At 46.8% G+C, this 60,948-nt stretch overlaps 1 protein-coding gene across 1 annotated transcript; it reads left to right on the top strand.

Annotated features, from left to right (window-relative positions):
• Nucleotides 1–4,042: 4,042 nt before the first annotated feature.
• On the top strand, nt 4,043–39,290 carry MUC1 (mucin 1, cell surface associated). The gene is made up of 10 exons (XM_069218422.1): nt 4,043–4,385; nt 15,934–17,336; nt 18,731–18,804; nt 19,573–19,703; nt 20,466–21,253; nt 24,967–25,040; nt 26,506–26,642; nt 27,871–27,992; nt 29,168–29,308; nt 36,105–39,290. Exons 1-10 carry the CDS (start codon nt 4,328–4,330, stop codon nt 36,171–36,173), a joined length of 2,997 nt encoding a protein of 998 aa, XP_069074523.1. The 5' UTR covers nt 4,043–4,327; the 3' UTR covers nt 36,174–39,290.
• Nucleotides 39,291–60,948: the final 21,658 nt, after the last annotated feature.

Genomic DNA, 60,948 nt, shown 5'->3' with positions numbered 1-60,948 from the left:
ACGTGGAGTGCGTTTGATCTAAACAACCCTGCAGATCTACAGTCCTTCAGATGCACTGATGATGGCAAATCCTTTAAGCAGGGTACCCTGGGATAAGAAAGGTCAACCTGTTTTGTGAGAAAGTCAACTGGACTAAACACAGAAAGGGGCATGTCTGGTATTCGGTGCAAGTCCAGTTTTAAAAGATGCCTCTAAAGTCCCCTAAATGCCACATCAATGCTTAGGCATCAAATAGGTTAGAATCTTGCTGGGGTGCAAGGAGGCAGTCAGTTGGAGTAAAGCTGGTGACAATGTAGCGTGGCCGGGAGTTGCAATAGTTGGGCAAGGAATCGCAGTAGTTGCAATAGGAGGGCGATGTGGGAAGAGACAACACTTTTTAGGTCTAGTGTGAAAGCGTCGCTGTCGCCAGACCTTTAGTGATCAACAGAGGAGCTTCAAGAAGCAATACTGGAGAAGTGCTTTGGCTCCTCCTACATGTTGACGTGCTCACCACATTATTTGATTGGGCAGAAGGTGTGTGCTTCCACAGAATAAAGAGTGCTTTGTATTACACAATGAGACAGATGTACAAAGGGTTTTTAAGTTTGTAAACCTTCTGATGCAATAAAAGTGTACGCAATCCCAAAAACCCATTTACATATGTTTAGGGCCCATTTTGTGATTTGGGAAAGCTTTTCCATATTGCAAAACTGGGTTTATAAATGATTGATTACCCAATCACAGTTTGGCAAGGGCATGTAAGGGGCCCATCCAAACTGCAAATTGGTGAGCTAAGGGTCAATGGTTGTGCCTGTGATTCCGGTTGCAAACCATTGATCAAGTACCAGCTCCCAAGCTTGGATGGTAAGTGATCTGTAAATGGCAAGGGGTCCCCTTGGACCTCTTCCCCTTTGGAAGTCAGGGTGGCAGCTCTCACTAAAGGTTGTATTTCAGAATAGACTGCTTATTAACGGGTGTGAGATGTCATGGAATAGCACAGGCACTTGTAGACAGAGCTGTTGTCCTGTTACCAGGGCAGCATCACCAGCAATTTAAGAGGGGCAGCAAGTCCACTGCCCATCAGGACTGTCATATAATAATAGGAGACCTCAGCACTCCTCTCCAGGGCTGCTATACGGTAATCGGACAGTACCCACACTTCTCTCCTGGGCCGCAACATGTTAATTAGGCACACCCACACTTCTCTCGAGGCTAATACTTGTTAATCGGACAGTACCCACACTTCTCCATAGGCTAATACTTGTTAATTGGACAGTACCCACACTTCTCTTCTGAGCTAATACGCATTAATAGCAGCGTACATGCACTTTCTCTCCAGGGCTAATACACCTTAATAGAACAGTACCAGCACTTCTCTCCAGGGCTGGGCAGATTAAAGGGACAGTACCGGCACTTCTCTCCAGGGCTGGGGCAGGTTAAAGGGACAGTACCAGCACTTCTCTCCAGGGCTGGGGCAGGTTAAAGGGACAGTACCGGCACTTCTCTCCAGGGCTGGGGCAGGTTAAAGGACAGTACCAGCACTTCTCTCCAGGGCTGGGGCAGGTTAAAGGGACAGTACCGGCACTTCTCTCCAGGGCAGGAGCAGGTTAAAGGACAGTACCAGCACTTTTCTCCAGGGCTGGGGCAGGTTAAAGGGACAGTACCCACACTTCTCTTCTGAGCTAATACGCATTAATAGCAGCGTACATGCACTTTCTCTCCAGGGCTAATAGGACTCGGAGGCCGCCATAGGGGCCTCACCCCAACACCGGTCATACACCAACCGACAAGACAGTTTTGTTTGTTGGAAGAAGTATTTATTTTCAAATATACTTTTATAAACATTCATAAACACAATTTATGGAAGTCATCATATGCACTTTACTCAACTAAAAACATTTCACTGCAAACTTTAATATATATAAACTGTTATAGACGCTACTTTGTAACCATAGATTTTGACAGGATCCCTTCCTGTCCTGAACCTCCTTTGGACCACACAGGGACTGATCGTCACCTGTATCCTTAGGGGGGGCGGTATCCCTGCTTCCTCTGTTCCTTGACCCCTTGTTCAGGGTTCCGCCCCCTCTCCAAACACCACTCAACCAAGGGGTGTACCAGGGCGGCCCAGGGCATGAGCCCCGTGACCACCCCAGTGATCTGGGCTCCCTACCCCCAAACAGGTGTGTCCATCCGCAGGTTGGTCCAGGACTTCAGGATCCTATCTCTGTTGTTATACCGGGGCCCCACCCTTGGGGTCCCCTCTGTTGCTTCCGGTTACTTTATTCTCTCTTTCTGCGCTCTTCCTCCAAGCCTAATAATAAGGAGAGGGTGGGTGGGAATCGCCGATGGGTCTGCCTGTCCCTGGGCCGCCGTGCACGAAGTAAGAAGGCCAAGCCTTCTGGGGGGGGGCGCTTTTATGCCCCCCCACCAGTGCGCGGCGGCCCAAACCGGTCCAGCGCTGCCCCGACCACCGACGCTCTCTCAGCGTCGAACTTCCGCCCGCGCGTCTCGCGAGACGCGCGAGCGGAAGCCCATGGCCAGCCTGCGCACAACTAGTGCGAGGCTCGGCCCCAGCGCCCCCGATCCCTAAGGGGCCGCGCTCCCCCCATGTTGGGGGGGCGCTCTTCCATACACCTTAATAGAACAGTACCAGCACTTCTCTCCAGGGCTGGGCAGATTAAAGGGACAGTACCGGCACTTCTCTCCAGGGCTGGGGCAGGTTAAAGGGACAGTACCAGCACTTCTCTCCAGGGCTGGGGCAGGTTAAAGGACAGTACCGGCACTTCTCTCCAGGGCTGGGGCAGGGTAAAGGACAGTACCAGCACTTCTCTCCAGGGCTGGGGCAGGTTAAAGGGACAGTACCGGCACTTCTCTCCAGGGCTAATAAACTTTGAATGGCGGAACTGCTTCAGTTTTTGCAGGCCACCTGGCAAATTCACACCCAATTAGGACATTTTAAAGTAAATAGTACTGCTGCCTTCAGCAGGGAGGCGATACTTCTACCCTGACAACACTGGCCTCCTATTGGTGGACAGTACTGACACTTGTCAAAAGGAGGTGCAGTGCTGTTATTGGAAGTATTTGTGCTTCTAGGCACCACTGCTGTGCTTTTCCGGGGCAGTACTGATACTCCCCTGCAGGGCTGCTGTTCTTCTAATCGGACAGTACTGACACTTGTCAGCAGGAGGTGCTGTTCTGTTCTTGTTTCCGGTCCAGGGAGGACCTGGTCTAGCAGTTCGAGCTGGACTATTCCCATGGAGAAGAGCGTCAAGACTGATTTGCATATGGCTGGGTCTAAACTGGGGTGGCATGGTGAGCAAAAGAACTACGGATTAAACCCAGATCTGTGACTGGGGGTGAGTGTTTGCATTGATAAGGATTCCGTCCATCATCTGTTCTTTTTGCTTCTGTTGTGGGAGACACATGCTTCTAGGCACTGCTGATGGGCTTTCTTATGGGTGGACACGTCAGCACGAGGTTACTAGAATAGAAGCGCTGTTATTGGACGTACTGATTGCTGCTTCTAGGCGCAGCTAATGTGCCTTTTCTTGGGACAGTACTGGCACTTCTCTGCTGGTCTGTATTACTTTTTAATGGGGACAGCACTTGATCTGTCAAAAAACGCAGGTGGGACACGAGGGATTTTTTAAATCATCGACACAGCGCCGCTGCTAATCTGAAAACACGCAAAGGTGTATTATCTATGTTTTCTGGCACGGCATTGTCACTTTTCAGATAACACAGGTATTTTTAAAGCGTGGCATGCGGTGCCAGGCACATCCGATCTCCAATAATGGGTCTATAAATAGCGCCCCTGTGTGCCAGACATGTATGTCCTCACCGCGTCACCCCCGGGGCACACACGTGCATGAATATACACACATACGTGTATTCGTGAAGACTTTATTTGCTTCCCAGAAAAGAAGCACAGGTGCCGCACACGCCCGCTCTCGGGCAGCCAATCAGAACCTCTACGGGCGGGTCTGGGGCGGGGCCAACCCCCACCTCCTCAGGTAAGGTGCATGGCCCGGGGGTGCCGTATAAAGGCGTCTTGGGCCGGGAGGGGGCCATTCAAGGTACAAGATCTGAGGATAGCGGATGCCAGAAAGTAACGGACACTTAAGGAAGCCATCGGCGCTGGTATTCCCCAGAAGAGAGCACCCCTAAATTCAGATCGCTGTGAGTGTTACAAGAGGGGGTCCACCAACTTTCAGCAAGAAGTCTCTGCTTGGAAGAGAAGCGCGCACATTCGGTGGGCTCGGCTGTACCTCGAGGGGAAAGAGCTTCGTGGATCGGCTGTACCCCAAGCAGAGGGCACCAGTGGTACCGTCTGTTGTCCAAGAGGATGGCGCCTGGAAGGCCCCTAGCGGCTCATATAGCGCTCTTGGTTCTGTTCAGTTTGGGTGAGTGACGTCCCGTTTTGATGTCGATTCAGTTTCGCGTGTTCTAAGGTGTATTTTGCAGCAAGGATCCCCCCGTGGTTGCTACTTTCCCCAAAGAATTCCAGAAAGACTCCTGCCTGGGTGGTTGCAGCGCAGCGCCTTGAAACCTAAAGTAGGCACTGATCTCATCTTACACTCGTTCAGTCAGACAGCGCATTGGATCGCGTTATGAGCCTGAGACACAATCGGAAGTCCAGCAACTGATAACCCCCCCGCCCCCCACCCCCCACCCCCCCCACACACACACAGCCCACCCAAACCCACGCATGTTCAGGGGGTGCCTCTTAGGGACTTTCTGTGGGGGACAACATCTGGTCCCCACGGGCTAATATTTCTCTCCCACGAGGGTCGCGTCTGCCCCACGCCTTATCATTAATGTTTCAAAAGAATGGGATTTCTTAATTATAATTTTGTTTTCCTTTCCTTTTCTATTCTTTTCACGCTGTGCAGTTTATACATCCACTCCCTCGTTGTTATTTCCAATGTTGTCACTTCATATGTTCTCCTAGCATCTTGGGGTCGTTTATTCCTTTATGGTCCCTTCTTACTTGATAAGCCGCTATTATTTTGCTCCTCTTTCGCCCCAGTTTTGCTCTGCCCTCCGCTAGTAACTTCTCCACTCCTGCCCTCGGCGCTTTCTCGTGTTGCTCCACGTTGGCACACATCACCTGCCCGGCGTGATGTGGCACCGCCCGCTGCTGGTACCTAGGCCGGGCCCTTGAGGATGGTCAGCGATCCGTGTAACCCCACAATGTTCTGGTTCTTGGAGTCGATCAATCATGTTTTATCGATTAAACCGCCTAGAAAGAATCGTCGCTCTTTGTAGTGTTTAGTGCGGACTCTAGGCGCTAATGAATGTTCCAGATTGGTCCTATGGCGAAAGGCTGTCCGCCTACGGCCCCTGTTCTATCCGCCTAACTGGCCACTCCCTGCGACCCCTGTTCTATCCGCCTAACTGACCACTCCCTGCGACCCCTGTTCTATCCGCCTAACTGACCACTCCCTGCGACCCCTGTTCTGTCCGCCCGACTGACCGCTCCCTGCGGCCCCTGCTAATAGTTTACCGATTAACTCGGTCTCGATCACTGCCCGCCGCCCATTAGGACCGGAATGGGCACTGCCCGGGCTTTGGGAACCCTCGAGGGCGGAGGGGTTCGTGCCCGGCTGGACATGTCTTGGGATGAGGTGGGGGACCTGCGGTGTACCCTCCCCATCGAGTACCCTCCAACATAAGGTCAGCTCGCTCTCACATTTTTATGCTGGTCTCATCGGCTGAGTTCTGATCAATGAAATTCGCTTTACACATATATATGATAAACAGTCCTAAATTAAATCTAAAGCATGTACACCCCCATGCACACCTGGCGGTAGGCATTCTGAAATGTATTGAGCTTTCACAACAATAAAGCCCACTTGGCCAATCCCGCTCATTGTGCTGCGGTTTGTGAGTCGTTACAATTTGTTGAAGAAAGCTGGTGGATCTTTTGCCTTTGTATTTACATTTTGGATCCAGAGGTGTTTTACAAATTACCACATGGTTTGGAGGACAGACGGCCTTGATGTGTGTCCTTAAGACTTCTAGGGTGGGTCAAGTTGTCTTCCTTGAAGGTCAGTAAATTGGGCCCTAGATGGATCTCTGGTTGTCGCTGAGGCCCCCGGAGATGGGCATTATGGGAACAATAAGTCAAGGAGTCTTCAATGTAGATCATTATCTTAGGTCAAAATTAGATCCTTCCTTGAGGCCAGCTTGTCTGGTCTTGGGTTAACACTCAGTCTTTGAATCTTTGTTTTTTTTTGGAGGGGGGGGGGTGCGCCTTTTTTCCAGTCTTGTGTCATCATTGGACCTTGGATTCTTCTTTGGAGCCAGAAGGTTTGGTCTTAGTTCAGTTTTGGATACTGGTTACTTTTTTGGGGCCGCTATATTGGGTCTTAGATTAATGTAGGATCTTGGATTCCTTTTTCAGGTTCAGATTGACTTCTCTTGTGTTAATAGTGGATTCTGAATTATTTGGGGGCAGAATGTTTGTGATTGTGTCAATTATGGATTTTTCTTTTGGTAAATGAATGGTTGGTCTTAAGTCAATATTGGATCTTGGATTCTTATTTGGTAGGCCAGTTTCAGGTGAACTGTGGGTAATTGAGTTTGTATATTTTAGCATTTTTCTGTCTTACGATAAGACGTAGAAATACTTCTACATGGTTTCACTGTCTTAGCAAAACTGACTGGATTTTTCAAATAAGTTTCCAAATGAGTAGTTGTTGGTCACTTTGAGGTGTTCTTTGGAGGTAGTCATGAAGGGTCGTCTGTTTGGGGTCCCCGTTTATCATAAATTTATTTCTACAGTTAGTTACAGGTGTCAGTTGTATATCACATTCCTTAAGAGAATGTGTGTTCGGGTGTGGTGACTGATCCAGGCGGCAGGCTGATAAGTGGTTTGTGCACGTGCTGCTGATATATGGCGATTCGTAGTTTGGCAGTTCTGCAGATCCTCTTCAGATATAGATTTTATAATATGTGAGAAATTATGGTGGATAACTGAACACCTGAAATTTTGGCGATAGTCAACATTAGTTTAAAACGGCTATTTCGGTCTTTTTTCCCAGTCAGGTGGTTGTCTTGTGTATCAATAGGCAGTTTGGTTTAGCCATATATTAAGATTTTTTAAAATGTTTTATTCATTTTGGAAGAATTCATGGTCCACCTTCCCAACTTATGGACACTTTTGTGTTTTTTGTGTGTGTGTGTTTCTTTTTTAAATAGAGCTCACCACCATTAATGACATCTTAGCACATTTCTAGTTGGGTCTGCTTTTTTGCCCTCCTGGTAATCCCATCAAACAATTGGGATTTTGTAATTTTGTTTATGTGGTTAGTAGAGAATATGTTTAATGTTTAGTTTATTAGTATTTTTTGTAAGTTATTGTCACAATAGAAGTAATGTGTAGAGTTTTTCATGGATAGCAGTACTTAATTTGTAAAAGAATGAGTGCCGGAGTCCAGAGCTGGTGCAATTAAACGTTGCCACACCCAACAGCAAAACTGCATAGTCTTGAATCCACCCCAGGCCCCTTCCGTCCACCACCAGATACTCCCTATCACTTCATCTGTACGGCAGGTGCCTGCTTTCTCCCGTTATGACGGTTTTTCCTTCTTTCTGTTCCTCAATTATTCTACTTTGTTTTTATCCCATCTCCTGCTGTTGGGAAATGTATGATACAAACAAATACCATTACCCAACCCAAAAATGAGTGCGATGGCCCCCACCGGCTATCACCAACTCAAATTAAGCATCAAATGGGTTGTTGAGAGGCTTTTTTGTGTTTTTTTTTGTGGTTGGTGTCCATTGCTCTGCTGGAATAATTGTTTTAATCCAGTACAATCTGGGTAGTTGGTCCTGAAGCAGGGATGTGTGCATAACTGATACTGTTTTTTTTATAGTGGTTCTAGGGAGCCCATTGTGCAGCGTGTGACAATGATCTAGGATAACACCACAGCTAGATATCTCAGCAAGAAAGGCATGTTTAGGCACCTGAAAAAGGTCATCTTTACACTTTCCATTAGTCACTACTGATTTATCCCGGAATAGAAGTGAGGAAATATGTCCCCCGGGACCAGCGCCAGGTAATTAAAACCAGTGAACTGAGATCACACTCGCTGGTCACCTGCAACGAGCCAACACCCTTCTGCCCAGATAGACGTCACAAGCTTGTGATCAGATGTCTTTCGCTTCTTAAGTGGTAGCAACCAGATCACTAGCAACACCGTCTTGTCTTAACCACATCTTCCTGCGTATTCAGGTATTTACTGCCCCATCACAAAAGGACGGAGGGGAGCACACTCCCTGGCACACCAGCACACATTTAGCCCAGATGCATTGTGGTAAATGGAGTGCATGATAACACTCACTTTAGTTAGAAGTCTTTAGTATTTGCCATTGTTATTGCAACCAGTGCTGGGTATCTCTAGACTTATGATTCGGGATATTTCCCTTCTTCAGTAGAGAGTATTTCCCTAAATTTGTGATTGTTGGCAATGTTGCTCAGTCTTATGTTTCTGTAGAAGTCCCGGAGAGCAGGAGTATCCAATGAGCTCGTAAATCACGAGTGTGGTGAATCTATTGACGGAACAGGTAATTGCTGTTCCTATATAGTTGTCTACAGGTTATCAGACCCATGTTAGGTCAAACAAAAATTTAGAATTAGGTGGACTAACCCACACAATGTGTCATGCTTCACCATTGGCCACCTCATCCCACCCTGGTAAGATTGTACTGCTGGGGCAGACTCGACCCCATCTTAAAGGGAGAGTTCTTTAAATGTATTCTTTTCCTGGATAGTACAGGGATTTAGTTTATATTAGAAATACTTTAAGGTACACAACAGGTATATATTTTATTATGTGCTACCTTGGCTATGATTAAAATGTTAATAAACAAATTACTGGATGTTTAGGGATATCATGGCCCATTCATCCTTTGAAAGTGCTGACATGTTTCAGCATGCTCTGATGGCCAGATAACTGGTCAGCGGCATTCCTCAGGGCAAAATAAATTATGATGTGTCTCAGGAGAAAGTGCAGTGAGTAAATCCTCAATTTCTCTCAATGTGATATGGTGAGTATCCAAAGAGCTCATCAGCCAAAAACTTGAATGAGCCAATCACAGATGGGGTGGGAGGGAGCACACTGCCCAACCTACCAACGCACAAATTACCCAGATTCATTGTGGTAGATACAGTGCAACAACATGTATCAAGTCTATGACGTACTACGCCACACGTCTGTGCCCACATACAACGCCACTCATGCGTCACAGCTCCGAATCCAGTAACAAGCTCACCTCAGTCACTCTGGATTTTTGTCAGAGGGGAGTTGCTCTCATGTTGGCCAGTTCACACCAGATTAGGCCCATGATTCCTGCTGCATGTTGTTCAGCGCAAGGTTCCCCAATGATCCGCAAGGTACCCAAGCACCAAAGAGATGCCTATTGCAGTCTCCTATGACGGACTGACCACACCCAGCCTCAGTTACATTATAGATCCTATAGCGGCAATAGTGATTACAGGCATGATGACACCACCCAATCATTCTGTTTGCTGAGTATGATCCGTGTTGAGAGAGAATGTCCACCTTTTTTGGTGCCTTTTTTGCTCACAATGATGCATAGTGGTCCTTTACATGCCATATACTATTGAATATTTCAAGACTTTGCCCATTTCAAACTTTAGGTGCCACCATGAGGAGTCACAGTATTGCTACTTTAGGAAGTGGATGTAAGGCTGAAGCAGTCTACCCTTGAAGTAGGGTTCAGGCTTGGTTTGACCTCTTGATGGGAAAGCCTGACCTGTGACCACAAGTCTTGGAATGTTTTGTGGGGCCTTGGTCTCTATCATCCTGTGAGGCCCCTCTTTCTTGCATTAGGGCAGGGGTCTTCAAACTGGGGGGCTTCAAGTGATCCAGGGGGGGGGGGGGCGCCAGGGTCTGGCCAACATAAGCAATATTCAGTGCTTTGTATTAAGCAGAAATATATTTATTGCATTAAAAAAAAAAATTAACATAGCTTAACTGCAATGTTTAAATAAGTCTAGACATATTTAAACATATCCAACTTAATAGAATAATTGCGCAAAATTCTGATGGGGGGGCGGTGATTATGTTTTTTTCCACTAGTTGGGGCGAGCCATTAAAACGTTTGAAAAAACACTGCATTAGGGCCTTGTTCAAAGGAGAAACAATGTCCCTGGGCATGTTTCAGGGCAAAACCAGGATATGGCGGCTTCCAGAAGCTATGCCTACCCTGTGTGAAGTGCTTAATTTCAGCCAGTGGTTCCTGGTGGAGAGCACCGGCACTTATTTTTGGCACCAGCACTCTGTTCCGGTATTAGATATTTACTGAGTGCAAGAGGTAGGGAAAAACAGAGCGGAACGACAGAGGATGAAAAAGATGGCAAAACCGTCGCAAACAGAAAGCATGAACCTGCAACCGCGAGAAAATGGGTCAGGGAGTGTCTTGGTGTTTGGCCCCATGAGGTTTAACTGGAATGGGCTGTCGGCTTCTGAGAAGAGTTTCGGACACCGGCACTCTTTGTCTCACAAATTAAGCACTGCCTGTGTGATGAACTACATGTACTTTAGCCATCTCACCCTCTGCAGTACGATGCCCTTAACATCATGTTCTCATTTCCCTACAAATCTTTCCGCCCCTGGCCTTAGCACCGGTGCCTGGTGGCGTCACACCCTTATTTCCATGCCTCCTCGCTTGGGGGCGGTGGGGGCTCTCTTTTCCAAGTCGGCGAGCAGAATTTGCATGCCGCATTAGAAGGCAAACGGACGAGATGTTTGCCCTTCCATCGTCACTCAAATATGCATTTTCCACCGACCGAAGCGGTTTTTTTTTTCCCGGGCAAAATACATGCTGGCACTTAGAGTGGCACAGGACAAACCGGAACAAAATGGAGCGAGGATGTTCTTTTCTAGAAACTTCCTATAGAAGTCTAAAGAGTTCCTCTGAATATTTTGTAAACGCGTTTTTAAGACGGAGGATCTCCCGCCCCCTGAGTAAATCTCAGTGGTGTGTGTACAGGAATCTGAATTGAAATCCCAGGTTGTAATCCGGGTGTAAAATTTCCCTTATTCGCAGCTTGTAGGATGCGTGCAAGCAAAGACTCGCAAATTTGGAAGAGACTCGGGAATTTATTTCATTTTTTCCGTAAAAAATATTAAATATTTGTCTTGCAAGAAACGTTACTCCACATATGGCATTAATTGGTTTTGTGATAAACAACTTCTGGCCTAACTGGTGATATTTTTGGGAAGTTGGGGGGCGCGGAGGGGTGCATGGTATTCCCTGCATAATGTAGTTTTTGGTGCAGTTAGCACCAAAACTTCACAATTGACTGCTGTTAATTGCACCTGATACCTTCCGTCTAGGCAGTGTGATAAATACCTCACCTCTTACCTGCAGCCAAATCCGCAGGCCCCTGACTGGGTCCAGGACGGAGGGTCCCCCCTTCAAGGTACTTTGCAGCCCCCCCCCCCCCCCCCCCCCCCCAACAAAGTTTCCTTACGCCACTGCGATAGACTGGACAAAGGGCGCGCGGGAACGTATAGCCCAGGAGGTCATAGGACTTGTTTCGTCACCTTTATTGTACACATATTTACTTTTTTATGTACCCTCTCTTTCCCTGGAAGGGGTAATCGATAGCCGGAAGAGTCTCCATTGCCCTGAGCCCCTGATCAATAACACGCTTGACCGAGGCCCTTGAAACCAAAGCGGGTGCTTGGCCTACCCTGACCGCCCCCATGATGCTGCGACCCCGGTCCCTGGGAGAGCTTGTCTTTTAGATGTATTTACCGCTTCCCGCGCCCACTGCGAGGCTTGCAGCGCGCAGTTCAAACATTTAATTTGCCAACTTTTTTATGTTGTGAAAGCCACATTGAAAGTGCCCATATTTTTTTTTCAGAACTACATTTTATCCCGCAAAACATTGTAGTCGTTAGAATTCTAATCCAAAACTCTTCTTTTTAAAGGGCTAGTCACTCCACCCTCTGGTTCATCGACTACTTTTGCAAAATTATCAGTTGATCAGGGCTCCACCTGCCGGATTTCCATGCTACGGCTTGCTTTCGCAGCAGACTAATGACTTACTTTACAACGTTAAAAGCATCTGAGGGAGCTGCATTTTTTTTTTTTTCAAAGTGGGAGCTGCATTTACTTGACGTGAGACCCCCGCCCTAAAACTGTGTTGTGGGCACTCCCTGACCCCGCGGTATCTTGTTTCTCGTCCCCCTGTCGGGAGAGGGCGCGGTCCGTGGGATCTCAGTGGAGGAGGTTCTGAACAGAGAATCGATTATCAGGGGGAGATCTTATCACTAAATGGCGTTTTTCTAATTTCCCTCCCAGTACAAAGAGAATGCCGACCCCTCCAAGTCTCCCCCGCCCCCTTCCTGGCTACAGGGTCAATGCGGCTTCCTGGACCCTTAAGATTAGCAATTGAACCTGCAGAAAGCAGCTAAACTGGAGGTCTGGGCAATGAGGGCCTAGGACATGGGTACTCACAAATATTTTCCCAGGGGCCAAAATGTTTGGTCTGTGATGTGCCCGAGGGCCGCATCGATGCCAGCGGAATGGAGGTTGGGAGAGAGGGTTGGGAGTATTGGCAGTTAAGTATCGGTAGGCGAAGCAAAGGATATACATCTAGTGGTTAAATTGAGCAATATGAAACTAGAAAACTTTGGATTAATGTTGGCTTCCACAATTTTCCAAATTGTGTGAACCCAGGCAATTGCTTAATTTCACTTCCCCTCCTTTTTCTTCATTATCACATATTTAATCGAAATCCGGGTCAGCACCATACAAAACTGCTCCTGTGTTTAATTTAATAAACTATAATGTTTTTCATGTATAATAGGAACCCAGGCCACTCAAAAAGTGCACATAACATCTGACTTGCTTGTTTAATTTCCCATTGGCGTATTTGTCAAGGTAGGGGTAAAAATGAATGTTTCAAAATTCATGTTCGAAAACTATCACATTAAAATGAATACTTCTCATTGCACTGATACAATAAATTATACTTAGGTCAAATGGACTACATGTTAACTTAACACACTTTTTGAATTTTGAAGTGACAGTTATATTTTTACACTTTTGCTGCAAGATGTCTTTAAAAATGAACGTGCTTCTAAAGTGAAGTTGAGGCCTCCCTGATTACATCCTTTCCTTAACACCAGTTAACATTGAAAGAAGGATTGCCTCTATTTATGATCTTTATATTGTTAGAGCTGAATCAAGTGAACAACCCTGTACTCCTGTTGCCCAGGGGGCCGCATGTAAAGGTCAAGGGGGCCGCATGAGGCCCCCGGGCCGTACTTTGAGTACCCATGGCCTAGGAGATACTACATTTTGGGGGTCTGATGAGGCCCTCAGAGAACCCACGTATGTACATATATAGACGTCGACATACAAAGTCAAAATAAAACATTTTAAATAAACCTGTTAATATAAATATGTGTGTGTGTGTGTATGTATATATATATATATATATATATATATATATATATATATATATGTATGTATATATTCCCTAGTTCGCATACGTCTTAGCCATATCTGCGTTAAGATGCCTGACTGAAACATTCTCAACTCTAGCCCTGATATCGGCACCTTCCACTCCTCTCGAGGTCTTTCGTGGTCTCGTGGTTGTTCCACAGCTGTGTCAAACCTAGACCACAGATGCCACGCCACCTGAAGTGAATCCCATCCAGCATCTCTGGTTTTCTGGACTCCCAATGAAGGAATGTCCAACTACCTAAACACACTTAGGCCACATGGATAACTCCAAAAGAAGACGGAAACAATATGAGATCTTGCTGTAAATTTGGATGTGCACAACGTTTGTAGCACGTTGGTGACCATCTCCCTAGGCTCTTAACCTGTGCTCGATAAACACGCCTTCCTCTGCTGTAGTTGTTGTACCTGTGAGGAACGAATAGGATGAAAAATTGCTGTAGCTAATTCTGATGCAGCTAGTACTGAAGAAATCACCTTTGAAAACTGGTATTCTGATAAAGCATCATTGTTCTCGTGAATTAGAAGAGCTGTGGATCAAGCCAGTGGCGTACACCTAAGTATTGCCTTGTTTTCTCAAAATGGCGATCTGGACCGCCGACAGACAGCTGGCAAGAAACAACACCGTTTTCCCAACCTGATCTATCCTTGAGTGCTAGAGTTTTATGATCACTAGACTGGACCCTAGTAAAGCATTCTTCCATTGAGATCCTCGTTTTAATTTCCTAAAAAATCTTGCTGACCCAGAAAAGCACCACTGAATGCAAGAACAAATGCTATGGCAAAAACCTTTTCCTCATGAGAGAACCGACATATGCTAATGTAGGCCAAATAAAGGAAATCTAACAAATAGAGGAGACCTAGGGTGGAGGAGAACAAAACCACGTGGTTATTTGGGTTCCAAGTAAATCAAACTGTGTTGACGGAAAATAAACCTGAATTGGCTACAGAGTTGGTTCATTATGCTAACAAGATATTTAGGGCCCATCTTGACTGTGGAGGTAGAACAGGGCTTGATTATGGTTCAGATTTTAGAGAGACAAAAATGGGTGACCCTGATATCCGGTTGGACCAGATGGCGGTAACCAGTGTGGCCAAAGTGTGTGTCAGGCATGAGCTCAAGATACAGGAGTCAGTCCTTTCACCAGCAGCAGGCAGGGTGAGATACAAACAGAACCCATTGTCCTTACTTATATCAGACAATGCCAAAGGAGGTAAACCCTGGATAACTTGCATTGGAGAGGCTGATGCCTCTCCTAATTTAGTTAGGAGTGGCCACCATGATGAGTCCTGCTGAAGTGTCGAACATTGTACCATAATGCCTTCCAGCATTTGTGTGAGAGTAGACCCAAGCTTTCTTTTCCAGTATTTACTTGACTGCTCAGTGCAGAAGCCCCTATTTTCTTTTCTGTACTTGCACCATTAATAGCCCTTTTACTACTGCCCCGGATGCTGTTTTCTTGCCCTAACCCACTTTAGTATATGTGCCTCTAAGGGTCTTTATCGATGTTCAACACCATCTTCACTAGGTCATTGTTTAAAACTAGGAGACCTGTTTCATGATAGCCAGAGTCACCAAATAAGAGTCTAACCCCTTGACCAATGCTTCAAAGGAACAGATAGTAGGACAAACGCTTGAGTGCCAAGTCGGGTGATTTGGGAAGAGCGCCCCCCCAAGATGGGGGAGCGCCGCCCCTTAGGAGACGGGACCACTGAGGCCCAAGAACGCCTTCGCACTAGTGGTGCGATGGGCTGGCCTGTTACTTCCGTCCCCACGCCTCGCGAGGTGTGGGTGAGGAAGTTTAGGGAGATGAACGTTTTGGCTGCGTCAGCCCCTACTGGTTCCAGCTGCCGCATGCCAGTGGGGGGCTACATAAGCACCCCCCCCCCCAGGAAGGCTCGGCCTTCTTGCATTGTGGCGGCTCGAGTGGCAGTCAGCTCGCAGTTGGATTGGTGCATAACAACATATTAACACGTACTTCTCCAACATTATACTCAGCTGTATGTGAACATTCACTCACAATTCTCTGAGCCGTGACATGTTCAGTTGCACATGTTCTTACAATGGTATAGTATGTAGGGTAGCCATTGACATGATCATATTAGGTTGAGTTAAAATATGTGAGTTAATATGTTTATTTTTTTGTTATCTGCTCCTGGCAGCAATTTGTATTGCGCCGATGGCCGTGCTCTGAACCCAAGTAGTTTTCTTCAAATTGATGAGGTCATAAGGGAAATTAGTTTAATTTGCAGATTCCTGCATCTCTAACAATGAGCATCAGCACACATTCCTGAAAACACCTTTGTTTGATGTTTGTCTGTCTTGGTTTTGAGACCATGTGATATTGTTCACCGGACAGCCCCTGTAACAAATTCAGAGTATATATACTTTTTTCACATTGTATAATGCCTGCTTTGAAAAAAAGTACTTTATCATTTCAGGTTGTGTTTGTGGAGAAGACAGTCCAACCACTACTGAAGTATCTAAAAGCACAGAGTCCTTGCCTACTACTACTATCGCAACAACCGGCCGCACACAGACTGTGACGGAGAACAGCACAGAGTCCTTGCATACTATCGCAACGACTGGCCACAGCACAGAGTCCTCGCCTACTAATGCACCAACTGGCCACACACAGACTGTGACGGAGAAGAGCACAGACTCCTTGCCTACTATCGCACCAACCGGCCACACACAGACTGTGACTGAGAACAGCACAGAGGCCTCGCCTACTAATGCACCAACTGGCCACACACAGACTGTGACGGAGAAGAGCACAGACTCCTTGCCTACTATCGCACCAACCGGCCACACACAGACTGTGACTGAGAACAACAGCACAGAGTCCTCGCCTACTATCGCAACGACCGGCCACACACAGACTGTGACGGAGAACAGCACAGGGTCCTCACCTGCTATCGCAACGACCGGCCACACACAGACTGTGACGGAGAACAGCACAGAGTCCTTGCATACTATCGCAACGACTGGCCACAGCACAGAGTCCTCGCCTACTATTGCACCAACTGGCCACACACAGACTGTGACGGAGAAGAGCACAGACTCCTTGCATACTATCGCAACGACTGGCCACAGCACAGAGTCCTCGCCTACTAATGCACCAACTGGCCACACAGAGACTGTGACGGAGAAGAGCACAGACTCCTTGCCTACTATCGCACCAACCGGCCACACACAGACTGTGACTGAGAACAGCACAGAGGCCTCGCCTACTAATGCACCAACTGGCCACACACAGACTGTGACGGAGAACATAACAGAGTCCTCGCCTAGTATCGCAACTACTGGCCACGCACAGACCGTGACAGAGAACAGCACAGAGTCCTCGCCTAGTATCACAACTACTGGCCATGCACAGACCGTGACAGAGAACAGCACAGGGTCCTCGCCTAGTATCACAACTACTGGCCATGCACAGACCGTGACAGAGAACAGCACAGGGTCCTCGCCTAGTATCACAACTACTGGCCATGCACAGACCGTGACAGAGAACAGCACAGGGTCCTCGCCTAGTATCACAACTACTGGCCATGCACAGACCGTGACAGAGAACAGCACAGGGTCCTCGCCTAGTATCACAATTACTGGCCACACACATACTGTAACTGAGAACAAAACAGAGTCCTTGCCTACCGTCATAATGACCAGTGAACCATTCACTGTTGCGACTGAGCAGAGCACAGCAGCAACCACATCCCCTGGAGCGGCTCCCCTCATACGCTACAATCTTACTCTTCATATAACTAATGTGGAGTATACTGCTAATTTCTCAAACCAAGATTCACCTGAATTCAAGAATATAAGTGATCAGATCAAGCAACTGGTAAGTAAGTGGGAAGTGGTGTCCCCAATCTACAATTAAAATTTCTCAAGTGATGGTTTCACACTCTAGCTCTCTATATAGGTTCTATTCTCAGCGACAATGTCTGATAGAAATGTCTATTAAACTCTTTGCAAATTAACAAAGAATGGTCCGACTGCCAGCTCCATTAGAATCCTTTGAGCCATGAAATCCCAAATGTTCAGCCCAACAGCAATCTATTTATTAAAAGTTCTACTAGTTAGTATTTACTCCTGGGGCAAAAAACTTTTATTGACTTGAACAGTAATCTGTTAAGAGTGATATTGACAGGCTGGTAGAGATGTTGTCAGTAGGGCTCACCGGATGAGGGACTGAATATGAATATTCTATATCACCTACACCTGGGTGATTGTTGCAATGTGTGTGTGTGCAGGTATGTACATATATGTGTGTGTGTTTTTTTTTAATATATATATATATATATATATATATATATATATATATATATATATATATATATATATTTATTTATTTATATATGGTAACAGTGATTTACAGGTATGTTTTCTCTGAGGAGTTTTGAGTGACTATGAATAGACAACAAGAGCAAATCTCAAACTGACTGCCAGTCAAAACCTCTCTGAGAGAAACATCACTGTAATTCACTTTTTTATGCATCCATTTTATGTTATGTATGGCCCCAAAAATCATCGGTCCCTGCTTTTAACTCTTGTACAGGGCAGAGTAGCAATATGGCAGCCGTAATAACCAGGCCTCTCCTTCTGTCCAAAATGTAAAAAAAAAAAATGGCCGTTTGCCACCCACCCCCCCTTCTACTCAGTTTGCCTTCTTTCTCTCTCCACCAGAAACTGTGCGCGCAGTTGTCCAGCATTGCCCTGATAGGCTTTGGGAGAGCCCAGACAGAACAGTCTGAAATTCCCTTATTAACCTAGCAACAGTGGGTAACAGTAGTTTTTTTAAGAACTGTTATGTCATAGCAGTGAGTTACTAGATTTAGAAGCCAGCTATTGTCTAGTGGCTGACTATTACAGCCAAACATAGTCTGGAATTATAGATGGGGAACTATGAAATTCAAGGATGTTTTCCACCAAGGGTTTCTGAGTGACATCAAATAGACAATGAGCACAAAGCTCGAGTTGTCTATGAATTCATTCGGAACCCCCAAGACTGTTTTGGATTCTCAGTTATGGGCTTCCAGTAAATTTATTTTGGAGACGTGAAAATATGCAGTTGCTATAGTCCAAGGTTTGTTGGAGCTAGGGTTCTGACACTGGTAGCCAGAGACACAAAAAACATAAAGTGATTTCTGTTGAAACTAACTTGAGTTTTAAGAAATGGTACTCTCTCCAGTGATGAGCCTCAGTAAATCATGTTGTTTCTCTGCACATCAACAGTGTGACGAACTCTACAACTGCAGTGGTTGTCCCACAGCATCTGCCTACCGTGGCGTGGAAGTGCTGGGTATCAGGTAAGGACTGACGGTGGTGAGTCGTGAGTGCGCTAGGCGTTAACGGTGGGATAGTGTGCAGAAATGGAGCAACAGCATGTGGTGGAAATTGGAAGAAACTGCTATTGAACACTCAGATGAATAATAGTTAGGCTACACCCACGATTCCATTAGATCCATTCGGGACTCCTCTTTTAACACATAGATTACCTCATGAGTACGACTGGCTCTGTATGATCCTAGTAGCATCCTGCAATGTGGTTGCTTAGCATATCCTTATGGGACAAGTACTGAGAACTATTAATTTATGCTTCTCTGTTCTAACTTGGCCACAGTCTGAGTTCCTGGGAGCTTTATGTCACTCTGGCATTGCATCTGCCCAGCACTGTCTGAGTAGCAGTCTAGCAAAACCCAAGACCTTACTTTGGTTTTTATTCAATGTATCCTCATCTCTGTGTTTTTTTTTGGTCTGGTTCTGAATTGCTTTCATGAGTATGCATGCCATTATTAATGCATGTTAGTGCCTGCTCAACCTCTGCATGTTCCTAACTGTTGGGTGGCATCCCCTTTGAGGGTGTCTGTATGAGCATGCATTCTGCATCCATCTGTGCGACCCTTACACCTGTCCACATATCAAACTTATATCAGTTGGCCCATAGCAATGCATATCAAGACGTGGTGACCACGATGTTTCCAGTGTCCTGTGTGAGTGCTCTGTGTATGTGATCTGGTGTGCATGTCCTGGGGTTCGTGTCTGGTGACTGCTTACGCTGAAGTTTTGTCTTCCAGGAATGGGTCCATCATTGTAGAGACAGCTGTCAACTTTACTGCATCGGACAACACAACCCTTGAAGTGGAGATGGCAGCAGTCAATGCAACGAATCGCACAATCAACAACTTTTTTATATCTGAAGCCAGAGGTGAGACGGCATGCCTTGCATCTGGGACTGGTATGGGGTTACTCAAGGAAGCCACTGATGGGGGCAGCAAACACCCAGTTACTCTAAGGCACCAAACCAAGATTAACATACATGTGCACTGGGACCTAGTGGAGAGTGCTGTCTGAATAAGTAATGCTCACATTTGAGGCACCCCGGCAGCCCATGATTAAAGACATGACCCTGAGCTTCATAAGACTGTACATATTGCACCTGTGGATTCCTATGTGTGGGTCTTGGTATGCATGTTTAATTTTCAATTCTGGTGTTTGGGATTTAGTTTAAGTAGGGACATTTCCCCTAGGAACTAACATGAATGATCCTTTCTCTTGGCTGGGGCTTAGCATGAGTGTGCACCTCTTGCATTAAGGAACTGACGTGAATGATCTGTACTTGTGTTTCGAACTTATTGCGAGTACTCAATTCTGACACCTTAAAATTGACATGAATTCGCCATTCTCATGCCTGGGCATTGGCAAGAGTATGCAATTCTCCCAGCTGGCGACTGAATGTGCACTTCCACTCCTTGCTGTATACTTGTGCTTGTGTGCATCATCCCACACTCACGATACAGGGGGACATCATTCATCACTGTCTGCTTGCGAATATGATTTTACTTATGTGCAGCCGGGAAAATAGCTTTGTATTTTGAGGATCTAAACCATTGAACTTCATTTGCGAAAAATGTTATATTTCACACAGCTTGCTGATCTAAATGTTGCCTGTTTTGTCTGTTTAATACAGTGACGCAGCTTACAACCACTCCTTCCACAGTTCCTCCTGTGACCACCGGCACTGTGACACTCAGTTCCCAGGTGTCCCACATGACTACCCCGGAATCAGTCCCCAAGACCGAAGATTCACTTTCCACCAATTCAGCGTCGCCCTCCGTGACCACCACGCATCTCATAGGGTCCTCCACTGTTGCCCATTCTTCAAGCCCTTTCACAACACATGAAACCTCCCAGGTTTCTGGTGTCAGTGTTACTACAGGAGAACCAACGACTACTGCTACCATGGGCACAGGACCCACATCGGAGACCTCATCTCCAGGCACCCATCCCACAAGAGCTTCCACTCCAGTCACGGAGACTGGCTCACCCCCATCCAATCCTTCCACCATATCTACAGCTTCTTTGCCTTCATCCACCCCTTCCACGGGAACATCAACTGCTAAGGGGATATCCAGTGACACTAGTAACACCACTCCAATAACATCAAAGCCGACAAAGACATCAACTACCACAGTGACCCCCAACACAATGACCACTAAAGAAACCTCCACGGCTTCCTCTGTTAGCCATCCCATTGGCCAATCAACTTCAAGCACGACAACCGCAAAAGGAACCTCATCCTCTTCTATCCATGTTCCATTGTCCTCCTCAACGGCCACATCAACCACCTCCACAACCCAGTCACCAGCCACTGTGATCTACTTAAGTTTTAGCATGACAGTTCAGCTGTTTACTGAAGAGTTGAATGACCCAAACTCGCAAGCCTACAAGAACATGGTGGAAAGGGTGAAAGGCGTGGTAAGGAGCCTGAATTCTAATTTTTAAGTATTTAAGCTATAATTGACGTCAGATTTAAGGTTTGAAAGTATGCCATAGAAGTCTCCTCCCAATATGATTGCGAAGCACATCCCGCCATCCATCACTTTGTACATTATACTTGTTAGTTAGATAAATAAGCATCTCTTTTTTGTTAGAGGTATGTTGGTGGGTCTTCAAGGAACTTGACGTGGGTGGATAAATAGGTTTCATTTTCAGACATTTATCATCTGAAAAGCCTCACATTGCAAAGAAAGGAAATCACAGCCAAGCAAAATGATAGTTGTAGGGCTAACGACCATCGCTAAAGTGTCCACCCTAACACACTGTTTGATCACCCGAGGCTCTCTGCCTGTGATTGAGGTATAAAATGGACCAAATCCAGATTTAGCCTGTCTTTTTGGAATGTCTGAGTGTTTACCTTCCCTTCTATTCAACCATGAATCTACGCTGCAAAATATGACAACGTATTAAGAAAAAAACGCCAACTGTTACTCCTGCACATCAGTACCACTTTGGAAATACTTAGCATCAGAAATGTGTGGGTGAGTCCAAGACATGCTTTCTTGCAACCCCGCCACCCCCGGCTCCTACCTGAATTCAAAACCTACTAGCCACATTGCCCTTGCCACCATCCTATAACCCCACCTTTCCCGTCCACACCTGTTGGCCAGAGGCCTCCAAGCGGGAGCACCGTGCTTAGTGTCACTAGTTGAAAATGGGCCATTTCTTGAAAGTTGCTATAGTGTTTTCTGCTGTTCAGTTCCGCGATGGAAGTATTTGAGGACAAACGTCCTAGGGACCTCGTTTTACTTGTCATAACCACATAGTTAACAGCAGGCTTGAATTGTTAGAAAGTTCAGGATTTTGGCCAATGGTAAAGCGCGTTCACTGGCATCAGAAAACTTAAGTTGTCTGCTTCGTCATGCAGCAAAAAAACATATGTTTATATGTGAACTGGTTTTGAAGATGGTAGCCTTGTGGCACTTTTCATTGTGCCACTGTTTGTTCTCAGGTTGTGTTTTTTTTCACTTCCTTTTTTCTAGTCCGCTTTTCAACCAAGCAATTTATTTCCAGGCAAAATATTCTGCAAAATAGGCTGATGTTTTGCAGATTCTGAAAATGTCTTTAATTGATCGTCCAGATTCTTGAAACAAGTTGATTTGAAGTTAAAATAGCTAGATTTAGGTCAAAATTGATAGATTTAGAAAAAAGGGGGGGGGATACAAGTACATTTGGCTTCTCATGAGAACTCTCGTGGGGTAAGATGTACGTGAAATTGGTTCAATCCGTGTAATTGATTTTAGATTTATCTTTGACCACTTTTGATAGTTGTGTCCTGTGGCTATTGACTACTGGTCATGGCCTCGAGAAAGAAGCGTGAGCTTCGAAAAATGCGCTTCTCTAAATAAATCCGCTGCAACCTCTTTGCAGGGAACCGGAAGTACATCGGGTCACATTAAGCCTGAACGGAACCAGAATTACAATATGGGAGCTTTCAGGAGTCCTCCTTGTTTACCACACAGGATTCGGAGAGGAAGCAAACTGAATTACTTATCTCTAGGTGACCCTTAAAAAAACTTGCTGTGTAAAGTCATGTTCAGTGATGTAACCCATGAAACTAAAAGTCACAACTGTTGCAGTGCAGGAATCATTTTTGCACTTGGAACCAGTGGTGGAGAGTAGGATTAGAACTGAGCTGTGACAGACAGCACGCAGGGAGGGAGTGCCCAGGCTGTGAGCAGTGCCTGTTCCTCCCCAACACAATAGACAGCTGCCCCCCCCATCTTCCACCACTGGCAAAGGTACCAGTTCTCATGGGGCCAGTCTCCATCTATCTACCTCCCAACCAGTGAACCACACTTAGGTTTCTCACTCATGACTGATTCTGTTCACCCGCCCCTCAATTGTACTGTGGCCAGGGCCCCCAATTACCATTCCTGTTCATTTCCTATCTGCTAGTTGGATGCCACGCTCGGGTTGTCCTACATGTATCCTATATCCATCTAGTCAGACCAACCCAACCACAGAACTCCTCCTCCCACCCCTTTTATCCTATCCTTTCCACCTTTTCCATCTGTCCCCCTCAGCGCTACGAGGCTAACTTATGTTGGCAAAAGCGCTATGCAAATATTTATCCAAGCGCACCGCAAACGTCTCGGCTAGCAAACACCAGAAAGCAGTTATTGGCAGCCAAGGCCCACTCCCAGTGCCACTGTGAAGCCTTTTAGGGGTGGCCCTGACTGGGGTTCACCAATAATGGGTCTGGTGTTATCACCGGGCACACTTCTGTAACTACCAACAAAGTACAAACGGAATTTTCCGGGATCTTATATAGGGAAAAAATCGATTTGAGGGACTATAGAGGAGGCAAAACTGCCAGGCATTAGAAATTATGGTGTTGCTACCACACTTGGCAATAACTTTTGTGAAAACTACAGCACATACACAACAGATGGCCTTATGGGAAAGTCTTATCCTGATTCATTGTACTTACTCGGTTGTTATGCGAAAATCAATAAAATCTATTATTAAAAAAAACATACACAAGAGGTGGCAACCACAATCTAAGGCTTCAGGAGGCCAGGCGAAGAACCTGGAAAGTCCAGCTGGCACACTGCCAGCAGAAGAAGGCAACTGATAGCGCCCAGTTACTACCCAGGGCCAGCATGGTCATTTTCACAACCAAAAGTAGACTGAAAAAAAAGGTTGTTTAAAAAATGTCTGCTCAATAACAAAAAATGGAACGAAAAATGTGTGCTACAAATTAATTAAGAAATGTTTCTTTTTGGGCACAGGTATGTCTGCTGGTAGCAAGGGAAAGGAATCATGGTTTTTGGTGCTAAAGAAGGGAAGTGTTAGGGACTAGAGAGAGTTGTTTAGGGATGGGTAGCATTAAGGGGTGGCCTGAGGAGTGTGTGTTTTTTGTTTTTTTTCTCTCTTTCTGGGATGGGGTTGTGTAACAAAATACAGGGTTTACAAATGGGTAGTGTTTCGTTTTAAGTATTTTTAAGGTGTTCAGTGAAGGGTTGCAATAAGGGCTATTTAGGGAAGGGTAACTTTAAACAATACAAAGGGGGGTTTTGGGGTTCAGGAAAGAGCAGAACTATGTAGTAGTAAAGTTTTTTTTAGGATTCAGGAAGGAGTGCCTAAGGGCTTTTGAAGGTTAATGGAAGTAATGTGTAAAGGGGTTATTAGGGTTCAGGGAAGGGTAGTATTAAGCGATACTTTGGGGTTTTAAGAGTTAAGAACTAAAGGGCACAAGGAGGTCCTAAAGGTTAGTAGGGTAGTTAAATACATGTAAAAAAGCATGTAACAAAACTACTTTTAAATTTGACATGTTTTTTTAAAGTGTCAGAGGTAATAATGAAGGGCGCGCCATTATAACAACAATTTCACTCCAACTTTGATGAAGTCGACATTTTAAAAGTCTCCCTTTGTCCTCCTGCTTCCCGGTGGACTCTTAACTGTAAATGTTCTTTTTACTAGATTTGGGATTAAAACTGCAGGGCAAGGCCTCTTAGTAAGTCCTCTGTCGGTAAATTCACATGTTCAAGTTTTTGGTCACTCTGAGCCACCGTCTTGCCCAGTAACCTGAAAATACGGAGGTGTGGGGGAGATCTGCTTCTGTCTAGCAGTAGCAATCTACAGAAACTCTGGGGCCTGCTGGTAATGTTCTCTTATCTTTTATCCAGTGTCAGACGGTCTACGGTTGCGCTGGCTGTTCGACTAAAGACATCTACGAAGGAGTCACTGTGCTGAATTTCAGGTACATAAAATGGCTGCATTGCACTTGTGCTGTTCCGTGCGGAGTGCGTGGGGTTGCCTTATTACACAGTTAGGTGGGGTAGGCGAGCTTGAATTGTGCTTTACGCAAAGAGGGAAACCTCTAGAATGATGGAGCCAACCTCGAAAGAGTGCCATCTAGGACTGATGTCACATTTTAGGGCTTAACAGGGGATGTCCCATTAGTGCAAGTGTTGACGTGCGTACCTGGTGCCACCCACCGACAACTGAACACTGATATGCAGTAGGATAGAGCATCTACTATGAAGCGCCTAGAAACCCCTTGGGGAATGTAGCTTTACAAATGCATAATTAGGTTTAGGAGCCACCCTCCTTGTGTTTGGCACCGCACACCATCGCTGCCCTCTCCCATTTTTTTGACACAGTCAAAGACTGCCCATAAAGCACAAATTAATGAAGCGCTATACATCTGTAATCAGTCACCACAGCTAGTTCACGGTCATCCGCTCAACGACTGTAAAACCTTGACTCTGCGGGAGAATTACGCGCTTGCTCAGCAGTAGATGTCGCCTGCTGAACGTAGACTGGGCTATATGGTCTGTACTTGACTTGGAGGAGTTATGACTAGGGCTCCCGGTTTTATTGTTTTTAAAAAATATATATATTTCCGTCTGTATTTGTCTGTATTTTTTAGTAATTTTATCTGTACGTTGCAATATTTATTTTGGGCTTTGTGAAGAAAATAAGCGGACACTAGTATTCTTCTACATTTATTCAACCAATAATTTTAAACTCACAGGAGCACCTGACCAGTGTCAATGTCATGACTGCCCATAAGTGAAGAACTAATACACCTGTGTGAAAAGATGTTTACATCTACAGCAGCTCAAGCCTCTTTAGGAATCTTTCTCCCTTTTTTGACTCCCTTCCTGTCAATCCGCACAGCTATTGGCATGGCTGACGGTGAATACAATCACTCTAAAAAAGCAACCTAATTTATGTTTTCATCCATATTTAAAAAATAAATACAGACAGGAAAATAGATAGTTTTCTTTCTGTTTTTAACTATAAAATTCAGTAAAAACTGAAATCTTGGAGCCTTATTTATGATGTGTGGAGGGAGGGGTGTTGCTGTGAGCGGTCTGGGCACGCTCGACTGTTTGCAGGGAGTGTACACAATATGTCGGTGTGTGTGTGTGTGTGTGTGTGTGTGTGGGAGAAAGGCATCCAAAGGGCTCCTAGTTTTCACAGGTGATCAGCAACATTGTGATTTGTCAGAGAACGATCTTCAATGCACTTATGTATATATAATTTCTTGTGAGAGGTTATTTTGCTAAAAGTGTAAATATCTTTTGAGACTGCAATGGGGGGGGGTGTAGTGACCCTGCACACATTCAGACTGGGTGGGGGTTTTGCTGTGGTGATGCATGTGGTGCTGAGTAAGGGTAGCAGAGTACCGAAAATCTAAATTACTCTTCGCTTTCAAGGGCCGGCTCCGTGATCGCCGACAACCGGCTCAGCTTTAAAGGAAATGGCATTACAGTGAACAAGGCGGAAGACTTATTCTATGTGCAGCTGCAGCCAGATGGATCCATCAATAACATTCCGATCAACGGCGTGGCAGGTGAGAGCTAGACAGGGTGTACTCCCCGGTCCCTGTGTGAGTACGTGCTCCACCTACTCGCTGGGACCCAGTCCTGAGACCGAAGAGTGACACAATCACATAAGAAGCCTTTCTTTCTTTCCTACGTTTGCCCTTTCTTGCCCTTTGTTACTTTGGTCTCCATTTATTTTGTTTTTTCTGCCTTTTTGTTCTCTTTCTTTTTTCAAGTAGGAGTCCGTGGCTGGCACCCTGTTGGTAAGTGTCCCATGCCAATTGAACCTTGGCCACGGCAGGTTACTCTTATAAACTGGACATGGCTGACTCGTTGAAAAGAGTTGCCGTCAGTCGCAATATGTCAGTCCTCGAGAATTTAGATGGTCTTTAATTTGTGAAGTGTTGACCATCGCTAGACCTGTTTCTCTGTCAAGATGGGACATCCTGGGATTTAGGAGAACTACCCAGAAGAGAGGATACATTGGAAAATGTTTTTTAAAAAAAAACTAGAATTATGATTGTAGCTCAAAGCCAGTGCCCTAATGAGGCACAACCCACCGCCGGGGGGTGAGAAGGGTAAGGAGGGGCGTCTAATACTCCTTCCCTCTACTACTGAGTATATATTGGTTAAACTTGGACTTTGCTTTGCCATAGTTGGTTGTCATTTTGTTTTTTTTTCTCTTGTGGTTGTGGAAGAATGTTAAATACATACTGGCAGGTTCTTTTACAAGGATGAAGAGACCTGGACATGGGTCATTCATTAACATTATATCCTTTTCCATTCCCCCTGTTTTTAACCTTGACCTAGACCGCTCTGGTAAAATAAACAGACTATAGGTAGGGTCTAGAGCCAATTTTAATTCATCCTCTCCAGCTTCTCACTTCTCCTCGTAGGACTGAATCTACTATGCTTAACCACGGTGCGCATCCAAAAAGATCACTGGCAAAGAGCCCCCTCGAGGGGCCCGTCGGACATTGCAGCGCCAGTCCGATGAGGAGCAGGCCCTATGATTGAAGCATGACACCCAGTGGGTGTCCGAGGGCTTTGGCTTCTAATTTTAAGAATTGCCTTTGAATCTGTGGTTCCCTCTGTGGAACAGTGTACCTTATTTATTTGTACTTTACTTTGGGAGGATGTGCACTGGACCATTTTGGAACCTCCCTGTCCCTCTAGTATTCTGTGCATTCACTAACCCTGCCTGGGGTGAAGTAATCACTGCAAATTACTAATCTTTGTTCACCATTTTCTTTACAGTGAGCAGAAATGAAATCCTCAGCCCAACGACCGGTGGGTCCTTCGTGCCCGGCTGGGGTATCGCGCTGCTGGTTCTGGTCTGCTTCCTGGTGCTTCTGGCTATCATCGGAATCATTGTCTTGGTAAGATGTCCACGTAGCAGAGGTGATAGCCACAGTTGAGGGGCAGAGGTCTGCCACTTATCGGGGGTGTGGCAGGTCGAAGTCCAACACAGGCAGAACCAGGTGGACGGGTGGAAGAGAAAAGGTTCTTGGGGTTAAATGGGGGCCTTCACTTGGAATAACCATGCCAGATCCATTTGGCAGGTGAAGTTATTACGTTTGGAAGGGAAGAGTGGGGCTGGGGGGGGATGGGAGAGGAGAGAGAGAGATTGGGAGAGACAGATTGAGAGAGACAGATTTAGAAGATTTGTTTTGAGAAAAGTAGCTGAGACACCAAGGCGGAGAGCGGCCCAGGGCATTTGGATCGGAGAGGGCCAACGAGGCTCCGACGACGGAATGGCTGAGGGTCTACCCAGGAAAGGAGGTAAAGGAGGGATTTGAGCCCATGCTGGTCTTAACCTTTATAGAGTCCTTCGATGTTCAGAAAAAAACAGTCCTTCATGCTACTCCTGGGTCATTAACACGCACGAACGTTCCTTTGTTTGACAGCTTCCTGGGCCTAAAGAACTATTGTGACTTTGTGTACTGGAAGGCCTCTCTACAGGTTAAAAGGCTTCCCCGGCTTAACTTGAGCTTTCAACTTTGGATTTATTGGGTGGTCACATAATAAAACTTGCCACCAAGACTTGGATGGGTTTGACGGGGGGGTGTTCATTCGGTGAGATATGAGGTACCATATGAGAAGGAATAAATCTGTTGTGGGTGGAGGGGGGGAAGTAAAGGATGATACCCTGGAGCCATTTAAGTGCAGCATAGGAGTGGTTTTAGACCTTCATGACTCAAAGGAGCGGGCCCTATAATCAGGAAAGGGTAGCACTCTCTTTTCACTGATTTTCAACTTCGTCCTTTCTTCTCAAGACCCTTGATGGGGTGTCCCCTCTTCCTGATCTATAGACGCCCAATTATCTAATAATTCTGCATAAACCTACTGTTTCTCCTGTACTCAACTTATATCCAATTTGGTCATCTGTATAGCCCCTTATTCTAGTTGCTCTTGCCCAGTGACGCAGAATAAAGCTCATGCTGTCACTCCTTCTCTTGAGCATCACTATCATCACCCTTTTATGTTCCCTCTCACATCGCCATGTCCTCCACCCAGTGGCACCTTTATGCCAACGTCTTTCTCTCTCCAACAGCTACTCAAGTTGTGTCGGCGGGGTCAGAGGGGAGAGATGGATATCTTCACCACGCGAGGTTCTTATCACCCCATGAATGAATATCCCGCCTACCAGACGCATGCGCGGTATGAAGTGCCCGGGAAAAAAGGCAGCTATGAGGTAAGAAGTATACCTCACACCAGGGCCATCTCGCTGACCAAAAAACGTCTGATTAACCAATGACTGTCAGCAAACCATTGAAAGGCCACTCTTTGGAGACACATTACCGACCAGGCCCTTTGTCATTCTACGACACACCTCAATGATCATGAAATGCTTATTAGAGGAACCCGGAGCAAGGGCGTAGCTTCAGGGGAATGTTTGGAGTGCTACACCCCACTAATAAATGTATTTTCGGGTGCAGGTGCTTTCAGTCAGGTATAGTGAGGTGTCTGTTGGAGTTTACAAGAAATTCTTACATAGACACAGACAAAAATGCGCACACACACTCTACCTGTCTCTGTTTTGAAAGTCCTAAACAATTTTAGTTATTTTTCAAAATATTATGTTTTTTCTACACCTAGTACCCCTACAAGGCTGTATATATAATATTTTGTTTCTCGAGAAAATATGCTGAACAGCTGCCCCTAGCTCTAAATTTGTACTTTTCCAGTACCTTTATAATAAATTCAGTCTATTTTTAATCTGGCAAAAATCTGTACAAGAAAGCTTTTCTCCACACTACCATATTCTTGTTTCTGTCATGTCCACTATTACACACAATTTTCCAGAAAGTATTCTGTCTGGGAGTCTTCATCTTGTCAACAGGTGGGTCATTTCCAGGCCTCATTTTCAGGATAGCTACTGGTTATGTAAATGAGTTCTGTTTAGATGCACTGTGTGTCAATATATCTTGTGGATAGCCTGTAAATATGGACCTAATAGTTGGACATCACTGCCTCTCAGAGGTGGTGATTGCCTCCTAGGATGCTCCTAGAAGCCTGTAGTGAAACTGGCTCCATCCTGAGCCACCCTTTCACTCAGATATTGAAAACTGACATCTTAAATCACAGTGCTCCTTATATATGCTTTGGCAGAAACAGTAGGACTGTGAAAAAAAGATGTCCAGTGAAAAAAGTACAAAATGATTTCTGTACAAGGTTTAGTCTGGGAATTAAGCATATAACGCGTGATCATTTAGAATACTTTTGAAATGTAAAGTAGTCGTTCATGCGTTTCATTGCAAGCACTACATAGATGGTGGAATGATACACCAAAGAGCCAATAGTGTGAGATCAGAGGTAAATACTCTGTGGGCGGAGCCAGAATCCATTCTACGAATATTTTAAAGAATTGTTAATATTGATTCTTGCAGATGGCTTTGTAGTCAAGCCAGACCTCAAAGTAAAGGGTCAGATGTTTTGTGTGAAGTTGACAGAGTTGTAAAGTTACAAGTTATGTGCATATTCTGTGTGCAACGACCTTTTTAGCTGTAGAGTCAAACTATGTTTTCAAGGTGACTTTTTTATTTATTGTTTTATTCCAACTTTCTGGATTTTTTTTTAAGCACTTCTGTGTTGGCGGATGTGAGGTTACTCATCTTGGTACAATCCTTGTCTTAAGGTTGCTGTGTGTCTCTTTTTTTTAGAGGGTCTAGTGACCTGGTGAAGTTCTCTGCTAGCTTTAACTTGGTGAAGGATATCCGCTCTCTTCCAATGTTTATGTACTGTTTCACCTTCCACATATTAATTATTAACCCAAACTACAGCGGCCTTCACCTGGTGCGAAAATAACAGCTGAATAAATAGCAGGCACTGGAGGCGTCGATCTGTTAATCCAGCTGCCAATATCTCCATGAGCTCAGGCGTTCACTGCTCCTCCAGACCCTCCCCCTCCCTTCACTCCTTTCCCCTTCTGTTTCCTCTATCCATCCTTCTCTCTTCCCCCTTCTCTTCCAAATCTCTCCTTTTTCCTAAACACCGATCTCTATTTTGATAGACCCATTAAGACTCCTTGACCAATGCCTTTGACCGGCTGTCTCTCTATGGAGATATTTTGGGGCAGCACTACTGGGCAGTGTCAGTGGTGGGCACTGCCTTTTCTACAAACTGCCCTGGCTCTGAATACTGATGCTTGCAAGGATTACCCATCATTCCTTGACTCACCACTGATGGCTGCCGGCGAGCAGTCTGGTCCTCCACTGGGGAGGATTCAAGAGTTTGTGGTTAGAGATACAATAAAAGGCATTAGTTATCAGTTTCTCTACCCAGGCAGACTTCGGACACTTTGAAAAATACAAATTATGGTACAAAGCGTAAAATGTTTTTTAAAGGTCTTTTTCCCCTGGTTCCTTCAAACAGCATCTGGGGCTCTTGAATGGACATTCATGTACAGTGCAATATTTGGATGCCCGGGCGTACTCTCTCGTCATTGGTCTCTATTTCAAAACAGACCAGTAGCAGTCAAAATTTTTGGGTGCCCCAGCGAACCGCAGGGCCTGGTAGCTCAGCTGGAAATGCTAAGGCCTCTGAGGAAAACCCAAGACTGATACCTTGGGAAACACAATTGCAGATTTTTTTCTTTTCTTTTTTCTTTTGGCCACGTGATCCATCCGTGTGTAAGGCTTTTGGGGCAGGTTAAAAGAATCCACAGGAGTAGTAATGTGGAAAAATATGAAGGAGTAAGAAATGTGTCTTCTGTGGGAGTCCTGAGGTAGTCCAGACTACCTCATATCCACAAAGAATGATCGAACAAGTTCACTGGCCAAGAGCAGTGAATATGTGGTCAAGAGTCGGAGGCCCCTTGGGTTGCTGGAATCTGTCCTCCTCTATTGCTTTCCCTTCCCTCAGTGGCATCCCAGGTTCTGGGGCAGGGCATTGCAGAATCCCACAATTTCAGGAGTGCCAAGCTTAGATTTTGGGCCCTTGATACCCTCCAATCTTCCATTTTTATCCAAACTGTATTTTAACTGGTGGGAGGGGTCAACCAGGCCTTCAGATGTTTAGACCTAGAGTTTCCCCATGTTGCTCTTTCCACAAACACAAATGGAAGGGCTTTCACCACAACATGCGGACCAGCACCGGCATTCAGATCTCCATAGCGTTACAGGCATTGGTGGGAGGGTGTCTTGTTTGTATTTGGAAGGTGTGAGGGTTTGTGGCAGTCTTGTGGGGAATATGGATTTTTTTTTTATTTACTGGTCTTGTAATTCCTTTGTATTTGGTTACTTGACTATCATAAGTAGAGTTGTCAGGTCTTTACAAGTCATCCAGACATCCTGTTTCTTGGGCTTTCGTTTAAGAGTCTTGGGCCTGAGAGATCTGCTGTTTTGGCCCTAGTTGTTGGAAGGGGCATCTTTAGGATTTCAGGGGCCCGGGGCCAAACGTATTTTGGGGGCTCCTGCCTGGAACAGGTTTGAATGTATGATTGAATTTCAGCTCCTTCATGATCACTAACAGTCACAGGCGCAGTTGTCCACATTCTTAATGTTTGCATCGAATATTCAGGGGTAGTGAGGAGTGTTTTCAATATTGTACCACAACAGCATAACATTACTGCAAATCATCTCTGTGACACCCTCCCATTTCTCATATGTAAGGTCCTGTTTTGATCCAAAAGAAACGTTTTTTATTGATGTTGCATGAAACAAACACAACATTTCTTTGCAAAATGCCTGTAATAGACTCTCACACATCACCCACCTTAAAAATAAATGAAAGAAAAAACTGTAGACAAATGAAAGGAAACGGCATTGAACAATCTGTTTAAGAGTTATTGAAGGTCATCAGTGCAAGAATCTCTGCAGAACTCAGGTGTATCTATAGGGGGGGAGGAGGGCCTGATAGGTTGGGACCCTGGGCCAGAGAGCACTATGCCCCACCTAAAACGTCTCGATCATATTAAATAGGGAAATCTAAGGGATAGAAACTTGGTGCTCTAACGTTATGGAGACAAGTTGCAGACCTGGTAATGAGGTTTAGCATCCCATGTGACCCTGTATGTGGCACAGCGACTCCCAACACATCTCTGGACCAGCCTACTGTTGTGTCCATAACTCAATGGAGTTTTATTTGCTGAAGTATTACCAGGAAAACTTCTAGCAACATGCTGGGAAGGGATACTGCTAGTCAAGCTACTCTGCGGGGTCCCTGCGAATTATAAGCACAAACTGATACATTTTAGATTTCTTCATCAATATTATTCTACAGCTGCACGCTTAGTTAGATTTGGGAGTATTGAACGCAGGGCATGCACAATGTGCGGGGTAGGGGAAGCTGACCTTTTACACTGTCCTGGAGCAGTGTGAGTGCTCCAATACTGACAAGATGTACTCCAAGTACTGAATAAATGAAATTGTTGGCACTGCAGTGAATCCCTCTCCCTAAGTTCCTTTGTTAAAAGATACTTTGTCCGCATTTGCAAAAGTCAGGCGCCTCGCATCCATGTTACTGGCCCTAGCTAGGAGGGAGGTGGCTATGGTGTGGTTAAACAACAGAACCCCTACAGTTACACAATGGCTGCGAGAGGTGGCCTACTGTGGTGATCTGGCAGAGGAACATGTGGAGGGCAACCACCTACGACAGGACCCAGAGACACATGGGAGTCTTCTCTTGCCAACCTTTGCCCAGCTGGCCCCGGTCCTGATGCAACTCGGATACCCACCCCAAAAGGGATAGCTCCAGAAATGTGATTATTGCTGTACTCAGGGATCCACAGCCGAGCCACCTGTTTTCCATCCACCCTCCCCACACAGCAAGAAAATCCAGATCCACCGGCTTATTGCTCCCTGCCAGTGTTCCCTTGGCGGGCCTGGTTTTTGCTTCCGTTTTGTCCTGGGTGCAGCAGAGGCTGGCATTAGTACCCTGTAGCAAGGCTCAGTCTTCTCACTTCTTTGCGCTGTTAAAAATAAATGCAAATATGAATTCCATTGGGTTCCTAATATACTACCTCAGGCTTACTCCTAGAATGGTTTGGGAACTTGTAAGTTTTGCCTAGATATTCTAGCATGGGTGGAAGATTAGCAAATTAGCAGGTCAGGCTATATTCGAAAACATAATTTCCTCGAGCTGGGAAAGTAGATTACCCCCCTCCTCTCTCATCATTGAGTAATGTAATCAAATCTGCTTCCCATCAGATGTAGGAATTGATGTGTGGGTGTGTGTATATAATATAAATTAGTCAGGAATCTACCACCTGCCCTCACCAAACATATTCCCTAAAGATACAGGGTACTGTGACCTATCCAGCCTGTCCACCTAGTTATATTTCCCACAGAGGCACCCACTCTTTAAACTGCAGACACATTTCCAGAAGATTGAAAGAATCCATGACCTAAACAGCCTGTTCCACTCAGGCTTTCTTATAGATCAAGGAAATTCAGGGTGCAATCAATCTGCCAGTCACCAAGCATATTCTGTAAAGGTACAGGGTATTGAGGACCAAGTCATCTAGTCCCATTCACAAACAGATTCCCACAGATGCAGAGAATACAGGGGTCGTCCAGTTTGTTCCTCCGAGACATTTTCTCAAAAGATGCAATGAATTCAGGTGGAACCAACCAGTTACTTCCAGACATATTTCCTGGAGGATGGATAGAATCCATGAACCAAACAACCTGTCCGACACCAGCATATTCTCTTTAGATCTAGGGAATTGAGAGATCAACCAATCTTTCCCTCACCAAGTATATTCCCTAAAGATACAGTGCACTGGGGACCAAATCTTCCAGTCGCTCCCGGACATCTGCCACAGATTCCGGTATTCAGGGCCTACATCCTTAATGCCCTCTTGGGGTGGTCTAAGACCCCGGTGGGACCCTGTCCATTTCCCCCATGAAGCTGGCATCTCTTACAGGTAGTTGACCAGAGTGGGAGACTGCTCGTTACATCCCTGAGACGTGACAGTGCCTCGTAGCAGTAGGGCAGACTCTGTTGACGACTGCTGGTTTACTCCCGAAGCTGGCGCCCATACTTGGTGGTAGCAGATCACTCAAAGTGCCAGCCAACTAGAGCTGAAAACTGCAGTTTTACTCGTTCTTAGTATAACCAGGCACTGGTGAGGCAGTAGTGAGTCACTCCTAGAGCTGTCACCTGTACTCGTAACAGTAGACTACTCCCATGTTGGCCACAGGCCTCGGTGGGACACACTACCCATTCCCAGGGAGGTAGCAGACCCAGATGGGACCCGGCTGCTTTCTACTGGGAGCTGACACTCCCAGACTGGTAGCAGTTGGCACTCCCAGGATTGCACCAGACCCCAGTGGGACATTGAGGGTTCACTCCCAGGGCTATAATTTCTATCCCATAGAAGAAGGTCCTTACAAGGATGGCAGCAGACCCTGGCAAAACACTAGTGGTTTATGCCAACCCTAGCATCTATCCCTGGTAGCAGCAATTCCCTCGCTGAGTGTCTGCAGACCCAGTGGGATACTGCTGGTAAAGTCCCAGAATTGACATGTCCACCTGGTGTCAGTGGGACACTGCTGGTTCACACCGAGACCTGGCATGCATACCTACCGGGCAGCTTCTCAGTTGCGCAGACTGCAGTGTTTGCAGTTGATACTGAACTATTTATTGTACAGTTGGAACTGCTTCAAAGCAAATTTTGCAAAAGCAATTCAAAGTTAAACATTAACCACCTGACCTCACAAGGTACAATACAGGTGCACTGCAGAGAGCCGCTCAAGCAGGGCAGGCGTGTGTGCATGGTTCCCGCTGAGCGATAAGTAGGATCCTTGGATGGAGGGTTGGGAAGTAAGATGACTCAGCAGGGCCTTAGCTGTGTCCAAACGCGTACCTTTGTGGGCTTTTTAGGGACACTACCTTGATTTCACTTTCTATTGCAGCAGTCTGGCTCTTTATGTCTAATATAATTTGGGAATGGCAGGTTTATCAAACTAATTTCAGAGTATGGATAGTGATTCTGAGATTTTGGTACTTGTTCCTGATTTTAATCCTTCTCTTTGCTTTCCCTACAGTTGTACCCCAATGGCGCTAATAGCCAATATTCCTACACAAACCCATCCGTGGATACCAACAACCTGTAGGAACCTCACAGCACACTCAGGAAGACAGCCAAGCTCCTGGGACTCTGCCATCGCCCCTGTTGAACTTTGTACAAGCTGCAGACTTATACCCCCACCTGGACCTAGTGTCCCCAACATAGCCCTTTTCCCAATAACCTCCCTGAAAATCCACTGTGAGCAGCAAGAACATTGGACCAGACCGCCATCTGCCAAAGCAGCGGACCCTTTATTCAGGTCAAACGTGTCGCCTCCGTTGCCAAGAGGTGGTGGATGAAATGAAGGCTACACTGGAAAAGCCAAAGACTGTTTGTGACATTTGCCTGATGGCCACCACACTAAATTTAACTCCCAAATGTTAATAGTAACGAAAATCTGCCTCTTATGTACCACTGCCGGGACTTTGCACCTGGATACAGACCAAGATGAGTTCAGATGATGGCAGTCAACCATTTCACAGGCCTTGTGTGCAATTTTGTTGGGTAGGGGGTGGGGTTGAGCATTTGGACTCTCTCTAGAATATTATTTTTTTATTATACTGTTTAAGATATTCTATACTGTTTAAGAAATGCTTGTTTTGCACAAAGGCTGGCTCAAAATCTAGATCCTTAGGAGCATGTTACCTCCAGAAAGGACCACGTGTCACAGACCCACAGTGGGAGTGCCCTCTTGTTTCCACAGCACTCTACCCCAGACAAGCAGAAAATGACATGCTCACTTTTATCCACCAAGGTGCTTTTTCTCTTTTCTCTGTTGTCTTCGAGAGGTTACGGGCGGAAGGGAACTGTCACCGGCAGTGAGGTCTTCTGTCCAGAGGGTGTTAACACCCGGGCAACATAATCTCTTTATTCCCTGTCAATAAGGTTTAAACATGGGGTGTTTGTGTGCGTCAAGGTGGAACTGTTGTTCTGGCAGGCACATTCTGATTGGTTGAGTGGTATGTCTTTGTGCCCTGGGGGGGTTCATCATGGGACTCTAGCTAAGGCTAAATATGTTCTCTGAGTGGGCATTCCCTATCCACCATGGTTCGGAAATGGGATTGTTGCACAGAACTCAAGAAAAAGTTTGGACTTCTCCATCCATGAAATGCCTGATGAGGCCTCTTGTAACACTTCAGGAACATCAAGTTGACCAGCCTACTGTTCTCTACAGTATGGGCCACGAGGACCTATGGGGATTTCTGGACTACTCAAAGGGATGTTGTCCAGGCCCAATGGTCAATAAAGCCCTCATGTTTCCTGTTGCTGGGGATTCCATAAAAGGTGCTTCCTATCACTGTCAAGTTAATAGATGGGGTGACAATACTGATAGTCAAATGATATTTTAGGAGGAAACATTGATGTTTATGTCACACATGAGTTTCAGTATGTTCTTCTGTGGGATTAAGTTTAGAGTCCTGCTGCTCCCCTAGGAAAAACCTGTGATAACCAAGTGGAAACTTAAAAACTGGTTGGATGACTGGGGATAAGAGCTGAGCTGTCAATAGTACTTGAAATGCGGCTACTTGGGAGGAGAGGTTGTGATTCATCAGATGTGACTCGTTGGCTATGGAGTCAGGATATAGCTTCCTAAACCCAAGGCAGAAAATCAGGGACCTTAGCCAAGTGACACTGAGGCTTGGGTGCAAGTATTGCAAACTTCAGCAGTGGGGACAAAATGTCAATCCAAGAAGCAATGTCATAAACTCATCTTTCTTCAGGTACAGAGGTGTGGCTTAGATCCCTAAAATGAAGCACAAACTCTCAGGAACTAAAACGTCCGACCGAGAGCTAGAGCACAGTATCCGTCGCTGGAGATTTGAAAATTGTAAACTTGTGTCATAAACATTGTGAAACTTGGCTTAAAAAATGTGTATCAAATCCAAAATGCAGAACAGAAACTGCTATGAAGAAAGGATGACCTTCCTGAACGTATGGATTTCTACCAGGGTTGAATAAAAAACCTAGAAATGCAGGCCTATCCTAGACGTTTTGATAAACTGTGAGTGTTCAACTTAAGGAAAAAGTATATTTCCTACAAAAAGCCTACTTTCACTTCTGATGAAATTAGGCATAAAAAAAAAACAATGAGCACTGAACTTTAACTAGATAGTAAGAAAGAAGAAAATCAACAAATTATATTTTATTCTGAGAAGCCATAAGACCTCTATAGGGTTTAAGTTCCAGAGCGCTTGTCACACATGTAGAAGCGCTACTGATGTATCTTTGCCTGTTGATCTCTCATGGCTGTTTGGCCAATATTTGTCAACAAGCAATGGCCCACTGTGATCAGGAGGTCTATTGTAAAATAAACATATTGTTATTCAGTGTATTAACTTGTAGTAGTATGCAGTTCCAGGAGGAGTGGGTTGGGTTGCAGAGTAGCCCCAAGGTGTGCATCTCGGGCGATATGAAGGAACCCATCTTGCTTCTACATGCAGTTTGCTCAAAATTTGCAAACGTGTTATGGTAGCATCCTTGGTGAGATATATGTGACTACGCCGACTAGCTAAAGAAGACATGACTTTTTAAGTAAGACTTGGGATGAAGATGGGGTGGAAATGTGTGAGCTGCCCCGCTTTCCTCATCAGATCGGATGTAATGTTACAAATTGATGCTACCAAACTGGAGACCATGCTTTTGTCCTTGTACGCGGAGCCCAATTACACCCGGAGCACAAGAACCTAGGCGTTCCACCTCTCAGATTGGGTTCTAATGCACAATGTCTGGGAGCGGGATCCTCATAACAACAAACAAATGATTTGTGGGTGGCTCCCCCTAACATTTATGGGAGTCATCTGCTATAGATGTACGTCTCTTGGTGCCAGGAATTGGATTTCTGTTTCCGAGAGCAGTCAAGACTCAATGTTTGTCTCTTATTTATTTTATTTAGTTGTCTGATTCATATGAAGTCTTGTTTTTTTTATATTATCGAAGCTTTCTATAAAGATACCGCTGTGTATATACATAAATATATATATTTGTATATGGATCCAGAGATGTATATTACTTTACTTGTATCATAGGGACGTGCCATTTGCATGAGCAGCTGTGCTCAAGCACTGTTGATTTATTATTGATTTTTAGCTGCTCGGTTACATATTTATAAGGTTCTGTTCCGTGCCTTTTTGTTCCTCAATAAAATATTCCATGCGGAAGCTGGCGCTCGGCTTTGTGTTTCTTGGCATTGCTCAGGTGTTTTGTCGAGGCAGAATAGAGCGGTTGGGATATGGACATGTCTCATGCCCACCTTAGACGAGGAGTGCGGTGGGAGAGATGTGGATGCTATGAAATTGTTAACAGACTTTAAAAAAAATACATTAAGTTGTTTTGTTTTTTTCAATACCCTGTCGAGCATGACAGATTATAGTCTGTTGGCAAATATAGGCAGGGCCACTAAAGTGATGAAACAGGGGAGGATCAAATTAAGCGGCACGTTGCCTAAATTATGTGGCAAGAAAAGGCAAATTATGCAGCACATTTTGTGACAGTATTATTTCATTATTTTGTTGTGTTTTTTTACACGTGTTAACAGTGTCAGGGCAAAGGCTAAACTTAATGTGTACCTGTTTAACATCCAAATACGTCAGTGAGCGACTTCGAGGTGACCAATCAACTTTTGCGAAGGGCCTCCCATTGCACCAACTGGCGTTATGAACCGTTTAACCGAGAATCATATTTCTTTTAATTAAAATCTGCAAAGTATGAAGCAGATGCGTTTGTGGCAAATCCATAATTCTGCACAAAATATCTTGGCCAGCACACTGGTCCTTCTTGTCTGTACCTTTTCCTTTTCCGGGTTACTAGCCCAGGTCAATTTCCTGTTCGGATAAGCCACTGCCTTTTGAGGTCTGACAACTTCCAATGGATAAAGATTGTCATACCTGACGATTCTGCCTTTCCTGCTAGTTCAGACTCCCAGGCGTTTGCAGAGTGCCCTTTTAGGCAAGAATGCAAAAGGGGGCCCATAGCCCGCTGCTGGGTGTTAAACAAAATCCTAAGTGGGGCGCAGTGGACTTTTCACACCTGGCATCACTGCACCTGCTGCAGCTGGGTCAGCTATGCCCCAGGCATTACTGTTCACATAATGCCCACCCGACACTGCCCACGTCCCTTCAATATGCCCACCCTGCTTTCAATGTAACTTCGGTGCGACCACCAGGCCCTTGGTGTTTCTCAGCGTACCAGAAGTAAGCCCCACTCGCCAACAGCCCCTCCCCCAATCTATGTAGCCCCTAATCCCTCACAGCCTTTCCTGCCTGCCCTTCTCACCCAGGGGGGGCTCTTCAGGCCAGTCCAGTGTCCCAGTGAACTGACTGTAGGTGGTTGGAACCCCCAAAGCTGGTTAGTCTACAAATGGGCCCTGAACAGATTTGGACCATCTGTATACAAGTATTGGCACAGGTGCCCCAAGGATTTTAACTGGGGGTGTAAAAGGGTGGCAGTCACTACGCCAGGCTTGCCCTTCGGTGCTGTTGGCACAGCCCTTGCTATCCAGGCTCGGCTGTCGTTAAGGCAGAGGCAGGAGCAGAGGCCATGGCTCGAAGTGGAAATCTCGGTGTAGGTACTCACCATCCACGAGTACCTGTTTGTTGGCGAGAAGTGCGGGTACACTTCCAGTAGAAAGCATTGCACACATGCAGAGAAGTACAGGTACACTCTATTTCAAATTAAGGAAGTGCCTATATGCTTACTTTAAAAGCAATGCACAGGTACTGAGAAGTGCACATATTCTCCCTGTCAAACTAAGGAAATGCCGGTACTCTTGCATTAAAAGCACGATAGAAAAGCTGAAAAGTGCAGCTATTTTCCATTTCAAGTTAAGGAAGCGCAGGTACTCTCTCTTTCAAATTAGGTAGTGCTGGTACTCTTCCATTAAAAGCAGTGCACAAGTACTGAGAAGCGCAGGTACTCTCCCTTTCAAAATAGGTAGTGATGATACTCTTTAATTAAAAGCAGTGCACAAGTACTGAGAAGTGCAGGTACTCTCCTTTTCAAATTAGGTAGTGCTGGTACTCTTCCATTAAAAGCAGTGCACAAGTACTTAGAAGTGCAGGTACTCTCCATTTCAAATTAGGTAGTGCTGGTACTCTTCCATTAAAAGCAGTGCACAGGTACTGAGAAGTGCAGGTACTCTCCCTTTCGAATTAGGAAAGGGCAGATGCTCACTACCTGACAAAGACTACGTGGGGTACTTTGGAGCCAGGTGAATTATTATGTATTTACAACTTCTTACCCTGCCAAGAGTTTTGCTGGTACAAATAGGAGGTGGATGGGCCCTAAGGGTTACCCTTATGATGTCATCTGGGTTAAAAGGTCACGGGGCGTTGCTCCCCCTACTCCTGATCTGGTAAAATGGGATCTGTGTGGGCCTTTACAGAAGAGAGACTTAAGGGAAATAAATGTTGTTATCTTAAAATGTTGGCAGTCCACTCTGAACCCAAATGTGGGGTTGGAGAAGATTATTGGGGGTTGTAGTTCTTGAAGTCTAGTGTGTGGACTTATTTACCGTGTTCATCAACTCCACTATTAAAACCCTTCAACTGACATCACCAAAACTAAAAAAGTGTTAGGTAGCTGCCATGTGACCCCGTAACACAAGGGTCATGGGGCTCTGGTGTTTGAGCCACGAGCAGCAAGCATGCTGGTACTTGCAGTTTCACTTTTCACGAGCGCTCCCACAAACTCCTGCATGCCTGTTCTCAGTACAGGTTGCCCTCACGAATTAGGAACAGTTGATCGGAACTGGGCCCATCTTATAGATAGGGCACATTGCCCTGACCTGAGCCTTGGCACGCCTTTAACTGGGAGGAATAGGAGTTGATAGATCAGTGTGTTATGGCAGCCAATGTGGTGTCCACCTCGCAGCCGTGAGCTCACCCTGCCCTGGAAGCAGTGCATTAGTGAAAGGAGGCGCCCGGCCTGCATTGGAAACCACTGGACCACCTCTCACTGTGTAGGTTCAGTCAATCAATCAATCACGGAATTTGTAAAGTGCACTACTCACCCGTGAGGGTCTCAAGGCGAAGGGGGGGCTGCTAATGCTCGAACAGCCATGTCTTGAGATGTCTCCTGAAGGTAACGAGGTCCTTGGTCTGACGCAGGGGGGTGGGACCTGACCTGCATTTGAAGGTGGCAGAGATCCCTCTACAGGCGGGTGCAGTGAGTGACTACACCTTTCTGCAATGGGCTTCCGGGGGTGGTTCAAAGGACTCCCCCTTTTTCCACCACCTTCATGCACATAAGCGAAATCCGCCCTGAGAGTGTGCGTGCTTTATATGTGCGCCTGCATAATCTGTTTTACAAGTATGGCCGTGCAAGGGCCTGTTGGCTGTGCCTGCTGCCCCTTCCGTAACACTAAGGGTTCCCAGGGTTGTGGAAAGCAGGCCCACAATCTCACTCAGCTCGGGGGAACTTGCGATAATACGTCCTCTGATGTCCTGAATTGCGGGATCCACCCGTTTTCCCATTTCTGAGATTCAGTCTTAATCTCCTTGTGTCTGTTAAATGCAATCCTTGCACCACATATAGGTAAACATATATAAAACTCTTAAATAGCTTACCATATGCAAGAAGCACTAATAAAGACCATTCTGAGAGTCCTGTTAGCAAACCTCCCCTTCACTAGTTGACTGGTTGGGCAACAAGCTAATGGAGCAGGTTTTGGAGGTGTTTGTGCAGTTAATCAGAAATGGTATGGTCATTTTAACAAGCACACTTGCCAAAATTCTGTGACATAAAAGAGGTAGGATTTTTTTAAGGTTTTAAAACTTCTGATTAGCATAAACACATCAAAGGATATTATCTTGCATGCTCTGGAACCCAAGCACGAGTCCAGGTGGCTTCTGATCAAAGTATGGCTTTGTGTGAAATAAGACTTCATGTCTTTACTGATGCCTTGTTCCAGGCCTGAGATTTTGTTTTACACATGGAAGCTTTCAGGCATGTTACCTGCAAGGGGTCATTGACCGTAGTTCACTTCCTCATCAGGGAGACTGGATTCACTTCTTATCAGGACCAATCGCCAGCTTCCTCAAAAGCGGCAGGAGGCTTGCATTCAATATGAAGGCTGTACTTTGGCTAAAAAGCATCAGCTTACTCCTAGGTTAGTAGTGTTGGCAAGCAGATATACAAGAAACTCTGCTTTGCTTGTATAAGTGTCCAGGCTCCCGATGACGGCACCTGCACAGCACAATGCAAAAGTTAGAGCCTATTTACTAAACAGTGTAAAAGCCCATACCTACACTGGGTTTCACATGTCCCAGAGCATATGTTAGTAAATACAGTACCCAGTGCTTAATTTGTGCAGGTGCTGAGCCCCAGCAGGCCTGCTTGGCACCGTCATCTTCAGGACTGGCTCAATATAAGATAGAGGGACACAGGAAAGGGCGAATGAAGGAATAAGGCACTGCTCGTGAGACAGGAGGAGGGGCTTTCAGGACACCAGGTGCTTTTTGAATTGGGGACAGGACATGACCTCAAGGGGGTGAAAATTGTGGGAAGAGTAGATCGCGATAGGTATGGTTTAATTTATTTTAGCCTGTACGAGACATTGCGTTCTTTCGGAGTTGTATGCATTAAGATATGGTGTACCGGATGTGCATTTATAGGGTTACTTAACGCACTAGGCATGGTTAGAGCTTGTGTGAGGGAGTCGGCCATGACACCAAGCATTTTTCGGTTTTGTTAGTCAAGACCTATATATCTATATCTATGTATCTATATATATATCCGTATAAATGATCATATTGGGTAGCTAGGTCTCTGGGCATATCCATTTCCTCTGTGTGTCGTTCACATATTTCTTCCGCCTAGTACAGCATTTAGTAGTTAGGTCTTGCATTAACCAAGGCCTTCTGATTTTACTAAAATTGATAGATAGATAGATAGATAGATAGATAGATAGATAGATAGATAGATAGATAGATAACTTACACATAGGGCATTTTAGCCCACCCAATTCATCCATTGGCCTGTTTCTGTGTCAGTCACATTTCTTCTCCCACTCCAGTATTTATGGGGGTGAGTCAGTCCACTTCACCCACTGGCTCTCTTTATTGTGATTGGGAGTTGTCTGCTTTTTCACACACCCACAAACAAAGTGGTTCAATTCCGTGCCAGCAAGTACTATAATAACGCCAGTGTTTTTAGGACCAAAACTATTCTTTCTTTCAGCCATTTTTTATGTTGGAGGGTCCCTCCTGATCCCCGACACTAAAGTTTTATAAAAACGATTGTAAAACAAAAGGACTTCGAGCCGATATCAAATTCTTTGAACTATGACTGGGGAGGATGGCCGATCCAGTCATATTTCGATCTATGAAGGGCAACAGGACAAATTATATGTTTTAATTGTGGATCGGTGCAGAATGAATGAATGAAAAGACAAATTGAATTGGAAGAATTTTTGTAGTACCAGGCAAAATTGTGTTTTGCCATTTGTGTTCTCCCTTTGCTTGGCAACACGGCCACTTATTGGAATATACGTCCAGATTACAGATGTGTCCTGCCTTTACTCATCCATTGTTTGCTCTTTCGGGGCACTTGTGCATTACTCATTGGACAGCAGATGCTTGCACGGCCTCTTTTGAAATATCCAGTGCACTAATTATAATTTTCAGCACACGCATCGTGAAGATGGCATTCCCATGTCGGCATAAGGTATGGACCTGCTTGTGCGTATGCGCAACATTACAGCTGTGGCTGTCTTGGGCAGCGGGGTTCGAGTAAGATATTCACAGGCAGTGTGTCCACGGAGCGTGTCCTGTGTCCTGGTCTTCAAATGAGGGTACACACTGTCAGCCTTGCGAGGTTTCATAGGCCCATGCGGGACGTCCTGCTCCAGTGCAGGTTTGTTTTTTCTTTAAATGCCGTGTGGTGTGGCCGTGCATGTTCCATTATAAAACAGGACAACATGTCCCAGAAGTCAAAGAAAAAAACAACCTGGAGTGGAGCGGCACCTTCCGCGTGGACCTGGGCAACTTGGCTGATATGCCTCCCATGAGAGACCCTGAATGTCTGCCCTATCTTTATTCAGCGCCTGGAATCTACTTTGGATTTTTGTCATGGCGCTGTAAACGCCAGCCTTGACCTTAAGCTGAAACCTGCCCTAGCGGGTGTTTCATATTTTTTATTATTTTTGAGTATGTCGTGTATGCCCGAGGCGGAGGATGAAGTGAAGGTTGGGAGGGGCTTGGGTGGTGTCATGACGGTAACGTGAGGCTTAATGGAAGATGCAAATGTGGTTAGTTAATGGGAAAACAAACCCACAAAGAAAAAGCAGGCCTCTGTGCGCGTCGTATTCTCTTGCTGGATCTGCGGGCTGAGCGAAGGGCACAGCCACATCAGAAAGGTAGGGGGCTGAGTGCGCAGAGAAGCAGGGTATAGTAGCGCCTAGCTGCAGTGTTGTCAGTGAAAACAGCGCGGCGAAGAAGCACTAGCCACATGGGAGACACGCTCTCATCCTTCCAAGCCCAGCATTGGAGTAACTTGCTACCCATCCATAAATGCATTTTTGAAGCCTCATAAGCGGTATAAAGCGCTATACAAGTGCAGGGCACACTGCAATACTTCACGCACAACGAGCCATCTTTGGGGTATGCTGCCACCTCAGCCAATACTCTTCCATGGAAGGGCTTTGAGGCGCTTTTAGTATTCCGTGACAGTCTAGTTGTTGGGAGACCGATCACAGAACACTGACCCGGAAGGGGAGACAGGGATTCCAGGGGAAGCCGGCCAATAAAATATCCAGTGTGATCATAACAACAGTGTATTTATATTGAATTGTAGCGCGCAATGCGAGGTTAGAGACGTGCACCATAACACTGGCAACGAGGGTGGTCTCTACCACACGCTGCCAACATGCCAACATGTGCTGGACGCGCACTGAGGTGTATAGACTGGGGAAGGCCAGATCACCCGCAGGGCACCCGCTGCTGCTGTTTGGGCCACCTATGGTGAGACTGTGAGCCAGCTGGCCGGACAAGTATCCAGATAGGACGCAGGACACCCAGGTTGGGGGACCATGTGCTGCGCATGTATGTCTGCCAGGAAGATACATAAGAGCATGTCAAGCTCCACAACAGTGTGACACGTCACCACACCCAGGAGGGAGAAACATCAAACAGCAAACATCAGACTCCTGCACACCCTAAAGCGACACAGCGCCAACAGGAAATGCAAACAGTTTGTGACAGATCACAAGGTGAGCGCAGAAGGGGTACACAGCGACATAACAGACTGAGAGAGGTGAGCCTGAGACAACCAGCACGGATAACCACTCATTATGGCAGATGAACCAGCGCCAGCCACCCATCAACTGCCACAGCACACAATGACAGGCACGCTCCCGCCATTCAGCGAGCTTACGGATCCCGCCACAGCGTCACCTAGATGGAAGGTATGGGCCGGGCACCTGGAGAACTACTTGGTGGCCACCCGAGAAAAGGATGGGGCAGTCAAGAGGTTGTTGCTCCTACATTTTGTGGGTGATGAAATATACAAACTTTTCAGACACCTACCAAGCACAGGTGCCCATGACGACTACGACGCAGCGGTGAGGGCTTTGAATGCACATTTGGATCCACAGCTGAACCCGGATTTTGAAAGATTCAAGCTACGGCAGGCAAGACAGAGAGAAGGAGAGTCCATCGACCAGTTTTATGCTCGCCTCCGGGAACTGACAAGTACGTGCAACGATGATGATCAACAGAAAGAGGCAAGGGTACAAATCATACAGGGATGAAGAAATAAGACACTAAGAGGACTTATTCTGATTCAACCAAACATCACTCTGGACGAAATATTAATCATGGCATGGTCCCATGATCTATCAGCGGCTAGAGCGGCTGAAATGGACATGGCGATGTCACACACGCCAGAGAGGACCCCGGTGGTCAAAACAGAACGTGCCAACGCAGTCCAGTTGTCACAAACGAGGAGTAAATCTAGGTCGTATGACCCCACCAAGTCAGGGGGGAGGTGTGAGTACTATGGGAGAGATGAACACAACCCAAGAGACTGTCCGATGCAAGGGAGGACATGTTTCAACTGCGGAAAACTGAATCACTTTGCAGCCGTCTGCAAAGGAGGAGTGAGAAGAAGAGGAGCAAGAGGAAGGCGCCCACCCACCAGAGTGATAAAACAACTTTCACTAGATGACCATATGACACGGGGCAAACCACCCATTGTCGCGTCATACCTTAGAGGAATCCTCTCCCGGAGAAGACGAAGAGGAAGAAGTGTTTCTAATATCATTTATCAATGACATGAAGAGGCACCGGCGGCCTCAGCCCACATGCATGATTGAAGTAGCAGGGTCCCCCATCAAGGCCCTCATAGACACAGGAGCCTCAGTCAATGTGATGGGAGTGCAACAGTATCGCCGCCTCCAGCCCCGTCCACCACTGACCCCCTCAAACACCAAAATATTTACCTACGGAAGTCGCACGCCTTTACCACTAAAGGGACTCATGGCAGTGACAGTGCAGGCGGAGGGAAGAACAATAAACACTACGTTTCATGTGGTCGACATAGAGGCGGACACTCTGCTTGGGAGTCAAGCGGCAGAGGAGTTAGGTCTGGTGATATTTGCTAAAAGCATACAATCTTGCCAAATTGATGAGCTGCTATAAGAATTCCCAGAACTGTTCACAGGCCTTGGCTGCATCAAAGCTCCCCTGATCAAGCTACACATTGACAAGGCCGTGAAGCCGGTTGCATTACGACACCGGTGAATACCATTTCACTTGAGGCCGCTAGTAGAACAAGAGCTGGCCAGCCTCAAAGAACAGGGAGTCATTGAAAGAGTATCCGGACCCATTCCCTGGGTATCGCCCATGGTGATCGCAAGGAAGACGAAGTAATCAGGGAAAATTTGCCTCTGCATTGACATGAGGTTGCCCAACCAGGCCATCAAGCGAGAAAGGCACATTACACCAACCATAGACGACATCATAGCTGATTTAAACAGATCCAAGTGGTTTTCCAAACTATACCACCAACTGAGGCTGGCTGAGGAAAGCAGATATATCACCACGTTTTCGACACACCTTGGGCTGAGAAGGTACAAGTGCCTGAGCTTCGGTGTGTAATCCAGGACGCCATTCGAAAACCCTGTCAGGATTACAAGGCGTTATGATCGCAAGCGACGACATACTAATATACTCCACAACATCCAAAGATCACCATTGGCACGTGAAACACCCTCAAGAGGCTGTCGGAACATGGATTTACCCTCCATAGAGACAAGTGCGTTTTCTTTCAGACAGAAATAGAATTCTTCGGATATATATTCAACCAGGAAGGCATCCAAGTAGATCTCCGAAAATCCAGTGCCATCAGAAAAGCCCCTGCCCCGAAAACTGTGACTGAAGTGAGGAGTTTCCTGGGAATGGCAACATATTGTGGCTGATTTAAGCCAAGACTGTCCACGCTGTCAGAGCCGCTCCGAGACCTCACGAAAGCAGATGCACCGTGGGTATGTGGGAGCTGAGAAGAAGAAGCATTCCAAGAACTCAAGAAGGCTCTCCTGTGTGACACTACGATGGTGTACTTTGACCCGATGAGAAAGACCGAACTGACTGTTGACACAAGCCTGGTAGGCCTCGGGGCAGTGCTGGCCCAAGAAAGCAAGCCAGGCCGGTGGGCTCCCTTAGCACATGCCAGCAAGGCTTTAACGCCAACCGAGCAACACTACTCCCAGACCGAGAGGGAGGCCCTGGCGATCAAGTGGGCGTGAGGGCATTTTCACTTATACCTCCAAGGAAGACCCTTCTGGGTGGTCACGGACCATCAACCACTTGTTCCCCTGTTCAAGGGGAGCGCACCACATCCGCCTCCACGGATCGAAAGATGGACAATTCCACTGCAACATTATTTCATTGAGGTAGTGTACCAACCAGGAGCCAAGAACCTCGCAGATTTCCTGTCTCGACACCCTCCGGACCAGACTCAAATCCCAGTCAAGACGAGACAGACACTGAAGCGCATGTACACGCGCTCGCCCAGGGGAGCTGTCCCAAAACAATCAACACAAAGGAGATCTCAGAAGCGATCCTTGAAGACGCAGTGCTGCTGCGAGTGAAGCAAGCCTTGAAAGGTGGATCATGGCACCATTTCCTCCGGAATACGGACAACTGGACCACAGCTGAACGGGAGCGTTTAACAAAACTATGGAGAGTCCTGAATGAGCTAAGCTCTACGTCAGATGGTCTTCTTCTCTGGGGGTACCGGCTAGTAATACCACAACAACTACAAGATTGCGTTATCCTGTTAGCACACGGGGGACATCAAGGAATGACGAAAATGAAAGCGCACATGAGAGAAAAGGGGTGGTTCCCTGGACTTGAAGAGGGAGTGGACCAATGTGTGCGACTATGCCCAGCCTGTCAGTTAACAGCTAGCCTGGAAGTACCAGGCCCGATCCTGACAGAAGAAGCATGTACGAAACCCTGGGCACAAGTCAGCCTAGATTTTGGAAGTTTTCCAGACGGCAGGACCACCCTGACGCTTATAGATGGATACTCCAAGTATCCAATCGTCGAGGTCATTGCGTCCACTGCATTCACCCAGGTGGGTCCAGCTGTTGATAAGATTTTTGCCATGTTTGGTCTCCCGGAGGAGATCAAGATGGATAACGGACCACCCTTCCAAGGGAATGAGTTTCAGGACATGATGAGGCGTTTGGGCATCAGACACAGAAGAATCACGCCGCTATGGCCTCAAGCCAATGGAGAGGTTGAGCGGTTTATGCGCACGCTTAACAAGGCCCTTAGAATCGCCGTATTAGAAACCACTGACCCGGTGTAAGGAAATGCCTCCTTGGCATGGTTGCCCCCTGACTTTTTGCCTTTGCTGATGCTATGTTTACAATTGAAAGTGTGCTGAGGCCTGCTAACCAGGCCCCAGCACCAGTGTTCTTTCCCTAACCTGTACTTTTGTATCCACAATTGGCAGACCCTGGCATCCAGATAAGTCCCTTGTAACTGGTACTTCTAGTACCAAGGGCCCTGATGCCAAGGAAGGTCCCTAAGGGCTGCAGCATGTCTTATGCCACCCTGGAGACCTCTCACTCAGCACAGACACACTGCTTGCCAGCTTGTGTGTGCTAGTGAGGACAAAACGAGTAAGTCGACATGGCACTCCCCTCAGGGTGCCATGCCAGCCTCTCACTGCCTATGCAGTATAGGTAAGACACCCCTCTAGCAGGCCTTACAGCCCTAAGGCAGGGTGCACTATACCATAGGTGAGGGTACCAGTGCATGAGCATGGTACCCCTACAGTGTCTAAACAAAACCTTAGACATTGTAAGTGCAGGGTAGCCATAAGAGTATATGGTCTGGGAGTTTGTCAAACACGAACTCCACAGCACCATAATGGCTACACTGAAAACTGGGAAGTTTGGTATCAAACTTCTCAGCACAATAAATGCACACTGATGCCAGTGTACATTTTATTGTAAAATACACCACAGAGGGCACCTTAGAGGTGCCCCCTGAAACTTAACCGACTATCTGTGTAGGCTGACTAGTTTTAGCAGCCTGCCACAAACCGAGACATGTTGCTGGCCCCATGGGGAGAGTGCCTTTGTCACTCTGAGGCCAGTAACAAAGCCTGCACTGGGTGGAGATGCTAACACCTCTCCCAGGCAGGAATTGTCACACCTGGCGGTGAGCCTCAAAGGCTCACCTCCTTTGTGCCAACCCAGCAGGACACTCCAGCTAGTGGAGTTGCCCGCCCCCTCCGGCCAGGCCCCACTTTTGGCGGCAAGGCCGGAGAAAATAATGAGAATAACAAGGAGGAGTCACTGGCCAGTCAGGACAGCCCCTAAGGTGTCCTGAGCTGAGGTGACTCTAACTTTTAGAAATCCTCCATCTTGCAGATGGAGGATTCCCCCAATAGGGTTAGGATTGTGACCCCCTCCCCTTGGGAGGAGGCACAAAGAGGGTGTACCCACCCTCAGGGCTAGTAGCCATTGGCTACTAACCCCCCAGACCTAAACACGCCCTTAAATTTAGTATTTAAGGGCTACCCTGAACCCTAGAAAATTAGATTCCTGCAACTACAAGAAGAAGGACTGCCTAGCTGAAAACCCCTGCAGAGGAAGACCAGAAGACGACAACTGCCTTGGCTCCAGAAACTCACCGGCCTGTCTCCTGCCTTCCAAAGATCCTGCTCCAGCGACGCCTTCCAAAGGGACCAGCGACCTCGACATCCTCTGAGGACTGCCCCTGCTTCGAAAAGACAAGAAACTCCCGAGGACAGCGGACCTGCTCCAAGAAAAGCTGCAACTTTGTTTCCAGCAGCTGTAAAGAACCCTGCAAGCTCCCCGCAAGAAGCGTGAGACTTGCAACACTGCACCCGGCGACCCCGACTCGGCTGGTGGCGATCCAACACCTCAGGAGGGACCCCAGGACTACTCTAAGACTGTGAGTACAAAAACCTGTCCCCCCTGAGCCCCCACAGCGCCGCCTGCAGAGGGAATCCCGAGGCTTCCCCTGACCGCGACTCTTTGAATCCTAAGTCCCGACACCTGGGAGAGACCCTGCACCCGCAGCCCCCAGGACCTGAAGGACCGGACTATCACTGGAGGAGTGACCCCCAGGAGTCCCTCTCCCTTGACCAAGTGGAGGTTTCCCCGAGGAATCCCCCCCTTGCCTGCCTGCAGCGCTGAAGAGATCCCGAGATCTCTCATAGACTAACATTGAAAACCCGACGCTTGTTTTTACACTGCACCCGGCCGCCCCCGCGCTGCTGAGGGTGAAATTTCTGTGTGGACCTGTGTCCCCCCCGGTGCCCTACAAAACCCCCCTGGTCTGCCCTCCGAAGACGCGGGTACTTACCTGCAAGCAGACCGGAACCGGGGCACCCCCCTCTCTCCATTCTAGCCTATGTGTTTTGGGCACCACTTTGAACTCTGCACCTGACCGGCCCTGAGCTGCTGGTGTGGTGACTTTGGGGTTGCTCTGAACCCCCAACGGTGGGCTACCTTGGACCAAGAACTAAGCCCTGTAAGTGGCTTACTTACCTGGTTAACCTAACAAATACTTACCTCCCCTAGGAACTGTGAAAATTGCACTAAGTGTCCACTTTTAAAACAGCTATTTGTGAATAACTTGAAAAGTATACATGCAATTTTGATGATTTGAAGTTCCTAAAGTACTTACCTGCAATACCTTTCGAATGAGATATTACATGTAGAATTTGAACCTGTGGTTCTTAAAATAAACTAAGAAAAGATATTTTTCTATATAAAAACCTATTGGCTGGATTTGTCTCTGAGTGTGTGTACCTCATTTATTGTCTATGTGTATGTACAACAAATGCTTAACACTACTCCTTGGATAAGCCTACTGCTCGACCACACTACCACAAAATAGAGCATTAGTATTATCTATTTTTACCACTATTTTACCTCTAAGGGAAACCCTTGGACTCTGTGTATGCTATTCCTTACTTTGAAATAGCACATACAGAGCCAACTTCCTACATTGGTGGATCAGCGGTGGGGTACAAAACTTTGCATTTGCTGGACTACTCAGCCAATACCTGATCACACGACAAATTCCAAAATTGTCATTAGAAATTGATTTTTGCAATTTGAAAAGTTTTCTAAATTCTTAAAAGACCTGCTAGGGCCTTGTGTTAGATCCTGTTTAGCATTTCTTTTAGAGTTTAAAAGTTTGTAAAAGTTTGAATTAGATTCTAGAACCAGTTGTAGATTCTTAAAAAGTATTCCAACTTTTAGAAGCAAAATGTCTAGCACAGATGTGACTGTGGTGGAACTCGACACCACACCTTACCTCCATCTTAAGATGAGGGAGCTAAGGTCACTCTGTAAAATAAAGAAAATAACAATGGGCCCCAAACCTACCAAAATACAGCTCCAGGAGCTTTTGGCAGAGTTTGAAAAGGCCAACCCCTCTGAGGGTGGCAACTCAGAGGAAGAGGATAGTGACTTGGAGGAAAATTCCCCCCTACCAATCCTATCTAGGGAGAACAGGGTCCCTCAAACCCTGACTCCAAAAATAATAGTCAGAGATGCTGGTTCCCTCACAGGAGAGACCAACACCTCTGAAATCACTGAGGATAGCCCCAGTGAAGAGGACATCCAGTTAGCCAGGATGGCCAAAAGATTGGCTTTGGAAAGACAGATCCTAGCCATAGAGAGGGAAAGACAAGAGATGGGCCTAGGACCCATCAATGGTGGCAGCAACATAAATAGGGTCAGAGATTCTCCTGACATGTTGAAAATCCCTAAAGGGATTGTAACTAAATATGAAGATGGTGATGACATCACCAAATGGTTCACAGCTTTTGAGAGGGCTTGTGTAACCAGAAAAGTGAACAGATCTCACTGGGGTGCTCTCCTTTGGGAAATGTTCACAGGAAAGTGTAGGGATAGACTCCTCACACTCTCTGGACAAGATGCAGAATCTTATGACCTCATGAAGGGTACCCTGATTGAGGGCTTTGGATTCTCCACTGAGGAGTATAGGATTAGATTCAGGGGGGCTCAAAAATCCTCGAGCCAGACCTGGGTTGACTTTGTTGACTACTCAGTGAAAACACTAGATGGTTGGATTCAAGGCAGTGGTGTAAGTAATTATGATGGGCTGTACAATTTATTTGTTAAAGAACACCTGTTAAGTAATTGTTTCAATGATAAACTGCATCAGCATCTGGTAGACCTAGGACCAATTTCTCCCCAAGAATTGGGAAAGAAGGCGGACCATTGGGTCAAGACAAGGGTGTCCAAGACTTCAACAGGGGGTGACCAAAAGAAAGGGGTCACAAAGACTCCCCAGGGGAAGGGTGATGAGACAACCAAAACTAAAAATAGTAAAGAGTCTTCTACAGGCCCCCAAAAACCTGCACAGGAGGGTGGGCCCAGAGCCTCTTCACAAAACAATGGGTACAAGGGTAAAAACTTTGATCCCAAAAAGGCCTGGTGTCATAGCTGTAAACAGCATGGACACCAAACTGGAGACAAGGCCTGTCCCAAGAAAGGTTCCACTCCAAACTCCCATCCAGGTAACACTGGTATGGCTAGTCTCCAAGTGGGATCAACAGTGTGCCCAGAGCAAATCAGGGTCCACACTGAAGCTACTCTAGTTTCTGAGGGTGGGGTGGATTTAGCCACACTAGCTGTCTGGCCGCCTAACATGCAAAAATACAGACAGCAACTCTTAATTAATGGGACTAGAATAGAGGGCCTGAGGGATACAGGTGCCAGTGTCACCATGGTGACAGAGAAACTGGTTTCCCCTGGCCAATACCTGACTGGAAAAACTTACCTAGTCACCAACGCTGACAATCAGAGAAAAGTACATCCCATGGCAATGGTTACTTTAGAATGGGGAGGGGTCAATGGCCTGAAACAGGTGGTGGTCTCCTCAAATATCCCAGTGGACTGTCTGCTTGGAAATGACCTGGAGTCCTCAGCATGGGCTGAGGTAGAACTAAAAACCCATGCAGCAATGCTGGGTATCCCTGAACTGGTGTGTGTGAAAACAAGAGCACAATGCAAGGCACAGGGTGAAAAAGTAGAGCTGGAGTCTGGAAAAATGGCCCAGCCTACCAAGAGAACAGGAAAGTCAGTTGGGAAACCAACTGCAACACAGCAAAAGAAAGGGAACCTCTCTTCTCAGGAAGAAGTTCTGCCCTCTGAGGGAACTGAGCCTTTGGAGCTTGAACCTTATCAGGTTGAGCTCTTAGGCCCAGGGGGACCCTCAAGGGAGGAGCTGTGTAAGGGACAAGAAACCTGTCCCTCTCTTGAAGGCCTTAGGCAGCAAGCTGCTGAAGAGTCCAAAGGCAAGAAAAATGGAACACATAGGGTCTATTGGGAAGATGGACTCCTGTACACTGAGGCCAGAGACCCCAAACCTGGTGCCACTAGGAGAGTGGTAGTGCCTCAGCTGTTCAGAGAGTTCATCCTAACATTGGCCCATGACATTCCCCTTGCTGGACATTTGGGACAAACCAAGACGTGGGAGAGGTTAGTCAACCACTTCTACTGGCCCAATATGTCCAACATGGTTAAGGAGTTTTGCCTCTCCTGCCCCACCTGTCAAGCCAGTGGTAAGACAGGTGGGCATCCAAAGGCCCCCCTCATTCCACTTCCAGTGGTGGGGGTTCCCTTTGAAAGAGTGGGTGTGGACATAGTTGGTCCACTAGAACCTCCCACAGCCTCAGGAAATATGTATATCCTGGTAGTAGTGGATCATGCTACCAGGTATCCTGAAGCTATTCCCCTTAGGTCGACTACTGCCCCTGCAGTAGCCAAGGCCCTCATTGGTATCTTTACCAGAGTGGGTTTCCCTAAGGAGGTGGTGTCTGACAGAGGTACCAACTTCATGTCAGCATACCTGAAACATATGTGGAATGAGTGTGGAGTGACTTATAAATTCACTACACCTTACCATCCACAAACTAATGGCTTAGTTGAGAGATTCAACAAGACATTAAAGGGCATGATCATGGGGCTCCCAGAAAAACTCAAAAGGAGATGGGATGTCCTCTTGCCATGTCTGCTTTTCGCTTACAGAGAGGTGCCACAGAAGGGAGTAGGATTCTCACCCTTTGAACTTCTGTTTGGTCATCCTGTAAGGGGACCACTTGCCCTTGTTAAAGAAGGCTGGGAGAGACCTCTCCATGAGCCTAAACAGGACATAGTGGACTATGTACTTGGCCTTCGCTCTAGAATGGCAGAGTACATGGAAAAAGCAACCAAAAACCTTGAGGCCAGCCAACAGCTCCAGAAGTTTTGGTATGACCAAAAGGCTGCACTGGTTGAGTTCCAACCAGGGCAGAAAGTCTGGGTTCTGGAGCCTGTGGCTCCCAGGGCACTCCAGGACAAATGGAGTGGCCCTTACCCAGTACTAGAAAGGAAGAGTCAGGTCACCTACCTGGTGGACCTGGGCACAAGCAGGAGCCCCAAGAGGGTGATCCATGTGAACCGCCTTAAGCTCTTCCATGACAGGGCTGATGTGAATCTGTTGATGGTAACAGATGAGGATCAGGAGGCAGAGAGTGAACCTCTCCCTGATCTTCTGTCTTCAGACCCAAAAGATGGCACAGTAGATGGAGTGATCTACTCAGACACCCTCTCTGGCCAACAGCAAGCTGATTGTAGGAGAGTCCTACAACAGTTTCCTGAACTCTTCTCCTTAACCCCTGGTCAGACACACCTGTGTACCCATGATGTGGACACAGGAGACAGCATGCCTGTCAAGAACAAAATCTTTAGACAGTCTGACCATGTTAAGGAAAGCATCAAGGTGGAAGTCCACAAGATGCTGGAATTGGGAGTAATTGAGCGCTCTGACAGCCCCTGGGCTAGCCCAGTGGTCTTAGTCCCCAAACCTCACACCAAAGATGGAAAGAAAGAGATGAGGTTTTGTGTGGACTACAGAGGGCTCAATTCTGTCACCAAGACAGATGCCCATCCAATTCCAAGAGCTGATGAGCTCATTGATAAATTAGGTGCTGCCAAATTTCTAAGTACCTTTGACTTGACAGCAGGGTACTGGCAAATAAAAATGGCACCTGGAGCAAAAGAAAAGACAGCATTCTCCACACCTGATGGGCATTATCAGTTTACTGTGATGCCCTTTGGTTTAAAGAATGCCCCTGCCACCTTCCAAAGGTTGGTGAATCAAGTCCTTGCTGGCTTGGAGTCCTTTAGCACAGCTTATCTTGATGATATTGCTGTCTTCAGCTCCACCTGGCAGGATCACCTGGTCCACCTGAGGAAGGTTTTGAAGGCTCTGCAATCTGCAGGCCTCTCTATCAAGGCATCCAAATGCCAGATAGGGCAGGGAACTGTGGTTTACTTGGGCCACCTTGTAGGTGGAGGCCAAGTTCAGCCACTCCAACCCAAGATCCAGACCATTCTGGACTGGGTAGCTCCAAAAACCCAGACTCAAGTCAGGGCATTCCTTGGCTTGACTGGGTATTACAGGAGGTTTGTGAAGGGATATGGATCCATTGTGACAGCCCTCACTGAACTCACCTCCAAGAAAATGCCCAAGAAAGTAAACTGGACTGTGGAATGCCAACAGGCCTTTGACACCCTGAAACAGGCAATGTGCTCAGCACCAGTTCTCAAAGCTCCAGATTATTCTAAGCAGTTCATTGTGCAGACTGATGCCTCTGAACATGGGATAGGGGCAGTTTTGTCCCAAACAAATGATGATGGCCTTGACCAGCCTGTTGCTTTCATTAGCAGGAGGTTACTCCCCAGGGAGCAGCGTTGGAGTGCCATTGAGAGGGAGGCCTTTGCTGTGGTTTGGTCCCTGAAGAAGCTGAGACCATACCTCTTTGGGACTCACTTCCTAGTTCAAACTGACCACAGACCTCTCAAATGGCTGATGCAAATGAAAGGTGAAAATCCTAAACTGTTGAGGTGGTCCATCTCCCTACAGGGAATGGACTTTATAGTGGAACACAGACCTGGGACTGCCCATGCCAATGCAGATGGCCTTTCCAGGTTCTTCCACTTAGAAAATGAAGACTCTCTTGGGAAAGGTTAGTCTCATCCTCTTTCGTTTGGGGGGGGGTTGTGTAAGGAAATGCCTCCTTGGCATGGTTGCCCCCTGACTTTTTGCCTTTGCTGATGCTATGTTTACAATTGAAAGTGTGCTGAGGCCTGCTAACCAGGCCCCAGCACCAGTGTTCTTTCCCTAACCTGTACTTTTGTATCCACAATTGGCAGACCCTGGCATCCAGATAAGTCCCTTGTAACTGGTACTTCTAGTACCAAGGGCCCTGATGCCAAGGAAGGTCCCTAAGGGCTGCAGCATGTCTTATGCCACCCTGGAGACCTCTCACTCAGCACAGACACACTGCTTGCCAGCTTGTGTGTGCTAGTGAGGACAAAACGAGTAAGTCGACATGGCACTCCCCTCAGGGTGCCATGCCAGCCTCTCACTGCCTATGCAGTATAGGTAAGACACCCCTCTAGCAGGCCTTACAGCCCTAAGGCAGGGTGCACTATACCATAGGTGAGGGTACCAGTGCATGAGCATGGTACCCCTACAGTGTCTAAACAAAACCTTAGACATTGTAAGTGCAGGGTAGCCATAAGAGTATATGGTCTGGGAGTTTGTCAAACACGAACTCCACAGCACCATAATGGCTACACTGAAAACTGGGAAGTTTGGTATCAAACTTCTCAGCACAATAAATGCACACTGATGCCAGTGTACATTTTATTGTAAAATACACCACAGAGGGCACCTTAGAGGTGCCCCCTGAAACTTAACCGACTATCTGTGTAGGCTGACTAGTTTTAGCAGCCTGCCACAAACCGAGACATGTTGCTGGCCCCATGGGGAGAGTGCCTTTGTCACTCTGAGGCCAGTAACAAAGCCTGCACTGGGTGGAGATGCTAACACCTCTCCCAGGCAGGAATTGTCACACCTGGCGGTGAGCCTCAAAGGCTCACCTCCTTTGTGCCAACCCAGCAGGACACTCCAGCTAGTGGAGTTGCCCGCCCCCTCCGGCCAGGCCCCACTTTTGGCGGCAAGGCCGGAGAAAATAATGAGAATAACAAGGAGGAGTCACTGGCCAGTCAGGACAGCCCCTAAGGTGTCCTGAGCTGAGGTGACTCTAACTTTTAGAAATCCTCCATCTTGCAGATGGAGGATTCCCCCAATAGGGTTAGGATTGTGACCCCCTCCCCTTGGGAGGAGGCACAAAGAGGGTGTACCCACCCTCAGGGCTAGTAGCCATTGGCTACTAACCCCCCAGACCTAAACACGCCCTTAAATTTAGTATTTAAGGGCTACCCTGAACCCTAGAAAATTAGATTCCTGCAACTACAAGAAGAAGGACTGCCTAGCTGAAAACCCCTGCAGAGGAAGACCAGAAGACAACAACTGCCTTGGCTCCAGAAACTCACCGGCCTGTCTCCTGCCTTCCAAAGATCCTGCTCCAGCGACGCCTTCCAAAGGGACCAGCGACCTCGACATCCTCTGAGGACTGCCCCTGCTTCGAAAAGACAAGAAACTCCCGAGGACAGCGGACCTGCTCCAAGAAAAGCTGCAACTTTGTTTCCAGCAGCTGTAAAGAACCCTGCAAGCTCCCCGCAAGAAGCGTGAGACTTGCAACACTGCACCCGGCGACCCCGACTCGGCTGGTGGCGATCCAACACCTCAGGAGGGACCCCAGGACTACTCTAAGACTGTGAGTACAAAAACCTGTCCCCCCTGAGCCCCCACAGCGCCGCCTGCAGAGGGAATCCCGAGGCTTCCCCTGACCGCGACTCTTTGAATCCTAAGTCCCGACACCTGGGAGAGACCCTGCACCCGCAGCCCCCAGGACCTGAAGGACCGGACTATCACTGGAGGAGTGACCCCCAGGAGTCCCTCTCCCTTGACCAAGTGGAGGTTTCCCCGAGGAATCCCCCCCTTGCCTGCCTGCAGCGCTGAAGAGATCCCGAGATCTCTCATAGACTAACATTGAAAACCCGACGCTTGTTTTTACACTGCACCCGGCCGCCCCCGCGCTGCTGAGGGTGAAATTTCTGTGTGGACCTGTGTCCCCCCCGGTGCCCTACAAAACCCCCCTGGTCTGCCCTCCGAAGACGCGGGTACTTACCTGCAAGCAGACCGGAACCGGGGCACCCCCCTCTCTCCATTCTAGCCTATGTGTTTTGGGCACCACTTTGAACTCTGCACCTGACCGGCCCTGAGCTGCTGGTGTGGTGACTTTGGGGTTGCTCTGAACCCCCAACGGTGGGCTACCTTGGACCAAGAACTAAGCCCTGTAAGTGGCTTACTTACCTGGTTAACCTAACAAATACTTACCTCCCCTAGGAACTGTGAAAATTGCACTAAGTGTCCACTTTTAAAACAGCTATTTGTGAATAACTTGAAAAGTATACATGCAATTTTGATGATTTGAAGTTCCTAAAGTACTTACCTGCAATACCTTTCGAATGAGATATTACATGTAGAATTTGAACCTGTGGTTCTTAAAATAAACTAAGAAAAGATATTTTTCTATATAAAAACCTATTGGCTGGATTTGTCTCTGAGTGTGTGTACCTCATTTATTGTCTATGTGTATGTACAACAAATGCTTAACACTACTCCTTGGATAAGCCTACTGCTCGACCACACTACCACAAAATAGAGCATTAGTATTATCTATTTTTACCACTATTTTACCTCTAAGGGGAACCCTTGGACTCTGTGTATGCTATTCCTTACTTTGAAATAGCACATACAGAGCCAACTTCCTACACCCGGAACTCAGTCTTCACCGATTTGTACGAGAATACAGAGGAACCCCTCACTGCATAACTGGTCAGATTCCGTGATCGCTGATGCTTGCCGGACCGAGGCGAGACACCATCCCCACTGCCCCCGGGTGGAAACCCATCCCTTATCACCCTAAGCAGACACAAGCCAAGAGGAAAGAAGTCAATGATAAGGTGAGCAGAAGAAGGCGGGCCTGGGATAAGAGACATTTGCATCGCCGACCAGGTGATCAGATCGGAAAACGTGGATGGAAATTCCACACACCCTATGAACCCGGAGTGTGGACAGTGACTGGTGTGTCCAGGACCATGGTGACAGCAGAGAAAGGGAGTGATCGCGTGGTTTAAGAAAGCAACGTTTGTGGAACATCCCGGAGATCAGGAAGCGGAGGATCAATTCCCCCTGACTGGTCGACCACCGAGAGCCCTGAACAAGATCGTGAGAGTGAACTGCCATTGGCGGCTGGACCAGGCTGTTTAAGACAATCAGTGAGTGCCACCCCAGTGACTCAGTGCAGTGAGGCCAGATCCCAGTAGGGGAGGTACAGTTGAAGAC

Source organism: Pleurodeles waltl, chromosome 12, assembly GCF_031143425.1.
Source record: "Pleurodeles waltl isolate 20211129_DDA chromosome 12, aPleWal1.hap1.20221129, whole genome shotgun sequence".
Lineage (NCBI taxonomy): Eukaryota > Metazoa > Chordata > Amphibia > Caudata > Salamandridae > Pleurodeles > Pleurodeles waltl.
This window is presented reverse-complemented; position numbering and strand designations above follow the sequence as displayed.

Excerpts from the sequence above, each read along its gene's own strand:
- MUC1 (XM_069218422.1), top strand. The coding sequence starts at position 4,328 with ATGGCGCCTGGAAGGCCCCTAGCGGCTCATATAGCGCTCTTGGTTCTG. Across the intron at positions 17,337-18,730 it reads GTGATCAGATCAAGCAACTG|TGTGACGAACTCTACAACTG; the intron begins GTAAGTAAGTGG and ends GCACATCAACAG. Across the intron at positions 18,805-19,572 it reads GTGGAAGTGCTGGGTATCAG|GAATGGGTCCATCATTGTAG; the intron begins GTAAGGACTGAC and ends TTTGTCTTCCAG.